This window comes from Perca fluviatilis, chromosome 10 (genome assembly GCF_010015445.1).
Source record: "Perca fluviatilis chromosome 10, GENO_Pfluv_1.0, whole genome shotgun sequence".
Taxonomy (NCBI): domain Eukaryota; kingdom Metazoa; phylum Chordata; class Actinopteri; order Perciformes; family Percidae; genus Perca; species Perca fluviatilis.
This window is the reverse complement of record NC_053121.1, coordinates 15,689,131-15,756,052: the sequence shown is the minus strand read 5'-3', so window position 1 is coordinate 15,756,052 and position 66,922 is coordinate 15,689,131. Positions and strand designations below refer to the sequence as shown.

At 40.3% G+C, this 66,922-nt stretch overlaps 5 protein-coding genes across 13 annotated transcripts; 2 read left to right on the top strand and 3 right to left on the bottom strand.

The window, feature by feature from the left end:
- Positions 1–1,087: 1,087 nt before the first annotated feature.
- Positions 1,088–4,593, bottom strand: LOC120567474 (platelet-derived growth factor receptor-like protein). The gene is made up of 7 exons (XM_039814452.1): positions 4,341–4,593; positions 3,961–4,118; positions 3,712–3,854; positions 3,435–3,586; positions 3,029–3,322; positions 1,922–2,061; positions 1,088–1,637 (listed from the first exon to the last, which is right to left on the bottom strand). Exons 1-7 carry the CDS (start codon positions 4,420–4,422, stop codon positions 1,431–1,433), a joined length of 1,176 nt encoding a protein of 391 aa, XP_039670386.1. The 5' UTR covers positions 4,423–4,593; the 3' UTR covers positions 1,088–1,430.
- An 851-nt stretch (positions 4,594–5,444) lies between these two features.
- On the bottom strand, positions 5,445–24,774 carry LOC120566295 (cationic amino acid transporter 2-like). Of its 2 annotated transcripts, XM_039812644.1 has the most exons (13): positions 24,617–24,771; positions 24,148–24,254; positions 22,286–22,659; positions 21,642–21,797; positions 21,392–21,557; positions 15,615–15,751; positions 14,117–14,339; positions 7,719–7,855; positions 7,521–7,623; positions 7,293–7,426; positions 6,542–6,708; positions 6,323–6,431; positions 5,445–6,229 (listed from the first exon to the last, which is right to left on the bottom strand). In XM_039812644.1, the coding sequence occupies exons 2-13, from the start codon at positions 24,174–24,176 to the stop codon at positions 6,099–6,101; spliced, it is 1,866 nt and encodes a 621-aa protein (XP_039668578.1). In that variant the 5' UTR covers positions 24,177–24,254; positions 24,617–24,771; the 3' UTR covers positions 5,445–6,098. The 2 variants fall into 2 exon arrangements, with proteins under 2 accessions (XP_039668578.1, XP_039668579.1); XM_039812645.1 differs by lacking the exon at positions 24,148–24,254 and having other exon boundaries at positions 6,099–6,229; positions 24,617–24,774.
- A 1,959-nt stretch (positions 24,775–26,733) lies between these two features.
- Positions 26,734–38,812, top strand: anxa6 (annexin A6). Of its 2 annotated transcripts, none has more exons than XM_039812643.1 (25): positions 26,734–26,863; positions 27,859–27,913; positions 30,446–30,530; positions 30,675–30,769; positions 30,904–31,017; positions 31,122–31,212; positions 31,303–31,382; positions 31,501–31,557; positions 32,357–32,450; positions 32,916–33,011; positions 33,099–33,157; positions 33,350–33,472; positions 33,573–33,631; positions 33,905–33,983; positions 34,590–34,671; positions 34,758–34,852; positions 35,060–35,173; positions 35,761–35,851; positions 35,934–36,013; positions 36,238–36,291; positions 36,384–36,477; positions 36,600–36,695; positions 36,789–36,847; positions 37,063–37,185; positions 38,355–38,812. In XM_039812643.1, exons 2-25 carry the CDS (start codon positions 27,911–27,913, stop codon positions 38,412–38,414), a joined length of 1,983 nt encoding a protein of 660 aa, XP_039668577.1. In that variant the 5' UTR covers positions 26,734–26,863; positions 27,859–27,910; the 3' UTR covers positions 38,415–38,812. The 2 variants fall into 2 exon arrangements, with proteins under 2 accessions (XP_039668577.1, XP_039668576.1); XM_039812642.1 differs by having other exon boundaries at positions 37,063–37,200.
- Positions 38,813–40,092: 1,280 nt separating this feature from the next.
- Positions 40,093–57,716, top strand: tnip1 (TNFAIP3 interacting protein 1). Of its 6 annotated transcripts, none has more exons than XM_039812637.1 (18): positions 40,093–40,220; positions 44,667–44,849; positions 45,683–45,826; positions 45,982–46,067; positions 46,282–46,341; positions 47,082–47,291; positions 48,728–48,822; positions 49,365–49,533; positions 49,780–49,872; positions 50,003–50,068; positions 51,560–51,691; positions 53,762–53,890; positions 53,973–54,107; positions 54,222–54,347; positions 54,493–54,576; positions 55,063–55,281; positions 55,533–55,617; positions 56,002–57,716. In XM_039812637.1, exons 2-18 carry the CDS (start codon positions 44,702–44,704, stop codon positions 56,100–56,102), a joined length of 2,082 nt encoding a protein of 693 aa, XP_039668571.1. In that variant the 5' UTR covers positions 40,093–40,220; positions 44,667–44,701; the 3' UTR covers positions 56,103–57,716. The 6 variants fall into 6 exon arrangements, with proteins under 6 accessions (XP_039668571.1, XP_039668570.1, XP_039668573.1 ...); XM_039812636.1 differs by lacking the exon at positions 40,093–40,220 and adding an exon at positions 43,392–43,537; XM_039812640.1 differs by lacking the exon at positions 40,093–40,220 and adding an exon at positions 43,397–43,537 and having other exon boundaries at positions 55,153–55,281.
- Positions 57,717–57,887: 171 nt separating this feature from the next.
- gpx3 (glutathione peroxidase 3) lies at positions 57,888–62,548 on the bottom strand. Of its 2 annotated transcripts, none has more exons than XM_039812646.1 (5): positions 62,394–62,548; positions 60,396–60,543; positions 60,163–60,280; positions 59,381–59,480; positions 57,888–58,423 (listed from the first exon to the last, which is right to left on the bottom strand). In XM_039812646.1, exons 1-5 carry the CDS (start codon positions 62,466–62,468, stop codon positions 58,205–58,207), a joined length of 660 nt encoding a protein of 219 aa, XP_039668580.1. In that variant the 5' UTR covers positions 62,469–62,548; the 3' UTR covers positions 57,888–58,204. The 2 variants fall into 2 exon arrangements, with proteins under 2 accessions (XP_039668580.1, XP_039668581.1); XM_039812647.1 differs by having other exon boundaries at positions 60,396–60,540; positions 62,394–62,527.
- Positions 62,549–66,922: the final 4,374 nt, after the last annotated feature.

Genomic DNA, 66,922 nt, shown 5'->3' with positions numbered 1-66,922 from the left:
CAAATGATTTTTCGGATCAAAATTTGCAAGGAGCCGGATTTGGCACCCGGGCCTTGAGTTTGACACATGTGACGTACAATAAATTACGGAAAGGGCCACGTGAAAATGTTATTTGAGTTCTAAATGTAATCTCAGATTTCTGAGATTATTTCTTAAAACAATTATAAAAAAAATTAATAAAATCTCAGAATTCTAACTTTAATCTCAAAACTCAAGTAGGCTACATTTTTCACATGTGGCCCTAATCCTCTTCCGTAAATATCAACTAGGTCAGGTCCTGCATTATTAGTTAATGTTGTCAGCCTGTCTTCGAGAGGGGCCCTGTGTCAAAATGTTTTAAGACTAGTTCTTATTCTGCTCATATGGTGCAAATTCCTAATTAATGTTTTACCACAAACTAATTGAGATAATAATGAAGCTGCCATGTGTAGACTAGCCTACTACCCTACTAACCCTAACAGACTAATACAGCCATTTACCAGGAAAGCTTGTGTAACTAACTAACTAATTAACTAACTAACTAACTAACTAACTAAGTATTATTTTCAATATTGATTTATTTTTTTTATTTATTTATTTTTACAATCAATTCTTTAGTCACAAAATAGTGAAACATTTTCAAAGTTCAACATGTCATCAAATGTCTTGTTTTGTCTGACCAACAGTGAGAAACCCAAAGATATTCAAATTACAAAAACTAATGAAATGACAAAAATTGAAAGAGGAAATGTTTTACATTTCTGCTTAAAAATTACAAAGGATTATTTAATATTTTAAATAATTAGTATTGTTTCAGGCCATTTTTGTTGTTGATTTAGGCCACTAGCTGACTTACATTTTTGTCAAGATCAAAAATATTCACTCATAATTTTTGCTCTGTCTTTGTATAACATCATTTTTCTTTTATTGTAATTGTCAAAATTCTGAAATTTTGATTAATAATGATCGTTATTATGGAAAATAATTGAAAAAATAAAGAATGATCAATATAATCATTACTTAATATATCACAATATTGAGACATTAAATGTCAAGCTATTTATTTATTGATACAATACCTCACTCAAAGAAAAATAAACAATTTTCCTTATAATAATAATATCATCACAACAGTTTATTTTATTTTCTATGCCCTCATGTTAGGCGGGGGCATGCACAATAAGAAATACGTAGAAAAAGACAGGCAACAATAAAGCTTTGAATACACAAATCTAATGCACAACAATTCACATACATTCATCTAAACAATATCACCTCTGTTATCATTGTGATGCTGCAGTGCGTTTCCACTACTCATAGCTACAGAAGAAGATCTTTTGTTATTTTTATATATTCATATGTGACTGATAAAACACTGTTTAATACTGTGACCGAGCAGAGTGTTGCACCTGATCTCCACCACTCCAGTGATATCATCCAGTTTTGATGATTCATGGTTTCTTAGGTTTGGCTTTAGGGACCACTGTAACAGTGGTGGACACAGATGTGGCTCCTAGCAGGTTGTGGGCGGTGCAGGTGTATGTTCCCTGGTCTATGTCCCTCACCTCTTCCACCAGGAGGACAGACTGAGACTGCTGTCGAGCCGCGCCTCCGCCGACTGGAGTGACGCTCTCCTGTGTGTTCAGAGGCCTCCCGATCTGCAACCAGTACAGGCGCTCAGTGCAGTTTACATTAAACACAGCATGGGATAAAGGGACCCCTTTATAATAAGTTAATATCTTAATAAATCATTTATAGATGGTTATAGGCCTGGATGCTCTGCAGTCCATAGGTTAGTTGCCTCTTAACTAATAACAGACTAGCTAAAAAGACATGGTAAAATGAACACAGATCCTTCACTTACTTTGTCTCACAACCAACCTCAAATGTGTAGGTTAGTAGTACTTTAGTAAGTATGCCATATTGTCCTTGAGTGTCTGACCTGCTGTCCTGGGTATTCCCAGTTGAACTCTACGAGCACGTCCTGTTCCCCCGCCACAGAGCAGCTGACACGCAGATCCCCCCCCACAGTCACCGAGCCTGACGAGGCCTGGATCACTGGAGCAGGAGGAGCCATGGGGTCTGATGGCAAATTTTTCAGAATTTCAGTGACTATTTAAGTGATAAGTAAGCAAAGAAATAATTGAACAGTGACTTGCATTAGTCAGCATAATGAAACTTTATCTGGGACCAGCAAATTTTTGCGTGGAGTTTGCATGTTATGCCTGTTTAGTCTGGTTTTGTCCTGCAGTCTTAAAAATGCACATAGATATGGAGGTCTACAATGCCCTCCTCGAGCAGTAACAAGAGTGCTAATACATATATTCACTTCTAGTGCTCCAATTAACAAGAATGTCTGAGGAACATTTGCTGCTGAAAGTTTGCTGTTGAAATGTTTAAAAAGTTAAAATACTGAAATAGCAAAGCTGAAGATGTTGAATTATCCGTTCAACTTCTTCAGCTTTGCTATCTAATCTAAGTGCTGAATGAAATTGAAGTATCAATTGAAGTGTAAGCGCTGAGTGGAGTTGAATGCTGAAATGAAGATGCAGAAAAGAGTTGAAATGTCAGTGGAAGTGTAAAAAAAATCAGTTGAAGTGAAAGTCTTGAGATAAATGATTGCCAGTTCAAATGTATCAACTGATGTCGGCGTGAAGTGAAGGGAAAACACTGAAAGCAGGTGAAGTAAATTGAGAATGGGCAGTGGAGGTTGTGGGAGTCAGAGGACCTGGAGAAAATACTTTTTTTTGTTGTTCAAAATGTGAAGATCGGAGACCTGAAAGAGTTCGTCAGTCGATGTGGAAGGTTTGAAAGGATTTGAGATGTCAGTTGGTTGTTTTGACCAGTCAACAGTCAAAACCCCAAAGTACGTAAAGTATAAAAAAAAAAAAAGAACATTTGTCAGGCCTGTGCTGATTTGTCTACTTGTACATAGCATTTCTCTGGCCTCCTGTCTTATGCATGCTGGGAGACGCTTTGTCCCCGATCAGTAATAGGCGACTGATTAATTTGCGATTAAAGGAAAGGATGACTTAGTGGCAGCACTCACAGTTAACATAGATGAGCATGTACTTGGTGGAGCTCTGCCTCAGGTTGCCCAGGCTGGCGACACAGTACAAAGCTCCAGCATGATAAGGCCGGGGTCGATGAATGGTGAAGCCCCTCTTGACGTTAAAAGAGATCTCAGTCCCGTCCACCGCCACCTCCGCTGGTGGAAACTCGCGGTGCAGAGTCACTTTAGCCTCAGGCGACGTCACCTGGCAGGGGAGGAGCGTCGGCCAGTTGGTTCTCAGCTGAATCACCTCGTAGTAATCAGACGACGGAACAAATAGCTCCTGTGGGTCTGATTGGTACAGTGAGAAGATATGGCAAGACTGACGATAAGATAACGTGAGTATGAAAAAAGGCTTCTGAGAAGTGCACGTGTAAGCATCAATAAAGTTGATTCACTGCACCGGGAAAAAGAACGAAGACTTTTACAGCTTTGTCATACTCCTTCCTGCAGTCTGTGTCTTCACAGTACATAGGGTAACAGCTGTATTCCCCTGTGTCCGCACCAGTAGTGTTGACTAATGTCAGAAGGCCATAGCGCTCATGTTGCACAGTCCTGCACAGCCAAAACAGGAAACAGCCAAAGAACACACTGACTCTTCAACAGATTGTATGATTCTATATTTAGAAGAATACATTGTACATCAAGCATAAGATGTATCGACAGCTTATAGAGCTTACCTGAGCCTTCCGTCATCATCCTCCTCCAGGTACGTGGGGAAGCTCCACTGCACAGGTTTGCCCCTGCACCTCAGCTCCAGAGTGTCTCCTGTCTGCACACTTATAGTTTCTCCCACCTTCTTAAACTTCCCTTTGTTAAACACCTGTATGTGTCAGATATAACATCACACAGTTATTCACTGATGCAGTCATTGTTCTGTGCTTAATGAATGTTCCTTGAGCAAGCTTCTTGTGTCCTAGATGAAATACCTGTGTGAGGAAGGTCCGTGCAGATGTAGCTTTGATTTTGGGTTTGGCTGTTACAGCTCTGGGCCCTTTATTTGTTGATTTCCCAACTTTGGGTTTGCTTGGCTTGGGCTTCCTCCCTGGAGTAGTCCTCTGTTCTTGGGCGTCTTTTTGACAATGAGCTACACAGCATAAAGAGCACATGATGTATTAATAGTTCAGAAGATGCAGGCAAATATTTGGCGATATGAATTGACTAATAAGTAGTTAATAACCAAGAAAAAGTTGGCCATGGTATCATGGTAAGCAGCATCCTGCTTTAAGCCAACAGAAATGTCCCCTCTTTAGTGATTCTAGGAACACATATTCACAGAACTGCTCAGCAAGTGAATAAAGTCACTTACCTAACTCGAAGATTACGGCACAAAAAAGGAGAGCGCTAAGCACAAGCCTCCCCTTTGATCCAGACAAGTTCGCCAAAGGCATGATTGATCAGTGGAATAAAATTAAAGGCTGTGCATTGTTAGTTCATGCAGTTGAACACAGAGAACGTACTGCAGAAACCAGAGAGAAGAGGAGGAGGGCAGAGCCTGCAAAGTGAGCGGTCAGCTGTTTACCAGAATCACACAAATTCCTCCTCCTGAGAGTGGCATTAGTACCCCAAATTCCTTCTGACTGGCTCAATGGAGGCTTTCAAGCCTGTCCGGACCAATCAGGGTCCAGAGACAGAAGCCCCTCCCTGTGGAATCACACAGCCTGTTTGCTTAGCTGCTGGAGTGGAAGTGTCTAGCCCTCCGAAACACACCATGCAGCCCAGACGAAGACTGTTTGGCAAGGGTATTAAAAAGCATTTGGCACCCAATAAACCTTTTGTACTACATTCACTGATTGTCTTTGCAGTGGTAAAACAAATCACAGGCTTGGCCAGCTTTAGACCCATATAAAATGTACAAAATCACACATACATGTTTTTTGATCAACTTATTTTATAAGTTGAGATTCATCATTTTTACATCTATTTAGCTTTTGCTTTTAATGTGTTGGTATGTTTGGTGTAATGCATAATTATTTATATTTTATCATGAAAATCCCTCAACTTAAATCAATAACCTGCAGCACAGATTGTAATGCCCTCTGAGAAGAACATAAAATAAAAATTGAAATATTGATAATATTTTTATACTCAATAATTCTCATCTGTGAAAGTTTCTAAACAGGAAAATAAATTCAGGTTTTGTACATTTGATTAAATCCATAGCATGCTGAGTGAGAAGCAGTGAGAACAACGTAAACCCTTCCTTTTCAGTGACTAGCTAAGCCACCATCTTGACCACGACACACAGGTAAGCTTCTGTGAAAGGTCCTTTTGTTCTCAGTGAAGTGTGGTTAGTGAGCCGGCTCTGGTGCTCTATTAAAGATTACGAGTGGAACTGGACTTTTTATTAACATACCCTGCAGAAAATGAACTCCACATTGTAGTCGTCTTAAAAACTGGATTCTTTCTTTTTAATTTAGGAATACATTTTCAATATATAATTATAAAACACATACAGTTTCCGTATATACACTTTGAACAATTAATAAAGTGAAACTTTAAACAGGCTAAGAGCAAAGAAATGTGACATTTCACAAGATTTTCTGTATCTACATTGTACTTTTGTACAGTCTTACTCCATATTTTGATAGGTAAAAAACAATTCTCTTGTTATTCATAATCATAATTACAATTGCATAAAATTTAAATACATTTCTACATTTCACAATTGATATGAAAAGTGTAAAGTTGTTATTTAAATGTAATAAAATAGAAATGAACAAGGCTCTAGGCCTTTTTTCTTTATAAACACAGGTGTCCAGGACACAGCTCTGACATTGATAGAGGCAACATATACAGGTCATAAAATATGTCAGGCATCAGTTTGAGGTTGGCATTGAGAATATTTGGAATATTTTAGATATACTACAAACTACATCATAATGTGGAATAAAGTTAACAAGTCGGCCCACTTGTCTGCATTTCAACACTAAGCACCTGTTCCACTCTCAGATGTTTGACGCCGCAGGAACAGATAAGCAACGGTCGGTGCATGTAAAACAGTAGTTACACACTTGCAGTTCCTCAGTGTAACATCTCGATCTATTTCTCTCCGCTCCAGCAGAGCTCAGAACTTTTCTTCTTTAACGATGTCCTTGTCTACTTTGTCGCTGACGGTTTTAATCTGTATCTGGTTGGCCATGAGACGCTTCCTCTGAACACTGTAACGGACACCGTAGCCAAAATAGATCAGTAACCCTGGAGAGAGAAGAGGGGGGGGGGGGTTATTACATTTCAGCAACTAACTCGATAAAAGCCCTGCAAACCTTTCAAGCAGAAATATGTTCTTACCCACTAGCATCCAAATAGCATATCGCACCCATGTTTCCCCACCTAACTGGACCATTAGGTAGACGTTGATGAACGTACTAAGTAACGGCAGAGCAGGGAGTAAGGGCACCTGTGAATAGACAATAGAAGATGTGAAAGGATTTTCTTGTTGATGTTTATGAGAACATACACACAAAATGTGGCTCTACTTTCTCAGAAACACCAATAAAACATTCTCACCATGAAAGATGCCTTGGTGCTGTTTTGTGGGTGCCTCCAGATGAGGAACGTGATGAGCAGCACAATGAAGGCGAGGATGCAGACAACCGCCAGACTCCATGCTTCCATACGGGACAGAGCATCCATGGCTTGACTCAGGGTGACACACAGTGCGACTATAAATGCAACTGCAGGAAAAGAAAAGATGTATGAAAGAAATTAGTGGTCAACAAATGGTACTAGAGTGCTTAAATGTCCCATGACATGCTGCTTTTTGGATGCTTTTATATAGGCCTCAGTGGTCCCCAAATACTGTATCTGAAGTCTCTTTCCCGAAATTCAGCCTTGGTGCAGAATTACAGCTACTAGAGCCAGTCCCACAAGTAGCTTTCCTTATGACGTGCCATTTCTGTGTCTGTAGCTATTGAGGAGGAGACGGGGGGGGTGGAAAGCCATGATGTCTCTCTCTCATGGGTGGGCCAAATTCTCTGGGCGGGCAAAGCAGAGAAAGGGGAGGTAATCTTGCTCCTTATGACCTCATAAGGAGCAAGATTCCAGATCGGCCCATCTGAGCTTTCATTTTCTCAAAGGCAGAGCAGGATACCCGGGGCTCGGTTTACACCTATCGCCATTTCTAGCCACTGGGGGACCATAGGCAGGCTGGGGGAACTCATATTAATGTTAAAAAAACTCATAAAGTGAAATTTTCATGCCATGGGACCTTTAAGAAATAAAAAGCCACAAGTGCTTCAGTTATGTTTGCCTTGCGTACCAGTGATTATAGTCATTGTTGTGACTGTTCTTGAGGTGGATGAATTGGGAGATGACGGAGGATTCAGGAAGCCAAACTTGGTGTTTGTTTCTCTGCTCTGTAGGTCTGTGTCTTTAGATGGACCTTCTTGGTACCTTGATTGAGAAAAAAAAATGTGTCACATACATTGAGTTTTGCACAGCATTCTAGGTAAAGCACAGTGGGAGAAGAAACATGAAATCAATATACCTCAGTATTAAGATGCATATGGCCACGAGTGTGTAAGCAAACAGAGTGCCGATGGACATCATTTCCACCAAGGCTTCCAGGTCAAACAGTAGAGCCATGATGGCTAAAGATGACAACCACGGGAATACGGAGTTACTTTAAGTCCATAAACCTCAACACATGTACATAGAAGCTGATGAACAGCTGGAACATCTGTACCTGACACAGTTCCAGACGATATTGTAGCTATAGCAGGACTGCCCTTTGAGGTGACTTTGGTCAGGGGTTGGAAAAGCAGGCCGTCTCTTGCCATGGCGAAGAGCACACGAGGCATTGGGAACATTGAACCCAGCAGGCTGGAGAAACAAAACGCAAACAGGGTCAGTCAAGGTCCAGTATACGTTCTCTTTAATGTAGAATAACAGATTTTTTCCCCTTCAACATTTCTATGCAGATTTGTTAATCCTACCCCAAAATGTCTTTGTTGGCATTCTGTCTCAATGACATGACGACGTTTAGGAAAGTGTTTGCTAATGTAAGGTTATATAAGGCCCTACCCTTTCCTGATTAATGAATGGTTCCTATTAAAGAAAAGTCAACTTGTTTGACCCAATACAGTGACCTTAATGCCAAACTGATATTTGTGATTGGAAAGACAAAAAAGTCCAGGGTGCTCAGGAAGTTCAGTCAGATGTTTGAAGGTGCTCTTTGGGGTCAGGAATTCAATAAAGTGTAGAAAAAAAGGAAAATCCGTAGCGTGGGTTGCTTCTCCCTATGTCTTTTAAATGTTCTATTATGAAATAGCCAGTAAAATAAAGACTTTTTAAAGTGCCCATATTATGAAAAAAATCACTTTTTCTGGGATTTGGGGTGTTCTTTTGTGTCTCTGGTGCTTCCACACACATACAAACTTTGAAAAAAATCCATCCATGCTGTTTTGAGTGAGATACGGTTTCTGAATGTGTCCTGCCTTCAGTCTCCTAGTGAGCTGTTCAAAATTGGCTCGGACTGTGACGTCACAGTCCGAAATGAGCTGGCTAACCACAACCGTTAGCTCGTGCTAACGCTAGCATGCTACGTCGTTCTCAATAGCAAAGCACTGCTACAACACACACAAGTTCACCATAATCTACAAAAGAACTACTTACATGTGTGCCCTCATTTAGAAGTCTCCCAGCTAATCCTGCCTTGTAACTGACCAAAGTTGGAGAAACAGGCTATCTTTTACTGTCTCTTAGCTAGCTGACATGCTCTACAGCTGAGCTACTGAGCATGTGCGAGTGCAATCAAAGATAGTACAGAAGAAGAAGATGAAAAGAGGTCTCACTCTGTAGCTAAAACAGAAACCAGGTGAAAAGAGGATCTGCAGCAGTGAGAGAGAGCTGTGCAGTACAACAAAAATATGGTGTTTTTTGAAAATTAAACCATGTAAACCTCTTCTGGTACAATCTTAAAATACAGTTATGAACCTGAAAATGAGCATAATATGGGCGCTTTAAATTATTTTTAAGAAGATTGCCTTGTATTTTACTTTTTTTCTACACTTAATTGATATTTGTGATTATTCACTCTTTTTTATCATATATCTCTTGTCTTGTTTCACCCTGTGTGACGACCCCTCCATTCCACTAGGTGTGTCTGTTTGGCTGGCTGCTCTCTGTCTTGTAGGAGCCACACCTGGGCCCAGTGTGGTCGGACATAAAAGCTTACCACCTTTCCATAGAGTGTTCTCTCTTCCCTCGCAGCAGCTGTATTTTTGGGTTTAATTGTTACAGACATTTCCACACACCATGTGAGTTATGATTGATTACTTTTGATTCTTTGTTGCAGCATGGGAACTGGGTTGCGACACCTTGTCAGACAAGGAAACAAAAGTTGTGGCCGCTACGCTGGTGCTGCACGCTCCAATTGTTAGAAACAAATGCTACAGCCGTTGCCAACAGAATCTTTTGTTGGTGTCAGTCTAATCTGAGAAAACAGTAAAAACTCCGCCCATGACAGAGTTGGTTTTAAATCTACTGGGTGACAGCATATGTATAGTTTATCAGTTTAGAGTTAACAAACATTTTTCATTGAACTCACAAACTTTCTTTTATATTCTGTCAGACCCATTTTATAAGAATCATAGCTGACCATATTAGTCTTGGGCTACGCTAAGTTAGCAATCAATTGACCTGGTGCACACCATGTAGCAGCCTTGAATGCTTTTCAGATTATGTGTGAAGTTGATTTTCTGGGTAAATAGTGCTGCAGAGCACACTTTTGATACTTTGAGTACATTGTAGTAGAGTATTACAGTAAGATTTTTTTTTTTAAATGGAGTCAGTTGATGTTCCACTGAAATGCATGGAATTAACAGCATTGGCTTTGTATTAGTTTCATTAAAGGAGTGATAGAATGCAAAACTGATACTTTGTCATGGTTGAATAATGACAGTTTAGTGGGTAACTAGGACATACATAGAACCTCTAAATCCCATTGACACCTCTTTTCTCTGCAAGTCTCACAATTTGAAATTGCCTCTGAAAACGGGCAAATCTCAACAAGCCGCCTAGTTGACGTCAACTCGGCGGCTCCTCCTCATTTGGCTCTAGTCTCTCTCTTTGTCACGCCCCAACATTTACATAGGCTACACAACTGACCTGAGATAAATTAGTCTTCTGAATCTAGGTCGTGCAGATCTCAGAAATTGTATACATTGTTCATCTGCTATTTTACCATTCAATTCACTTCTGAGACTTTTTTATGTGAGAAATCAACAATGTAGAGGTCAAATATGGGCCATTTTACAAAAATGTATGTCTAATTGCAAATTTTGTCCAACTGTCTGTCGGAGTTCAGCGGCCGGTGCTGCCTGTGTTGCTGCCTCGCCGCCTGGCCTGCCTTCCTTCACAGACCCCGGCCTGCTGTGAGCTCGATTGAGCTCCGTCAAGGCTGGCAGCCCACGGCACTTCATACCTGCGCAAAGTCACCGTTTTTTGGGTGAATGACTACCAAACGCCGCTGCCCTGACAGAGCTCCAGGGCCTGCAGTTCCCCTCTTCCTAATGCCTGGTGTGTGTGTGAGTGAGAGTGCGGTCAGCGGGCTTGTTACCCCAGCATTCTCTTACCACAGATTCCACTTAATCTTAAAATGTGTGTAATTATAATGTGTTGAGTTATTTAAACAAACGATCGGTGAAATAAACGCCGCTTGTCCGCGAGTCTCATTGATAGAGCCTGCGGCTGGATGTAGCTCTATCAATGAGGGCTAGCTAGCCTCCTCTTAGAATTCCTCTGAAATTCACAAATATTCATTAACTTGAAATTGGACACCGTTGTTACCTTTATAAGACATTTAGTTAGATGTTGTATAAGTGGCGTGACAAAATTCCAACTGTAAATTAACTCGAATTATGCCGAAAATGAAGCTAACTAGCCATGATTTGTAGCTACACATAGCTAGGATTGAAGGGACAGTCGCAGCTAACGAAACATCTAGTCTTCATAAATATTCATTAACTTGAAATCGGACACTGTTGTTAGCTTTATAAGACATTTAGTTAGATGTTGTATAAGTGGCGTGACGAAATACAAACTGTAAATATACTCGAATTACGCCGAAAATGAAGCTACTATCCGTGATTTGTAGCTACACAGTTAGGATTGAAGGGACAGTCGCAGCTAACGAAACACCTAGTCTTCACAAACATTAACTTGAAATCGGACACTGTTGTTAGCTTTATAAGACATTTAGGTAGATGTTGTATAAGTGGCGTGACGTGTGTAACATGTGGTAAGAGATTGCTGGTGTAATAAGCTCGCTGACCGCGCTCTCACTCTCACTCTCACACAACGGGCCATTTAGCTAGCAGGAAGAGAGGAGATGCAGGCCCTGGAGCTCTGTCAGGGCAGCGGCGTAATTTGTCCATGCTGTGGGCTGCCAGCCGTGACGGAGCTCCAAGTAGTGTAATGGCAAAATTGCACTTAAGCATAATTCCTTATATTTTTATGTTTTATTTCTACTTTAATTCATCCACGAATGCTGAAAGAGTCTATCACATTTTCCACATGTAGATTTTGATTCTAACTTTGTGAGACATCCAGTCTGGAACATTATGTGAGCACTGTTTGCCTGAACCGATGAAGGTACAAGGTCACCCTAGAAACTATCTCTGGTTTTCCCATGCCAGTTAAGATGTAACTGGGGGGTGAAAGTCGTACAGGGAGGAGGAGGTGAGATGTCTCCGAGATGTCTCTTGTGTTTTTTCTGATTGTCTTCATGTGTATCAGATTGCCTGTAAAAACTGTAGCGTCCATAATCCATAATCCAAGTGCGTGTGTGCTGTCACTCTGAAGATGCATAAAAGTCTGGTGTTCTGTTCACTCATTTGAGAGACTGACTCCACACTGGGCTGCGGCCTTTTGTGAAATCATGTTTCTGCAATCATGCTCCTATTTTGCAAAATATATCTTTTTTAATAAAATACAAAAACCCAACTTGGTTTTAGTCTCAGACTGTCTTATTTGTTTCAATTTACTAAACTCTGAAATTTCCCCCCCTGCTGCAAAGGAAACTTCCACCACAGTACCTCATAGCAGGCCGGGGTCTGTGAAGGAAGGCGAGGCAGCACCGGCGGCTGAACTCCGACACACAGTCTTACCAAATTTGCAATTAGCCATCAATTTTCGTAAAACGGCCCATATTTGAGCTTTATATTGTTGATTTCTCGCTTAAAAAAGTCTCAGAAGTGAATTTAATAACGAAATAGCCCGACAAACAATGTATAACTTTGCAGTGTCTGAAATATGAGGCCTGCTGTCGAGTATCCAATGTGTTTCTATGTAGTTTGCTCAAACCAATCAGCGCGTAGCTCATTCTGAATATTCATGAGCATACCATATTTGGAAGAAAAGCTCTTGTTCCAAATAGAGCCATATTCACAGGGTAGTTAAGAGCCTAATAAAATATCATTTGGGCAATTTTCAGCCCAACCAATGTTACATACCCTATTAGGAGACCTTAAGGAACAGTGTAAAATACCCTATATAATCATTCTATCACCCCTTTAAGCAAAATCAGTGGCAGGTTTTTGCTTTTTTTGCTGATTGGAAAGTCATTAGTTTTGCAGGTATTGAAGGCATACTATGTAACTTTTCCCTCTTCGGTCCCCCTACAGGTTGTCTTATTGGAACTACAGCCGCGTGAGCTGTAGTTCCAATGAGACCTGTAGGGGGCCCGAAGAGGGAAAAGTTACATAGTATGTCTTTAAAGGCAGGGTTGGTAACTATTTTCAATATACACTTTTTTATATCTTGTTTGAAATGGTCTTTACACCCCGACAGCAATAAATAACTTATGGGCTTTGAAAAAGGAGCAAAAAAGACATCTGTAGATGCTCTAAGAAGGCCCACTAATCACTGCCTTGCGGTAAGTGCGCCTACCAATCACTGCATCGCGGTCTCGCTTGGAAAGAACCAATGACGTGCCTCCTTGCCATGTTGTGCATACTCGACCCCTTTCTCCGCTCTGCTCTGAAGCAGCGACGCGGCGGTGTTCGGGCACGTCTGTGTGTGTGTGTGTGTGTGTGTGTGTGTGTGTGTGTGTGTGTGTGTGTGAGGGTCGGAGCCCCGAGGGCAGGAGGAGGGATTAGACGGAGCCCCGAGGAGACGCTACTTTCAAATCTTGCTAGCTTTTCAACATTACCAACCCTGGCGTTAAGTCTTAAACCAAAGTATTGGATAAATTGAAATTTTGATCCGATGAGAATTCATCCTGAATGGAAAATAACGTTTATCACATTTTATGGCAATCTATTCTATCTAGTTACGTAGACCTTTCGCTCAAAACCACAAATGTCCGAAAGAATCAGGCGATTAACGAAGTCATTACGATACGTCGTCTGCTCACCACGAATGTCTCTACTAAAGTTAATGGCAATCCATCCCATAGTTGTTGAGATATTTCAGTCTGGACCAAGGTGTTGAAACGACCAAATGACCCTGCTGCTATGCAAAGACTTTGAAAGAGTCATACATGCATTTATTACATCTCGATAAGACTACTATAACTCTTTATGTGTTGGATTGGATCAGTCATCCCTTCGTTGGTTTCAGTTAGTCCAGAACGCAGCAGCTCGACTTTTAACCGGGACCAAAAAGCGTGACAACATTACACCTGTTTGGCCACGCTCCAATGGCTTCCTGTCTGTTTCAGAATTGATTTTAAAATTGTATTGCTTGTTTTTAAGATTTTAAATGGGTTGTTGCCTTCTTATGTCGGAGCTTTTACATGTCCACACACATTTCAAAGCACTGAGGTCTTCCGATCAGATGCTCCTCGATATGCCGAGATCCAAGTTAAAAAACAAAGGTGACCGAGCATGTAAGAACAGCTCAGACCATTGAAACATTCAAGTCCTTGCTGACACACTACTATTAATTGGCTTTCAATTCAAGTTGAGCTTTGACACCTTGTCCTTTTCTTTTTTCCCTACTATTGGTTATTTTGTATGTGTATTGTTTGTGTATATTCAACTGCCGCTAGCATGGCTAAAAGTTAAATATCTTTAGCCCACAGGTTTTCTCCAATGACAGTCACATCCCATGACCACAACTGTACTACCAGTGGTTTCTTACCTGGTGGACAGGGCACACAGTGATCCCACAGCCACAACATATTTGGCAGGACCCCAGCCGATGTAATCAAAGGCCACTGGCAGGGGGCTTTTTTTATTGAGCAAGTAGTAGGGCATCATCAGGGTGAGAGCAGCAGAGACCGCAAAGTAGGCCAGGAAACAGATAAGTAGTGAAGCCACAATGCCCAGAGGGATGGCCTTCTGGGGGTTCTTCACCTCCTCACCTATGATGAAAAAAAAAAAAAGTCAGTGACACTTTTAATGATATTCCTCTTTCAGCTGTTTGGGGTTACATGAACTAAGAGAGGAATATCCCACAAATGTGACAAAACCTGTAATAATTTGATAACCAGCTTTGAGACTGTCATGTACATAGCAGTTTGACAAACACAATTCAAAGGTCCACTTATTGGAAAATGTCCAGTACCCGGTTACATAAAACCACTTTGAATACGGCTGCCCTTATATTTTCATCTATGGATCCCTTAGAAAGAAATGAGTTGCGTAAAATCACCATAAGGATTTCCTTAGGATGTTGTAAGGGAAAAAATAGCCTTTTGATCTTAAGTGTTTGCCCCAATGCTTAAGGTCCTTAGTAACTATTTTCCTGAGAATTTTTTTAAGGGACCCATACCAGTTTCTTAAAAGTGAAAGAAAATTGTGAAACATAAGACAATTGCTGAATTTATGGTTACTGAAGAGGTGGAAGAGATCAACACGCATTTTGCATTTTACAGGAAAAACCCACTGGAGACTGAACGATGCGCCACTTATTCTAGAGAATAGATTTTACCATCAGTCTATCTTCAAAATTTCTACAAAATTTGAACCAGACCTTAAGTTAAATTTACTTTGGATTATGTGCTTGTGCCTACCATAATTTTGGAGTAGAACAACATTCTCATTTTCAGTTCAGTTATAGCTAGCCAACACCTACATTAACGCTGTCAAGTAACATAAAAGGATGATGATGTAAGTGAAGCTAAACCATGGTAACTGAAGCGCACATGTGCTGTATTAGGACAGTAAAGCCTTTAAGCTGAGTTTGGTAAATATTTAGCATAAGGGACAAACTCAGGTTTGGAATTTAAGGCAATTGATGCAACTGGCACTTTTAGCCACATCTCATTAAAAAAGCTGATTGGGTAACATTTTACTGTGTTACTGTCAAATAATGATTGATTGATTGATTGATTGATAACCGTCATCCGATGGAATTTGTATCATAGATGGTTCAGTTGTTATCAGGTCACATGATAACAGCTGAACCATCTCCGAGATAAGTGAGCAAACTCCATCAGATGATGGCCCCAAGATATGGATCAAAGCTCTAGAAAAGGAATCGTAAAATCTTTACAGTTGTATAATATTTCAGCAACAATACAGCAGACCTGTTGAAATCTGTTGCTACACTGCAACGTTTGGCACACATTTCTGCTTTGTCACTGTACATACAGTATTACAATGAGACAGTTGTATTTAATCTTTGACCCTATTACCTGTTGTAGCGATGCAGTCAAATCCAACAAAAGCGTAGAAACATGTTGCAGCTCCGGCCACCGTTCCGCTTAAGCCATAAGGAAAAAATCCACCCACTCCATACACACTTGTCACATTGGCAGTAGAGCTCAAGTTTCTGCAGTGGGGAGAGAGCATTATTTTGTGTTTATTTACAGTGAGATAACCAGAGGCCCGTTCCAGAAAGCAGATGCCCGTTCCAGAAAGCAGGTTTAGTGAAAAGTTGCTTAACCCTGAGATGAGGGAAACTCAGAGTTTTCCGTTCCAGAAAGAGAGGTAACTTAACCTCAGAGTCAGTTACTATGGTAACTGAGCCTGTGAACCTAACCTGGTCGGGAGCAAGTTTTCTTCAAGAAACCTCGAGTTTCTCTCAGTCTCTCAGAGGGAGGAGACTGAGGGAGGAGACTGAGAGAAACAGGGGAAAAAAAATCGAGTTTCTCTCATTCTCCTCCCTCTGAGAGGAATTCATTTCCTCATTCATTCATTCAGTCTGTATCAGGCGCATTTTAATGCAGTTTGTTATCTGCATGAATAAAAAGACGTAGCCTATTGGTTTATGTTAGGCAGACTATAAAACGTGTCATGTCCTTTTGTTGACGATCCCATTGATGAAAAGCTGTATTAATTCACAGAGAGTTTACGTGGATATTGAGTCCCGACTATAGATGTATTTTCATTTCCACATAACCGATTTGAGAGGTATTTTTTTTATCACAGTCCTTTAGATATGTAGATACCTTATCTGTCCTCATATCACTAACATCAGCCATCGTGGACAGGCTTTAACCAAGCAGATTCTTTGTGTCCATTACGGTTTTTGCAAACGGCAGTTTTCTTTATAACAGTAGCGGATTATACTGTAGCCTAATAGTAAAGCCACTGTAGAGCCGTCAGAAAAGTGTGACTCGCTCTGAAACTTTTTTAAACGTCTATGTAGTGTTCCCTGGACACAAACCAGTGAGAGCCATAAAAAAGAAATAAATGATTATACATTAGCTATAGTTCTGTTAATGATCATGGTGCTGCAGCCTCAGAATGGGATTGGTATAGTTTACTGTTTCGCCCACAGGATTGCACCTGAATGAAATTATAATACAATTCCAGTTTTCAACAGTAATATTATAAGTTTACTGTGATTAAATATGAAATTAATACACTGTTAATGCGTACGCATTGACTCAAGCAGCAATTTTCTCCCACACAAATTCTCTTTTGCAGCATCAGCCCATTGACATAGCCGCTGTCTTGCTTTTTTAACGAAATGCATGTTCAAACTCGCTGTTTGTGCGCATGAGTATTTCCGCCGACCCGTTTGTTTGTGGTTGTTACCATGGTGAATCGTAGAATCATGGCTCCATTCATACTGCCTTTTTTGCACGCGCGTAACCCTGAGTGAACCTACTCCGAGTTGATTGAACCAACTCATATCAGCTGTTCTGGAACCGAAAACTCTGAGTTTCCCATCTCAGGGTAAATCAACTCAGACATCAGGGTTAGACTCAGAGTTTGTTAAACCTCCTACCTGGAACGGACCCCTGGTTTAGTGAAAACTCTGAGTTGGTTAACCCTGAGATGAGGGAAACTCAGAGTTTTCCGTTCCAGAAAGAGAGGTAACTTAACCTCAGAGTCAGTTACTATGGTAACTGAACCTGTGAACCTAACCTGGTCGGGAGCAGGTTTTCTTCAAGAAACCTCGAGTTTCTCTCAGTCTCCTCCTCTCAGAGGGAGGACCGCAGAAAACAGGGAAAAAACTTGAGTTTCTCTCATTCTCCTCCCTCTGAGAGGAATTAATTTCCTCATTCATTCATTCAGTCTGTATCAGGCGCATTTTAATGCAGTTTGTTATCTGCATGAATAAAAAGACGTAGCCTATTGGTTTATGTTAGGCAGACTATAAAACGTGTCATGTCCTTTTGTTGACGATCCCATTGATGAAAAAGCTGTATTAATTCACAGAGAGTTTATGTGGATATTGAGTCCCGACTGTAGATGTATTTTCATTTCCACATAACCGATTTGAGAGGTATTTTTTTTATCACAGTCCTTTAGATATGTAGGGGAGCGCGGGGCACAAAGTAACGCGGGGTTAAATGTAACACGGGTTTTTTAGGTGGTTGCACAGGGTAGAACTGGATGTCAAAGAACTTGTGGATGTGCTTCAGGGTGTCAGTACCCGATCCGTTCCACCTGCACAATCCGTTCTGCGCGTAATAGATAACGATGCCATGACGTGACGCGCAGATGATAATGCTCGCGTTCATGCCACCTCGAAATAACAGGCACCGCCCACTGGTTACCGTTGTTTTCTGCAGCTAGATTCAGTCTAAAATAACGTTAAGTTAAACTTAATGGGAAAAGCAAGCTACAGCTAAATTAAGACATTACAGTAATAACAATAAAGACAAGTATTGAGTGATTGTATTTTAAATGAGAACAAGTAAAGTAGAACTTACGTAACAGCTGTTATATATGTTAACGTTTATTTTCAAGTTTTATTTTGAGGGTCTTTTAAAGTTTACATGCTGTCTCAGCTAGCGGTTAGCCGAATTAGCTGTTAGCTAAACTAACGTTAGCTTAACTGTGGAGGCTAACGGCAGACCGCTGCAATCAGCTAGCGGTTAGCCAAATTAACCGTTAGCTAAACTAACGTTAGCTTCTTCGGTGGAGGCTAACGGCGAACGCTATAATCACCTAGCGGTCCGCCGAATTAACCGTTAGCTAAACTAACGTTAGCTTCCGGGGAGGCTAACGGCAGACCCGCTATAATCACCTAGCGGTCGCCCGTATTAGCTATTAGCTAACTAGCGTTAGCTGGAGGCTAAGCGTGTGAACATCTTGCGCATGCGCCAAACGGATCGTGCAGGTGGAAGCGGTGCTGTTATTCCAAGGTGGTGGTGGAATGAACGCAGCATTATCATCTCCGCCTGTCAATTACCGATCCGTTCCACCTGCACGAATTCTGCGCGTATGTGCAAGATGACACGTATGCCATGACGTAGGCCAGATGATAATGCTGCGTTCATTCCACCACCACCTTGGAATAACGGCACCGCTTCCACCTGCACGATCCGTTCTGCGCTCGCGCCAAGATGTTCACACGCTAGCCTCCAGCTAACGTTAGTTAGCTAATAGCTAATTCGGCAGACCGCTAGGTGATTATAGCGGTAGCTAACGGTTAATTCGCGGACCGCTAGGTGATTATAGCGGTCTGCCGTTAGCCTCCCCGGAAGCTAACGTTAGTTTAGCTAACGGTTAATTCGGGGACCGCTTAGGTGATTATAGCGGTCTGCTGTTAGCCTCCACCCGGGAAGCTAACGTTAGTTTAGCTAACGGCTAATTTGGCTAACCGCTAGCTGATTGCAGCGGTCTGCCGTTAGCTTCCACAGTTAAGCTAACGTTAGTTTAGCTAACAGCTAATTCGGCTAACCGCTAGCTGAGACAGCATGTAAACTTTAAAAGACCCTCAAAATAAAACTTGAAAATAAACGTTAACAAAAACCGCCGCTTGCTATTCGTCAGTTCTATACTTGTGCTCATTTAAAATACAATCACTTAATACTTGTCTTTATTGTTATTACTGTAATGTCTTAATTTAGCTGTAGCCTGCTTTTCCCATTAAGTTTGACCTAACGTTATTTTAGACTGCAGAAACAACGTAACCAGTGGGGCGGTGCCTGTTATTTCGAGGTGGCATGAACGCAGCATTATCATCTGCGCCTACGTCATGGCATACGTGTCATCTTGCACATGCGCAGAACGGATTGTGCAGGTGGAACGGATCGGGTACTGACACAGGGCATGTAGGGGCATCGCCATTAGACGTGTTCCAGACAATTTGGAATTCTGTTTTCTTCCGTTGTCTCCGAGAGAGAGAAGAAATTGTGTTTTGGCGTCATAAAAGTATTTTTTTTGGTGAGAAGTATTTCTCGATTTCTAAAGAGTGTGTGAAAGTCTGTGTATCTAATCTTATATTGCCTTGATCACCGTCCTCTTGGCTAAAACATCGTGCCATTATAAAAGATGTGACCATCGCTTAGCGAGTGCTAGCCAGTCCTGAGGTAAACGCATCACAGCGGGGCTAGTTGTAACGCGGTGTTACAACTAAGCCGCACCTATAATTATATGCAATTTCTAATTCACAAAGTCTTCAATTTGCATTAATGTTTCAAAACCAATATTTTGAAAGTATTTAAGTACTGCGTGAACAACTAAGTATTGCATTTCTTTTGTCCACAGAATGAGAATTTTTTTTATTATTATTTTTTACATTTTGTTTTTTTTATTTTTATTATTTTTTAATAGATCCATAAATTAAACTATTATATTATGCAGAGTTTAGTAAAAACGTGTTTTATACAGTTTTATTAGGTGTATAGCACAATGCTATGGAATTATTTGTGTTAAATCCAACTTTTTAACAAGTGTTACAACTAACCCTCTATCTTTTACAACTAACCCCGCATATGGGGCAGGTTGTAACATTTCACCTATCGCCACTCTCGGGGGAATTGTTCAAGAACGGTAGGTCCTACAAACAAACTTTCAGTGCACCTTTGTAGCAGAGATATGTATGTTGCTTGTATAAAAATATGGGCAGTAAAACTCGAATGGTTTGAGAAATATTAAGCCAAAACCAAAAAGTGTTACTTTGTGCCCCGCGCTCCCCTAGATACCTTATCTGTCCTCATATCACTAACATCAGCCATCGTGGACAGGCTTTAACCAAGCAGATTCTTTGTGTCCATTACGGCAGTTTTCTTTATAACAGTAGCGGATTATACTGTAGCCTAATAGTAAAGCCACTGTAGAGCCTTCAGAAAAGTGTGACTCGCTCTGAAACGTTTTTTAAACGTCTATGTAAGGTTCCCTGGACACAAACCAGTGAGAGTCATAAAAAAGAAATAAATGATTATACATTAGCTATAGTTCTGTTAATGATCATGGTGCTGCAGCCTCAGAATGGGATTAGTATAGTTTACTGTTTCGCCCACAGGATTGCACCTGAATGAAATTATAATACAATTCCAGTTTTCACAAGTAATATTATAAGTTTACTGTGATTAAATATGAAATTAATACACTGTTAATGCGTACGCATTGACTCAAGCAGCAATTTTCTCCCACACAAATTCTCTTTTGCAGCATCAGCCCATTGACATAGCCGCTGTCTTGCTTTTTTAACGAAATGCATGTTCAAACTCGCTGTTTGTGCGCACGAGTATTTCCGCCGACCCGTTTGTTTGTGGTTGTTACCATGGTGAATCGTAGAATCATGGCTCCATTCATACTGCCTTTTTTGCACGCGCGTAACCCTGAGTGAACCTACTCCGAGTTGATTGAACCAACTCATATCAGCTGTTCTGGAACCGAAAACTCTGAGTTTCCCATCTCAGGGTAAATCAACTCAGACATCAGGGTTAGACTCAGAGTTTGTTAAACCTCCTACCTGGAACGGACCCTGGTTTAGTGAAAACTCTGAGTTGGTTAACCCTGAGATGAGGGAAACTCAGAGTTTTCCGTTCCAGAAAGAGAGGTAACTTAACCTCAGAGTCAGTTACTATGGTAACTGAACCTGTGAACCTAACCTGGTCGGGAGCAGGTTTTCTTCAAGAAAGTTTCCCATCTCAGGGTAAATCAACTCAGACATCAGGGTTAGACTCAGAGTTTGTTAAACCTCCTACCTGGAACGGACCCCTGGAGAACAATGCTACTGCACACACCCAAACACAGACAGGCTTATATTGCTCTTTAACCTTACTGGAGTTCTGCTGTGGCATTTATCAGAGCCTCTTCACTGATTCTCCAGTTGGAAATGTCCCCCTTGATAAATCCAGAGATGGCCACAAACAGCAGCACCACGATATTGACTGCTGTGAAGATCTTGTTGATTGTTGTTGACTCTTTCACTCCAAATGCCAGCACACCTTAATGGGAAACATGGTGAATGTTATTTTTGTTTGTATGCATTACTGCCGCCAGCAAAACGACACCAATTTCATCATTTTTACCTGACAGTATCATGACGAGAGCAGCAGCAAAGACATCTGGGTAAGGTGCCAGGCCAGGGAGGCCCATGGCTGCGTGTTCCTCTAAGTATTTGGATATGTGGCCCCCTATAAGGTCATCAAATGTCCCACTCCATGCCAGGGCAACACTAGATGTCCCTGAGCAGATAGTGGGAGAAAGATGCAATAAATTAATTTAGCCTCAATTTAACTGTAGTCATAAACCGAAAATACCAATTGTAATAGTTCCTCTCTGCGTCTTTTACACTTCATGACTCAGTTATTTCAAGCCATAATGCTGGTTTATGGCCATAAAAATATTAAGAAAAGCCTGTGGAACATGTGAAAGGTCACAGAGTGTTTAAGAGTCTCATGTTGATGGTTGATCATTTATGGGTTCTTAGTGAGCCAAACATGTTTCATAAGAGGGAAATATCTGTTTAGGAGAGGAAAAATCACAAATTTGAGCCAGAAATTAATAGAAAGACAGAGATTCAATTCAAAAATCTGTTATTTTCTATACATTGTTGGCAACCTTTTCAAAACAACTATTATAAGAGGAGAAAAAACCTACATCACTGAATAATATACATGATCATATATTGTAATTGATAATGTATGAAACAAATCCTGTGTATCACACTTGCCTATGATGTAGGAGAGTAATAGATTCCAGCCAGTGATAAAAGCCAGCAGCTCTCCAACAGTCACATAGCTGTAGAGGTATGCTGAGCCTGTTTTGGGAACCCGCGAGCCAAACTCTGCATAGCACAGCCCTGCGAATATGGATGCCATGGCGGCGATGAAGAAGGAGATGATGATGCTGGGTCCAGCAGTGTCTCTGGCCACCTCTCCGGAGAGGACGTAGACCCCGGCCCCCAGGGTGCTGCCCACACCAAGGGCCACCAGGTCCAGAGTGGTCAGACATCGGTTAAACGTGGACTGCTCCCCATCTGGCTCCAGGGGCTTCCTCCGAGACAGGCTCACCAGAAAGGACTTCACCACACCGCACGGCATGCTTCTATGGGTTTGAATCAGGATGGAAAGATGTGGGAATGATAAAGGAACAGGCAGGTGGGAGTGCAGTTTGATGTTGTGGAGAAAGAGGGAGGAGAGAGGAAAGGGGGAGAAAGGTCAGTAAATAATTGTCAGGTCAGCCTCACAGTAGAACATTTCCTCTTCAAAGAAACATTATCATGTCTATTGTTAATGTAACATTGTCAAAAGGAACTATTTATTAAGGCATCAAAGAAGACCAGTAACTATAGAGACTTCAGCATATTCCATTTTTTTATTAAAGCTTAATTGGGATTACATGATAAAATGTAACTCAAATGCTCAATTAATATTTTACTGAATTCATATTAATGTGTAAACCCTGTGTTTAGGCGAGTCAATTACGTTAATAGGATCTGTCATTCCTCTAAATCATATTATTCTTTTATATAAGCCCTTCTTTATCACCCCCCTGATATGATAGTGCTGATGTCTGGAGTTTTCATTGCCGCCCACACTACAAAAGCACCGCCCCTTTTACTCAACCTTCAATTACTTACACAATTACTTCCTTGAACATTTCTTGCATATGTTCTTCCCCTGGCAATAAAAAAATTCTAATTTGCAAAGAGTGTTCTCACCTCACCAGAGCAGTATCATAGATACTCAGAGATAATCCCTCTCCATGTTTACATTACCTGTGTTGACATGCTTGTTTTGTATGAAAAAAAAGTCTTCTTTTTTATTAATTTTCTTTACTTATTATATATGATTACACCTGCTGGACACTTTGTAAAAAGCTGCTTTTATTACTGTTTTTAAGCATCTAAACCAGAAGTAATTTGGTTATTCAACCTATGTTTACAATATCTGACGCAAAATAAATGAAGATAAGGAAAAGAACAAACCTCTAAGAAAATGAAACAGGGACAGTGTTATGGTTGTCTGTTGTGTTTCTTGTTCTTTTTTTAAAGTATGAATCTTTTTGCGTGTTCTTTTTTGCTTCTCGTGCTTGTAATGTAAGAGAGAGCATTGTGGCTTTGTTAATCTTTTCATGATTATGCTTTCAAGATAATCAAAAGGCATTAAGGTACACATTCGTCTATGACTTTGGATTTTGTCCTTCGCAAACAAGAACCAATAAAAAAAAAAAAAAAACGTCTGAATGCGGCCACACTGAGTAAAACTTGGTCAAAATTTCCAGTTTCTGGCACTCATCAATAAAACATGGTTATTTAATATAGATGTATGCAGTGTTATTGCTTTTCAGACGGTAGGCCACGTCATTGCCCACAAAACTACACTGTATGTTCTCAAAGTGTGTTTATATGCACGTGTTGCTTAGAAACAGCCTGTGACCGTATCACTGAATTTACTGCTTATACGAGCCGTGTCCCCATCTCTACCTGGAGGTGTGAGCCGGCCAGACTAACGGCCCTGAGAGTTAATGAAACAGAGGAGGACAAAGCAGCTTTCATGGCTTATGCATGCAGCAGGCAGGCTACACACTTACTCTTTGAAAGGTAGCTTTCGCCTTCTCATCGCCCATCAGGGGATTTCAGATCACCTAATCCCTCCTGGCATCCACTTCAGCAGGCAGGAAGTGAGTAGGAAAGAAGCCTGTGTGGACGGTCAAAGTACCTTATGACCAAACTTAAAACTCAGGCTTCCTATCTGCAGATCTCACAGGTTGAGATACGGTTTCCAGAAGGACAATGTGATAATGCTTAACTAAATAACATCTACTACGCACGTGATGTGCAGCTTTATGATCAGAAGGTTGATGTGGACCTCAGTGAAGCTCAGTTAATGATCATCAATGTGTTATTTATGGCTGTCTACTGTGCATTTAAAAGATACAGTGTTACAGACAAATATTGCAAATATTGCAGTCCAGCATTCAAATTCACAGAAGTTAAAGCAGAAGTCAGGGATTTAAATCTGACTGGTCACTTTATTCAGTAGATACACAAGTTGTTTACCTTGTCTTCAGTCCCACGAGGAGTGACTGGTGACTGTGTGGTGAAAACAGCGCAGTGAAGCAAAAATATCCGTGCTGTTGACTTGGATGAAGGAAACATGATTTTTTACTGCGATATATACAAGACTGGCCTGCGTGACCCTCCCACTCAATGGAATTACTTACAAAGTAGCCTTTCTCACTCGCGTCCAGTTTGGATCATAATGTGCTCATTATTGCATGGAAGGCACAGGGTGAGAATTGTGAACAGCAAATCCCATTCAGAATGTCAAAAATGCTTTTGTGCTCACTTCATTTGTTGTTTTGTTTTCACTAGTTTTATTACATTTTTTTTATTATTCATGAATTTGGGGTGATGGATAAATAGATATTGTTATTGACATAATTAACAACTGTTAGTTTGGGTAAACATATCTAAAAGGAGAAGAAAAGACAAAATAGATTGTGAAATCACGGGTGTGAAATGAATCATAAAATATTTATTTTATTTAAAAAGTTTAAATACATAATACACACATTTCCTGTACATTATAACAACCTTATGAACCTTATTTAGTGTCCCGATGTTATTGAGTCCAATTGTTGTCTGTACTAGATTGCATTTGGGCTGGCAAGTTGTTCCAGCTCTGTCTGAGTTACGGTCAGGTTCTCATGTAATGCATTTTCAAAGCAGAAGAGGTCAGTATACAACAATAACTGGTGCCTTCCACCTCCGTCTGTGTTTACCTTATATGGGCCCCTCTCCCTCTGAACACCGGCAGAGACAAATTTAAAGAAGCTCCAGGATAATATGATATGAAAAAATAAAGGAAAGCAAGTCAGAAACAACCATATTTCCTGATAGGCTGTGTACAACAGGACCTGTTCAAGTAAAGGCATGAATGAAAAAGTGTCATCATGTTTATAGTAAGCTGAGGTCAGGTGGTGTCAGGAAATAAAATAGTAACAACAAAGCCAATGACACTGAGATTGACTTCCAGTCAGGATGAAACATACTGAGCCATGCTTCTGCTATGTGTGCCACTGGACTGTCTGTAAGCCTGTGGGCTTCCTGGGAGTCACCTCTCCTCTCTCAGCATCTCTTTTGCCAAACTCCATACAATTCTTACCAATAATTAAAGCAGTAGATACAGAAATCTCTGCATAAAACATAACATAAGCTACACACACATATAAGACATACACTGTCTGGGTATCTTACATATCTTTTTAACGACAGATCATTTGTATGGCAGCAGGTCCTAAAACTATTTGGTCCTTAAAAATCATTATGTTTATACTGAGATTGGGAAATTGGCTCATATTATAAATAATCTAAAAAATAAACACTACACTATTCTGCAGATTGTTCAACTTGTGTGTGTGCTATTATTGTTTTGTAGGCTACTGTAATACGGCCCCACAGCTTGCTCAAAATGGCATTTTCTGTTTAAATACATGTTAAATCTGGTGGCTAGAAATACAAATCATTTCTGATGCCATATTGGCTACATAAAACAAGTGTGTATCAACGTCTGTGCCCCATAACCACTGAGAGTTAAACTGTACTATTTGTTTCACGTTATCATTTTCTGTAGTCCACAATGCTGACATGGCCTCTCTCACCTGATTCCCCCCTCCTCCCGGTGTCTCTCTACCCCTCTTACTGGAACAGACGCCTGACAGGACAGAAATAGAGCAGGCAAGCTCTCCGCTCCCCCCCTGTTAAAATCACATTTGAACTCTGCAGTCATGAGACAAAGTTCAGAAATTCCGACAAACGAGTTTAAAGTGAAAACTGTCTTGTTCCAAGCACAACAGGAAGGTTTGCGTGTTACCGACGCTTGACGTATTTAAATAGCTTTTAAGTGTTTTTAAAAAAAAAGAGGTACACGTTTTGCAGCAAAATAAATAGGAGAATGCGGAAAAAAGATGTGCGTAAAATTGCACAGCCTCCGTGCGTTCAGTTATAGGTCTGGATGTAACCCCTTCATAGGCTACTATTTACTGGAAGACATTGCCCCGCTACTGTATATTCACACACACACACACACACACACACACACACACACACACACACACACACACACACACACACACACACACACACACACACACACACACACACACACGCCTCTAATATAAGAAGCTGCGCGAGAAAGCGACGCAGTCGTTGCGTCATAGAGGACACGTAACGGGACTGCCTGACCGGAGGCACAGAGCAGAGACAGCAGGACCAGGACCACTGGATACTTCATGCACACAGAAGGTAAGCCATTATCATTGTTATTTGGAAACCTTAAGCCAAACTATCGAAAGATTTGCTGTCGTTATTTAATATGTCAGAATTGCAGAAGACAGCAAGATTTCCCTGAAAAAATGTAATTTAGTGAATTAGTGGATATAAAAGCGATATCATATACTAGAACGTCTTTGTACTGTTGCAGAGAAAGTCTTAAGTCAGAGAGACCCATATTAATACAAAGCCTCCAACGTTTATTTAATAGTGGGGTACAGAGAAGGGTGTGGTTCTGTATAGAGGCCCACTCTGATACTCCCCAGACCTTGATTCTGACATTAAGTTAAACTGTGCATGCTATTTTGGGAGAGGTTCACTTCTGTCTTAAACAAACAGCAGCATTTAAATCCCTTTTTTTCTCAGTAGAAAAGCTAAACGGGTATTTGTCCTTTCTTTAGTTTGACCTTAGCTGTAGAAATGTAATTGTAATTTAGCACTGTGATTCTAAATATAGTCAAGTCAAGAAAAGTTAGCAGAAGTAGTTTTTCTATAGCAGCTGCCTCCATATGCTATACTGAATGGCTGCATTATTTGTTGGAGTATGGCAGCACGGAAAATGTGACTAAATAATTTCCCTGCCAATTGGCTTAATGCAAATTCCATCCGCCAATGTGTCATTTAGGTGAATGTGAGGTCTTATAGAAACATGATAGAAACTCGTCTCCCTGTTCTGTTCCTTGTGCTGTTTGGCTGTGCTCTTGCTCAGAATGACTGCATGTGGGGATCACTTGTAACCAGGCAGAACACTGAACAGACCACCTCATTAGATGTACTCAGGAAAAGGAGGAATCTTCATCATGCATAACATGTCTTTGCAACATAATTCCCTGCACATTGGAGGGTAATGACCAAGGACAGTTTTTTTTGCAATGCTGCTATCCAGCCCTACATCAGCATTTCTCTCTCTCTCTCTCTCTCTCTCTCTCTCTCTCTCTCTCTCTCTCTCTCTCTCTCTCTCTCTCTAGCCTGAAACAATTGATTACAGCACAGCGTTGACACAGAAGACCAAATATAGAGATGGTAAGTGGACCGGACCTTTCTCATCTTGCATTATGTATGTATAATGTGGATTGTATCATACTGCTGAGCAGATCTTGTGTCAGTGGAACGTGCATGGTTTTGTCTACCATTGAAGAGGTGTGGGCAGAGTGAGGTCATTTTTCTGCCATCATGCAAGTCCTCCCCATCAGAAAGGCAGCAGTGTAGGGTCGGGTGTCAGAGCTACCTGTGGCGCCTGCACATCTGAGTGGCCAGTATCTTTTCAAAGGCTTTGTCGTCCACCTTTATTGACCGAGCTGTAAGTCAGTGTCCTGTCATTCTGACCTTACTTGAGGAGAAACACACATTTCCTCTTAATTGTACTCTGCAAAGTTGGGGCCTTGGCAACCCAGCACCCAGTGAGGAAGGAAGGGGAAGAAATTTAGCACTTAACATTTAATCCACATTAGGACTATTCCCACATAAGATCCATCATAAGAAATGCAATTAGTTTAGTTAAAGGCCTGTTGCTAGGGGCTGATATTTGTGGCCCTGTTGCTATGTGGGTGAAGCTCTCCAGCTGTCGTGAAGAGTGATGGTCGCCGTAGTGAAGCAGAGGATCAGAGCATGTGCAGTGGCCCCTCACCAGTGTGGATAGCATATTTTGGCTGACTGCCTCAATGCAGCAGTAATCTCTACGGCAGCAGCTGCAGTTTGAGCTTTCAAAATGCAGGCCCAGCTTTCTTATTTCCCACAGTGAATGAACATCACAACTTCACATGGCCAAAATGATAGAGCAATGATCATTTTCAAGTGTGCGCTGTAGCTTTCATTTTAAAAACAATGTCCTGTCACTTTAGCAGATGAGCAATGGGAACAGATATTAGACCGTGTACACTCCTCTTCGATATGCGCAAGACACAGCCTTATACAGTGCAAGATTCTACACAGAGCTCACCTTACAAACGCAAGATTAGCTAGAATATACCCCGATAGAACTGATAAGTGCAACAGGTGTAATCAATCGCCTGCCGACTACATGCACATGTTTCTGCTCTGTCCCAACTTATCAGCTTTCTGGTCTGCAGTATTTGGTACAATTAGCACAGTCCTAGACAAACCTGTACACCTCAACCCCCTCTCCGCCCTCTTCGGAATCTCTCCCTCACTAATCACGTCCAAAACCGCAAAGCAGGTGATTGCATTTACCACACTTCTCGCTAGGAGGCTCATCCTTCTTAAATGGACTCACTCCTCCCCTCCCACACATAACAAATGGATTGTTGAGGTACTGCAATGTGTAAGGCTTGAAAAGATCAGGTATTCTTTAAGAGGCTCCCTTAAGACATTCCGCAAACTCTGGCATCCCCTTTTAGCCCATGTCAACACATTAGATATCAATGAAGAAACTGATAGAAACTGACCAGTCTTAACTGAGCCCTGAGCCAATCCCCTCCCTCCCCTCTTGTATAATTATTTTTTATGTTTTTTTTTTAAATTTATTTTATTTATTTATTTTTGGGGATTTGTCTATTCTGTCTCTTTTGTCCTGGTTTGTGTGTGTGTGTGTGTGTGTGTGTGAGTGCTGGGTTCTCATTTTCTTTTTTGTGGGTGGGCTATATAGGGATCTGAAGACAGGTGTGTGGAAGGTCTAGTAAATGGGTGTGAAGCTCCCTTTTATTATCACTTATCTGTACAACACTTTGTTTATGCAAATGTCGCTAACTTGGAAAAAACAATAAAAAAAAACAATGTCCCAGATCTTTATATTTTCCTTGCATGCCCAGTGGAGTTTGTATGCATACTCTGACATTTTGAGCTGCTGTATGACAGACGCCTTCAAAGAAAGCTACTTTGCGTGCAACCTGACTCCCTGTTGCTGCTACAAGGCCACTGTCCCACCCCCACACGCATGCACCAGCCACACACAACACACACACACACACACACACACACACACACACACACACACACACACACACACACACACACACACACATGCTGACAAATGACATAATCACAATGATAATATGCTGATGTTTAGCGGAAATAATCTTCACAATCTTAGTTTAGTGGGTTAGCATGCTAACATTTGCTAATTAGCACTAAACAGAAAGTACGACTGAGGCTGATGGGAATGGCATTTATTTTGCAGGTTTTTGGTCATAAACCAAAGTATTGGACACATTAAGGTTTTGACCTGATGATAGCACTAGATGAAAAGTTAATGTATCGTAGCCAAATGGCTAGTGAATGTTCAAATTTTACCAGCCACTCAGTAGACTGCCATTGCTATTTTGGCTGGTGAGTGGAGCCAATCTACCAGCCACTTGCATATTTTACCAGCATTTGGCTGGTAGGCCTACATGGTGCTAATTTTAACTCAATAGCCACAACCCAGCTGGCCGCTGTCAACTCCAATATGACACACCCACAGTTAAGACTCATTCCCAAACATCATTACATATCCTGTATTCCTGTTACAGATACACAGTAGTATTTACACTTTGTTTTTGAATCATCACAAATAAAAATATCTCACTTCTGAAGTCAAGTTGAACTTTTTTTCCCCAGGTGTTCAGAGGCACAATAACAGATGCTCCGGACTTTGATCCCACCACTGACGCTGAGGCCCTTTACAATGCTATGAAAGGCATCGGTGAGTGCCTCACTCCTCTGTGCTTTTTGGTTGCGGAGGGGAAAAGGTCATCTTTCATTTTCTCCACTTGTAGGAATGATCTCCCAAAGAATTTCACACAGCAATGATGCAGTCAAAAAGAAAATGTTTCCTTGTGTTCCTCAGGTAGTGATAAAGAGACCATATTGGAACTGGTCACCTCAAGAAGCAATGCTCAGAGGCAGGAAGTCGTTGCAGCATACAAATGCAGCTTTGGACAGGTCATCTCATCTCAGATTTTTGTTTGCCAAAATAGAAGAAAAAAAAATTCTGAGATAAAAAAAAAAAAGTACATACTGTACATATACATTTAGACAGTAGTTAAAACTCCATTATGTTTTTGTTGTTTCGACAGGATCTGATTGAGGATCTGAAGTATGAGCTGACGGGCAAATTTGAGCGTCTCATTGTCAGTCTGATGAAAACCTCCGCCTACCATGATGCCAAAGAAATCCATGATGCACTCAAAGTAAGACATTTACCTCATAGTTAGATTCTTTATAATACTTCAGTCACATCTAATAAAGCAGAAGCTACTTCATATTTTAACTTAACTTAATGCTCTTTTTTAAGGGAGTAGGAACAAACGAGAGGTGCCTCATTGAAATCCTGGCATCTAGAAACAACAGACAGATTCTTGAGATGGTTGCAGCATACAAGGACGGTAAGGCCTGTTAAAATGATGTCATTTTAAAATCAACATATCATTTGCTTAGCATCTCTCAACATTTGACACTGATGTCTGTGTCTCCAGCCTATGGCAGAGACATGGAGGAGGATGTAATCGCAGACACATCAGGTCACTTTAAGAAGATGCTGATTGTTTTACTTCAGGTCAGTTCATTGAGGAGATGATGTAATTACCAGGGGAGTATGCAGTCAACCATACACTTACTGTCTAAGCCAAAGTAGCTGTAATCGCTGACAGATTGTTTTGGTGTGATGGTTCCAGGGGACCAGAGATGAGTCAGGAGTGGTGGACGCAGACCTGGTGGAGCAGGATGCGCAAGTGAGAATTTAAACACTTTATGATTACTAGAGAAATGCAGCATGCTTGGGCTTATTTACTTTATTCAAAAAGTAATTGAATTTTTTTACCTTTGCGTGTTTAATTGTCTTAAAAATCTTGTTGACAGTTGAATGGCCTCATTATAACACATTGTCACTTTGTACCAAAAGATTGTGCCTATTATTTAACACATTGTTGAAACATATATATCAACAAGACTACGAGTCTACAGCCTACTGGATGCCAATTGTAGCATTTGACTAAGACCCTGCAGCCATGCTACTGTAACGTATCTGTAAGGCTGTTCTTTGACATTGGTGCTGGGTGCTTTGAGCTGAATGCTAACAGCAGAATGCTAACATGCTGACAATGACAATGCTAGCAGTTGTTATGTTGACCCATCTTAGTTTAGCATGTTAATATGCTAACATTTTAATTAGCATGAAACCCAAAAGTACAGTTGGGGAATTGCATTGATTTTGCAAAGAGACAGTTTGACCTGATGATGAGGCTAAATGAAAAGTCAGGGGATTGTGAAAGTCAGTAGATTTCATCTTCTTGGGACCATGACTGTCTGCATCCATCCAACAGTGGGTGAGATATTTTAGTTTAGACCCAGGTTGTGGGCCGGTCAACCAACCAACTGACCAACATTCCAATGCCTAAAGCCTATGTTGTAGCATAGCCAAATTAACCAAATTAGTACCCATTTATGATGTTAATTTTCAATGTACGATTAGGTAACTATTTTGTTTTTTTCTTTTACATTATCATCATTTGCTTTCTTACCTCTGCGTAGGATCTGTATGCAGCCGGAGAAGAGCAGTGGGGGACTGACGAGGCCAAATTCATCATGATCCTGGGAAGCCGCAGTGTGACCCACCTCCACATGGGTAAGCACAGCTCTCAGGATAACTAACACCACAGTGAGGCATCCACACATTCCCACAGTGACCACAAATCTCTCAGGAGTTAATGGCACTTTAAACGTTGTTCTCCTCTACCACTGTCTAATGCCAAGACAACTGTCTGAGGCCTGCTGTTCAGAACTGGAATTAAAACATGTGCATCACAGAGATGAGGTCATGAAAGATTAAGAAGAAATATGGCACAAGTGGAAGCCAATTGTAGCATCTGTTCATAGCAAAGAGGCTGTCTAGGCACAGTGGTGCTTTAAGCTAACATCAGCATGCTAATATGCTCACAATGATCATGCTAATATGCCGATGTTTAGAAGATAATATTAACCAGCCTCACCATCTTAGTGGAACCTTGGTATCATTATTCTCAGAACATTAAGATAACTCAATCAGCATGAGATAAATAACATTATAAAATGTTGTCTTCTGTTTGTTTAGTTTTCGATGCATACGAGAAGATTGCAGAGATGTCCATAGAGGACAGCATAAAAAATGAGTTGTCTGGGGACTTTGAGAGGCTGATGCTGGCTGTTGGTAAGAAACACTGAAAGTTACACTTTTTGACATGCGGGTGTCAAGTTGTCAATTTAAAACATTGCTCTCTGTTGTTTTTTCTCACAGTCCAGTGCATAAGAAATGTCCCCATGTTCTTTGCCAAGCGCCTTTACAAGTCAATGAAGGTAAACAAAAAGTAAAGTAGCCATTCAGTCTAGTTCCAAACTATTTGTAGACAAATATGCCTTGGTAACACAGTCACACACATTTTTCTTCTCAGTGGCAGATATTTTGATGTGATATTAACATTGATCAGGACTACTTACAGTTGCCTTAGTGTCCTGACCCTGAACACTTGTCCTCTCCTTCATTTCCAGGGTCTCGGTACAGCTGACAACACCCTGATCAGGATCATGATTTCTCGCTCTGAAATAGACATGTTGGACATTCGAGAGTGTTTCCGTTTAGCATATGAGAAATCACTTTATAACATGATTAAGGTTGGTTAAACATTAAAAAAAAATTTTTTTAAATTGAATGAAAGAGCATCAGAAGATCGTACACCTATATCCTGATTCTGTGTATGTTTAAACCTCTCAGGATGACACATCGGGGGATTACAAGAGGACTCTCCTTAATCTGTGTGGAGGAGATGATGAGTAAGTTACAGTATGGCTGCAAGCAACAGCAGCAACAACCAGATGGGGGTGATAGAGCATCACTTTTCATTAATTATTGTTTTCTGAGGGGAGTATAACTACGTTTATTGACATATGGTAGAAGATTGGAACAGTGAAGAGACAGATTGTCTGAAACTAAAGCAGCAGTGTATTTAATAATAGATCCCTGTCCCCAGAAATGCACCCACTCTGTACCACTTGAAGTTTTGGCTTTGCTGACTGTGTTGTCTTGTGTCAAACTGATCATTGCAGTTTAGCTGGAGAGTTCTTTCCTGAAGCTGCTCAGATAGCCTACAAGATGTGGGAAACAAGTGCCATGACCAAAGTCCAGGTTTGGGCCCCATCTGCTCCCACTTTAGATGTGTCATTGCATGTTCAGCTTGGTAGTGGCATGCATCCTAATTACCTGCTGGCCCAGCAATGACCTACTTCTTGCAGTGCAGTGTTGAGAGTTGTGCAGTTCTGCACGGACTTTCTGCCATGTCGACACAGCGAAGGCTTTGTGTAACTGTGGATAAGATCAGAATGCTGTTTGCTCAAATACAAATCAATTTTGTTATAATGTGCTCTCCAAACTACAGTTTGCATCGCTTTGTCCTTGGAGTGAATGTCAAGTAGATCTCAGCATTTTGCAACAAAAGCTCGTCTCACTAACTCTATAAAACGTGGATGTTTTTCAGCCTACCCACCTTTTCATTGTTGGTGGTGTCATGGCTTCTAACCTCGAGAGGGCTCACTCCCCCTCAACAATCTCTGTTCTCTTTTGCATATGTTGGAGAGTTTTGCAAGTGCTTTAAACTTACACAGCTGGGGTATTTATCACATTTAATTGAATATGAATGTATCAAGTGAAGCTGTCTCACTTTGCCACTCCACATTATGTGTGTATGTAATGATTGAATCTCACACTTCTAATCGTGTCATCCCACTACCTTAGCTGAGGCCAACAGTCCGCCCTGCACCCAGTTTTGACCCTGCTGCTGATGCACAAGCTCTGAGGAAAGCTATGAAGGGATTCGGTATGCAACCCTGAAAGGCACATTTACACTGCTACAACTTTTACAAAACAAGTTTTACAATTGTTACTGCTTATTACTTCCTACAGGAACAGACGAAGATGCGATCATTGACATTGTTGCACAGAGAAGTAATGCTCAGAGGCAAGAGATCAGACAGGCCTTCAAATCCCTACTGGGAAGGGTGAGAGAAATGAACTGTTGAAAATCAAAATTTCAACAAAAATAATTGACGTAATCAAGCTGGAACATATGTCCTACCTCTTCATATTACATGGACCATTGGATGTTTTAAACTCAACATCTCAAACTCAACCCAATCTCACTGGTTATTTGCTTTAAGCTGTTTCCTGCACATGTAACTTAGTGTGTTTTGATGTTTTGTCCTCAGGATCTGATGAAGGACCTGAAGTCTGAGCTATCAAAGAACTTAGAGAGGCTGATCATTGGGCTCATGTTGACACCTGCAGAGTTTGATGCCAAAATGATGAGGAAGGCAATGGAGGTACAGTTGATCCAAGTAACCTAATGATTTGTTTTTGTTTTGTTGATTTACAGTACAGTAAAAAGAGAAGCTTGTGGGTGGAATTTACACCTTCATAAATACACTGTTAATTATTTTCCAAGTCTATGATGGTTGATGTCAGGCCCAGAGAGGTATAGTTGATGCTTGGATGGCATGACATTTACACAGAATGTATTTGGAAGTCAAATAACTTTGCATTTTAGGCATTTATAACTTATCAAACACTGACTGAATTGCCTCGTGTAGAAACTGGCTCATCCTTTACTCTGAACATAAAGGAAAATATGAATCAATACGAGGACTAAATATATATCAACAGTTTCAGGAAGATCTGTCATTAAAGTACAAATGGAGATTATAAAATGGAACAAAAATAGCTAAACATGGATTTTGTCAGTAGATACGAAGAGACACAGTTCACACGCACTCTCTTCCTTAGCAGTGTGGTGTGGTTCTTGTTTATGTGGTTAGGGTTAGGATAAGTTTTTTTTATTTTTTTATTTTTTTTTGCATTTGTGAAACTCCCCTGCCTTTTTTGTTCTTAATACTCTTAATATTTTGAACAGGGGGCTGGGACAGATGAACATTCTCTGATTGAGATCCTGGTCACCAGGAGCAATGAGGAAATACTTGCCATGAATGCTGCTTATCAGAATGGTGAGTTTGATACCAAAAAAAAGACATTCACATCACTTTCTTGTACTGGAAACTTTTTACATGCAAACCTCTTACATCACAGCCTATAAGAAGTCTTTGGAGGAAGCCATTCATTCAGACACATCAGGCTTCTTCTGCCGCATCCTTGTTTCTCTCGTGCAGGTAATGTTCATCATCATGAGAACTCAGACTGTGTTTTGTTTCCACGCCCACTCACTGGTTGCAGCCTGTCTGCTGACTGTAGCAAGCGAACAATTTAAGTTTTAAGTTTTCTTTCACACGGTCTTCTGTTACATATTAAAGGAAAACCAAATGTTCTCAGTGAATCACTGATATTTAATACAGTAGATCAAAGTTGAGCATTTAACCGTCTTTACTCTGTTCAGGGTGCAAGGGAGGAGGGCCCTGCAGATGAGGAAAGAGCTAGTGCAGATGCTCAGGTGATTTAGTGTGTGAATCTATAACATTTTACTGTGCTAAAATATGAAATTAAAGAATGGGTTTAAATTTTTTTTCTTCCTGAACTCACTAGGAACTTGCCGATGCATGCAATGCCGAATCTGATGAAATGGAGCTGAAGTTCATGAGTATTCTGTGCACCAGAAGCTTCCCCCATCTTAGGAAAGGTAAAGGTCAAGACAGATAGATCACAGTGGTCAATTACAAATCTAAATGTGTGTGTTTCTCCAAACAAAAAATATAATCGATCCAGCTCATGATAACTGATCATACTCCTTGCTATTCACAGTATTCCAGGAGTTTGTGAGATGCTCCAACAAGGACATTGAACAGGTTATCAGGAAGGAGATGTCAGGAGATGTCAAAAATGCCTTTTGTGCCATAGGTAATCTTTTACTTTATTTTACTTTTGTGTCACTACTGACAACAATTCTGTGACTCCTCCTCACCCCTTTTTTGCTCTCTCTTTAATTTACAGTTCGTAGTGTAAAGAACCAGCCCTCTTACTTTGCAGACCGTCTGTACAAAGCCATGAAGGTATTTATTCACATATAAGGGCCTTGGATGCCAGATAGTGATAAGGTCATATGTTTTAATGAATTTAATATATTTAGGTTTTGGGTCTTTCTCTTCATACTTTCTTGGTAATAATGCTGCTGAGTGCTCCCAGACAGTAGCACTTACTGTTACTAAACCCGAATAAACAGTACATAGAACATAGATACATAAGTATTTATTGATCTCCGCTGCAGGGCCTTGGTACGGACGACAGAGCGCTGATCCGCATCATGGTTTCCCGTAGCGAGGTCGACCTTTTCAACATTCGCAAAGAATTCAAGGATACACATGATGTCTCCCTCCATGAATTCATCCAGGTAGAAACTATGATTGTAAGTTGGAGTATTTGTCAACTAACACTCCTGTTTGGTGTGTTGTGTTCTCATCCCATCTTTGTGTGAGTGTTTGTGTTGCACATCCTTCTTCTGCTGCTGTGGTGGTGGTGGGAGGGGGAGGGGGGAGGGGGAGGGGGTACGGTAATCTATAGCTTCCTGTGGTGGACTATGGGTCTGTGGCTATTCCACAGCTGTTTAGGAATTTCCCTTGTATGCTGAACTTCCTCTATATCCGCTGTGTGATTGGCTGACAGCCACAGAGACAGGAAGTACCCAGATGCAGTTCTATAATAACTTACAGATGAAATCTGCATGACACCAATAAGCAAGTAGGGTGCCCTGGATTGGCTTTGTCAGAAATATTATCAGATTATGCAACAGCAAGGGTTGCTATATATTGTTTATTCTAAAGTGTGTATTTAGTGAACAAAAATTACAATCTTTTGTAAATGATTTTTTGAGATGTGCAGAACAGAGAGGGTTATGTCACTGACATCCCAGTGCAAGCAGGTGCATTTGAAAAAGAAATATTGAATGGAATAGTATTTTATGCTTATTCACTTTCTTGCTGAGGCTGAGATGAGGAGCTCCATACAAATCGATCCAGTAAAGCCATCTACCAGCAGCTCTAAAGCTACCAGCTCCAACTTTAGAACTGCTGGTAGGTGGATTTTATTCATATAGAGCCAGGCTAGCAGTTTATCCTTGTTTCCAGTCTTTGTGCTAAGCTAAGCTAACTGGCTGCTGACTGTAGCTTCACATTTGCCATACAGATGTAAGAGTGGTATCAAACTTTTCATTTAACTCTTTGCAAGAAATCCAATGACCGTAGTTCCCAAAATGAGGAGTTGGTCCTTTAAAAAGATGTAGTCTTAATAATTGTGAGTATGAGTCTAAAGATATAAATCTGTATATATGAGTGTCAACCGATATAGGGGTAAGGGTAATTCCACTTTTAACTTCCTTGTTGATTTGAGTTGATTTCATGACTCACATTCATTCAACATTAGTGAAACATAAACAGTGTTTTGCTTTTTTTGTGAGACCCTGCTTTCCATTTTCAGCTCTGTGATGACCAAATGTCAGCAAACAAAAACAGGATTCCCCATTAATTCAAGCTCCTTTTGTGTGTGTTCTCCATCATTGTTCAGGGTGATACCTCAGGAGACTACCGTAAAACCCTGCTGGTGCTCTGTGGAGGGGAAGATTAAACTTGTCAAGTCTCTGCAGCTCCGTTCACAGACAAACAATCATGAGAAACCACGAGACTCAGCCTGATCACACAGTGAAACTGCAGTGGTTTATGTCAGTAACTGCTGCCACTCCTCAGCCAAACCAAGTGACCTATGACCTCCCAGCCTTCCAAGCCAGTTCTCTGCTCTCATGTCTGATTGTCCTGTCCATCAGGATGATGTCTTTCTTTTCTTTTTTTTTACACAGTCATATGTAACATGAAGATGTTCAAGTCCGTGTAGTAAGGTGCTTCACATGAACATCATATTGGAAATTAGCCAGTTGAATAGTGCCTTCAGATTGCAGGCCGTCCAATGATTACTGTGATTTTAAGGTATCATGTAGAATAAAATGATTAAAAATACAAAGAAATGTGTTTTATCGCTCTTCTTCTTGGAAAACATTTGAATACATTTTATTTTATAAATTAGATACATAAATGTAAATCATGATAACTCAAACTCACTGCCCTTTTTTACAGTATGTGTTCAGGGTGGGGTGCCCTGGTCTGTGTTTGGCAGGGCAGTTCGATGATTAGCTGTGTTGATACTGGCAACAGCAATGGGCTGAGCAGAATGAGAACTAGAATATTTAACATCAGGAAACTCCCACTCTAATTCAATGCCTCTTCTGCTAAACAATCTCATAAAATACCCATATGTTATTGTTGTTCATAAAGGTTAACTATGTGAAATAAAAGGTGGCATTTACAGAATGTAAAAAAACTGATATTTTGATAGCAGCTAAAGTTGTTAGGCCTAATTCTGAACAAATCAGGCTCTTGTTAGCCTGTTCAAACACACTGTAGATGTATAGCATGACTTCATTGGCTACCTGACTACCATGACTGAACAGTTATCTATACCCCTACACATTTAAATGAGCAAAAAGAAAAATAGTCATTTACACTCAACACTTCATTTCATATGTCTCAGTTGGACTTGTTTACTTGAAAGTGCAGTAAACTAAAAGTACAAGACAGCTGTTTCTGTTCTTGTCAATGTCTCAGTTCATTGCGTATGTGTGAGCGCAGCAGCTGTCAGGCCATCTTTGAGTTAAAAGAGGAAAGAAGAAAAAAGACGTATGTGGTGAGGAAATCCCCTGCAGTATGCCAAAAAAAACGAAGCAACAAATAGAGTCTGCAGCAGTAATTCACACTCGGGTTTTAATGGCACACCCAAGCTGAAATTGCTCCATTTGATTATAATTAAGAGAGATTAAAAGATCACGTCAATTGCACATTGTTAAATGCAGCCAATGACAAAATATACAATCTTGAATTTCCCTTTTGAGAGCTGGGGGAAGTTTGTGCTGTGGTGTTGTTCAGAGCAGCTTGCACAGCAGGTAGATTGAAATTTACATATTTCAAAGCTGTTACGTCCTCTAAGAGAGTTTTGTTTTTGTTGCTTTGGCCTTGGACTTTTTTTATCTACAGTCTCCAAGATTATAGTGGCATCATGATGTGATATGTTTGTGGCCTTGTCTATTCATTCAGTTTTGTTGACATGCATTAATGAATGAATGTATGCAGCATGACGTACGTGCAGCAAGCACCTGTACAAAGATTAATTAAATGCATTCAATTTTTGTGTGTGCGTGTGTGTTACTGAATAAAGGCGGGCCACACAGTTGGACAAACACCAGGTTGTGTTCAGGCTTTTAGCTACAGCATCAGGGCATTTTACTGGGTTATGGGAATTCCCCAAGTCTCACTGAAATTGCTTCCCCCCCATTCACCAGTTTCCTTAAAAAGTGCCTCTCTCCGACACAAGCTGAATGTGTGGGTGAGTTGTTGTTTATTTGTTTTAACGTTTTAGGTGCAGTAATGGAGCATAATAGATATATAATCATTTTTTGTCACATTGTTTATTCAGGGCAGGTTGAATAACTTTATCTTGTCACTGACTAACAAGTGGTGTTGTTCTGTGTTAGAACATTACATTGGAGTCAAACGTAACATAATGAAAAGATTGATTTCTGCCCTAAAACAAAATGCCATAAGCTATATTTGTATGGTATTTTCTGTCTTAGGTCTGTCTGTATTGCTTGCCTAGGCAAATACTCTGTGGTAAATGTGATTTTGAAAATTAATTACAACATAAATATGGACATGTTGCTAAATCCATGTTAAGAACAAAATAACAATTTTTACATAAGCCTGAGAGAAATGTATTTGGCAATCTGTCACACTGTTTTTTTGTTAAAGTCTAGAGTTACTGTAAATTAAAAAGTGATATACATTGAGGCATATCTGGTGCCAGTGCACATGTCCACATTTTTGTCATAGTGATAGAGACTCTTCAGCAAAGATGTCCCTGGTTCAAGGCCTCGAGAGGACAGCGTTAGTCACTAGTCGGCTAACAAAAGGACATTTTGTATTAAGCAGCACAGAGCTAATGACTATCAGCTGCTGATTTCTGCTGTAAGGAGATGGGAGACTGGACTGTCCTTGTGTCTCAGCAGGGTGGGGTGCATACTCTGTACTTGTGACACTGTGGACTGACGGTTACCCCTTCTCACATGTCATCTGCGCACTATTTTGTCTTTGTGCAATAAAGAAAATGCTTTAAAATATTTTGGAAAAAGTAGGTGGGAAGAGGAAACAAAGTTTGTTACCCAGGAGGACTAAATGATCTGTGACATTGATTTCCTATATCCTCTGGCTTTTGTTTTTGTGCTGGTAGGCCTGTTTATTATTTCAGCAGCCTGAGATTGGAACATTGTGCACCTATAAACAAGGATAAGGTGTTTGGTTTGGTGGCACGCCGTGTGAACTGAATGTTAGCTTTTTCCTGTTGCGAGCTGATAACTCTTTTGGGAACACATTATCACATGTTAGCAGTGTTGCCACTGTTCTACATACTATATAGTCTAAAATGTTATTGTCGGTCGTTTTAGTTAAAGATTATTTTTGGGGGCTTTTCCCTTTATTTTTGAAAGTGGATAGACTAGAAAGGGGATGACACACAGCAAAGGGTAGCAGTTCGGATTCGAACCCCACACCGCTGTAGGACTCAGCCAACATAGGGCGAACACTCTTACTGGGTGAGCTAGAGGTCGCCCCATATGTGGTTTTAATTGCAAGTAGGGGAATCTTCAATTGAATCTAAAGCAGTTTAAGCTGCATTGTTATTTATGAAAAGGAATTCATAAATGTTATTAAAGCACACATATTACAGTGTACACACATTACAGGCTGTCGACCCACCTTCTTGTATTCTCACTAATTCACTTATACTCTTTCTTTACAATTTTACTGAGTACAGTAGTAGTATATTAAATCCTATTTTAAATGATTAAATGTGGAAGGTAATATAAGCTATTTAATTTAATTATATAAGCTATTTCTCTATCACAGGAGTTTTAACATTAGTTGTAAATCAGTATTAGTACTTTTTTGCCCTACAGAAAGTAATAATGGTGGGCAAATGAAGAGAAAAACAAGGGTGTGATTCAGATTAGTTTATATGTATTCATCATAAATTATGTCATGTTTAGTGTAACATAATTTGCAAACTGGGTGTTTCCTGTCAACACAGCATTCTTCCCGATAAGACCTTCAAGGCTGCTGCTTTGAAATCATTATGGAGGGTGTTTGTCCTAATTGTCTTTGTGGACACGTAGCAGTATGTTTTTACTTGTGATTCATATAAGACTTTTTGGTAATTAATCAATTTGACCCATTAGAGAGCTTTAAAAACATGCACTACTGAGGTTTTTTTTTTGTCTAATTGTGTGCATTCATTAGATGAATTGCATCAGAAATAGTTTGTGCTTCCAGTTAACTGAGAATAATGATCTTCGTAAATATGACAGCAGATTACCTGTTTGTTTATTCCCACAAGATGTCACTATTGCTCTAAATCATTCATGTTTGGTCAGTCGGGAGCCTGAAACTAAGTTCTGACAACTGTGGCACAGGGCTCCTCAACAAACCTGTCCTAACCTGAGACTAACCTGTGACTGACAAAAAATATTACATTTGACTTCAAGACAAGGAAAACATGACATTTAAACTTAATTGTGGTTTATTTGAAAGTAACAAAAATCCCATGCAATATTAACGTATCACAGTCAAAGCTGAAATGATTAGTTAATTAATCAATTAGTCGAATGACAGAAAACTAATAAGTAAGTATTTTGATAATGGATTAAATGTTTAGCATCATTTTTTAATCCTTAAATATGAATATTTAGTGTATTGCTGTGTATAGTGTAGTATTGTTTTGATAGTAATCGGAGTGCCTTTAGGTTTCAGACAGATTTTTTGGACAAAGCAATCAGTTTGAAAACGTCAACTTAAGCTTCATGGCCATTTTTTACTATTTTTGTTTTATATGTTATATATGTTATAGACTGAACAATTAATTGATCAAGAAAAATAATCGTCAAATTAATCAAAAATGAAAATAATAATGTGTTGCCCAAATCACAATATGAAAATTACTGTTTAAATCGCACAGTATCTTTCATACCAACTATATATTTCTTGTTAACCTATAGTGTGGACGTAAAAAGCTAAGTGTAACTTGAAGTAGGCCTCCTAGTTCAGAGGAAATGTGTGATGCAATCACAGAAACCCCCACCAGCCCCTTCTCTAAATTTATCAATGAAGAAAAAAGTTATTCTGTGAAAATGGTCGGGTTTGTCCCTGCACTATGGGGGTGTAGGGGTGAGTTTCAAGAGGTAAAAAGAAGAATAAGAAGTTGTTTTATTAAAATCATTACGACTCAAGAGAAACGTCAGGCTTGTTTGGATGATCAGTTTTACTCACGCTCGTGCCATTGTGTCATATGAACCATTCTTGCTATGTATGAATAGTCATTTACATATTTAAAAGTCCACCCTGTGTTATTCTAGTAAAATCTCTACCGTGAAATATGATTATGTGAAGCATTTTGCTCCATTGTTTACATTACGGTGAATGGTTCCTGTTGGTGCCCCGCTGACAGAGAACTGTGCCCTGATTGGTCCGCCGGGATGTCAATCAATCGCTGTTTACATCAAACGAGGTGGAAATTCCCGGGTTACAGCATAGACCAGTAGACCACTTCCGCAATAGATGTCTGGGCAGAGAGACGAGGCCACTGCGAGCTGAAAGGTATCCAGACAAAAGACACCTCTTTGTTCTTTTGTTTGTCATTAAACTCCGCTTTCCGACTGACTTACTGCATCGATAAAAGTATCTGTAGTGGGTAAAAAAAGAGCTAGCGGCTTCCTGTCCCGCACTGTCATCTAGTGTTAGCTAGCCGAGAGCTAACGAAGATGTTGCTATCAATTTGCATGACAACAGCGAAAACTAATATTAGCCTTCTTCAGCCAATCAAGGTAGCTATCATTTGCTAGATTGTGCTGTATTTCACTCTCGTCTATTGTGTATATGTTTGTTAGCGGAGTTTACGTAACATTTAGTATCCTTTTCTCTGTTTTTGTCCTTTTTACTCTCGGATGTGAAGGTTGTAGTTGTCATATTTAGCTATTACAAACACTAGCACATTCTTGCCATATGTTTCCCTCTGGCAGGGTTGGATCTAACGCCACGGGTGTATTGTTGCTGCTTTTGTCCTCTCTGCTGTCGGTTGGTCTTTTATTTCTTCACCAGGCTTCCCCGATAGTTTATTCGTCCTGCTATAACGTTAAATTATAAACTGACAGAAGGGCAGCAAAGGTGTTTTTTATTTTTTTTCTAGCTGGGTCACTCACAGTAACGTTACGTTACATACAGTAGCATGTCTGAGTGGGTGGTATTTATTTAATCTGCGATCAAAAGTAAAGGGAACATAATTTGTTATATTTCTGAGTGGTTGTAATATTGCTACACCATAAATTGTGGTTTAAGGGGATGTTTAGGTTATTTTCTGTCGTACTGTAACGTTACAGCTAATGTTTCTGTTCAACTGTTTGCTTCCTCAGCATAAACAGTTGGGTGTCGACATTTGCTGTTTGCTCTCATGCTGTACCTACTATACTTTAAAATTGCCTTTTTATAAGCAGTACACATTTAACTTAGGATTCAAATGTGATTTGTTTTCAATGCTAAAGTTGCTTATCTTAATACAAATTGTGGAGGACCACTAGTCCTCAGTCCTCTGTTTAAAGGTGTTACTATCAGCACTTTTTTTGTCAGCTACCCCTGCGTTTAAAAAAAAAAAGAAATTAATAAAAATAATCTGTTCTGCGGAGTAGTTTCTGGTGCTTTGTTTTTAACAGTTTTTCTCTTCTCTCCACAGTTCAGAGGACCATGTCTAGGAAGTGAGCGACGGCAATGGAAGGGAAAGGCCCGTATCGCATCTATGATCCAGGTGGGAGTGAGGTCAGGGCCAGGGAGGAGGCCGGAGGGGGAAGCAGCTATCGACAGCTACTGGAGGAGAACAGCATACTGCGGGAGCGAATGAAGGGACTTAAGAGTTTAGGTAGGTTTCTAAAGACACTATGGTTACTTCAAAGCTATGGAGGGCTGCTCGGGGCGCTGTCCATGGGCAGCCCCCTAGCTCTGACATCTCTTCATTTAATGCATGTGTATAGAGTGAAAGAATTGAATTTCCTCTCAGGGATCAATAATTTAGTATAATATAAAGGTGTGTGTGTGTGTGTGTGTGTGTGTGTGTGTGTGTGTGTGTGTGTGTGTGTGTGTGTGTGTGTGTGTGTGTGTGTGTGTGTGTGTGTGTGTGTGTGTGTGTGTGTGTGTGTGTGTGTGTGTGTGTGTGTGTGTGTGTGTGTGTGTGTGTGTGTATACATACATACATACATACATACATACATACATACATACATACATACATACATACATACAATTTTTGATTGTAACTTGATAAGTATATAACAGAAACGGTGTCCAGCTTGCATTTTTTAGCGGCACTAAATTAATCGTGATTTGATTTTAACTTGATGCACCCACAAAGACGCCTTCCATAACAGGTTACGACTGAATTTCCAGTCAAAATATGCAAATGCAGGAGGGAAACTGTCGTGCCGCAAATTATGTGGAATGTAGTTCAACCTGATGATCTTCATTGGTAGTTTGTTGAAAAGCTTGCATGTGAGGCCTGATTGCTCCTTTTGTGACTCACCAAAGGAGTGCTACTGCACGTAATTTCTCTCTATACTTCCATCATACCACATTTGATGTCTGCCCATGCTGATAGATCTAGTCTTAGCTAGTGTTTTTTGAAGTAATTGAGTTAAATCAAGTGGAATTCAAATGAAGGGCTACTGGACAGAGACAAGATCTCTCTGAAACTTGCAGGTGATTTGCTGGAAGAGTCTCAGTCAGAGGCATCAAGGCTTCGGCAGCGAGTGGAGGAACTTGTGAGAGACAACGAGGCCCTTAAGTCCTCCAGCTTTGCCACCAGTCTGTGTATGGGAGGGCACATTCATGCTGAAACACAAAGTAGGTCTCACATACTCAATGGTAATTGTGAATTAAACTTGTAGACATATTTTCATATTTGTGGATTATTACTCTGGACTGTTGGAATTAAACGGCATGCTGTTGTACTTTACTGAAACTTGCATTAACCTTGGTTTTGGTATGGCTTATTTCAGGTAGACCCTGTTTACACCCCACTGCAGAGCAGAAGGAGGAGCAAACAAGCTGTTTAGGGAAGACCCTTCAGCCTGAGAAGCCCAATGTAAGTCATTTGTATTGCGAGTGAGAGCTTTTGGTACAGGCTGGAACAACTTTATGATGATTGCAGAATTGTAAATAACATTAGATGGAGACATTACAAGAGACGATGACACCTGGCAGCTCTCAACTGGAGGATGTTTACTTTATTCTTACAAGTTCATTGATGCCACTACAGTCACTGTGTGTACTATGATGCTACTTTTGGGTCTTAACAGGAGGCGTCAGTAGAGTTTGAGGTCGTGAATGTAGATGGGAAGACTTCAGAAGCCTTGACTGTACGTACCAGACTTTTTGTGACTCAAATGATGAATAATATTCCACTAGCACAGTAACTCAATTTTTTTTTTTTTTGTAGTTCCAAAGAATCTTAAATTTGACCAAACTTTTTTGTACGTTATCTGTTATGTTGAGATATCGCAATGCTCTCGATGCTGACTCCCAACAGGAATTATTTTTGCGTTTATTTATTTAGGATAAATTCAGCCTTGCCTTTTGATAGCCATTTCCTTAATATTAGGAACGTATCCTTGGGGTGGTGACTCACAAACCAACTCAATACTGGTAGCTCCAGCCTGAGTCAGCCAGGGGAAAGTCCAGGATTATTACTGACTAGAATTACACTGCTGATTCATTCACACACTACATCCTAGAGGATGTGTTAATAGGACACTATCCAGTATATTTCAAGCACACGTTGCCAAAACTAATTTTATTGGCTAGCGTGTCATATTGTAAAATTCCTATAGCTTTACTTCGCCACAGTATCGCACCTGAACAGAATATCTTTGGTCAAAGTGTTACCACAGGCAACCATATTCTGTGAGAACCAAATTTAGATCCAACAGGATAAACTGGTTTGACTTTAGGTAAATCAGCTGCTGCACTTCAGAAATAGTAGCACGATGACTCTTACAGCGTTGTGATCTTTCAGTCTTGTGCTGGTTGAAATACTTCTTAACGGAGTTGGCTTGAGAGGGAGGACTGACTGACTGTTTACCTGTGTGGTTATCTCCAGGCCGGGTCGGTGGCAGCCGTAATCCCTGTCCTGCCTCAGGAGAACATCGAGCTAGCCAGCCAGCTGAAGAGACTAGAGAGCTCCTTCAGCATATTCGCAGAGGAGTCCAACCCGAACCAGCTGTTGGCTCACCTCGGTCGCATGGCTGTGGAGTTTCACCATCTTTCCTCCAAGGTCCAAAAGAACGAGCAGAGGACTTCCCTCCTACAGGTACACGGCGCCCCACGACGACTGTATGACATATGCATGCCAAAGCAACCATCCCGTTCCTGAGATTTAAGCTAGTTCTCCAACATGGCTTTATAGGCAGTTAAGAGTTGTTGTTTGATTAGCGTTCTAGAGTGGGGAAATGTGTATACAGAATGGTTTATCATGTTTAATTGAATTTCATAAAATGTGATGTATTAACTGTAAACCATTTACATGAAATACTACACATTGACTTCAATGACATTACGGATTCATAGATATGATTATTTTAAGGGCTCAATTTTATAGTAAAATGTTCTTAATCTCTGCAAACTGTAACAGATGTGAGCTGTGTTTCAGGAAAGGAGTCTTTTGGTGGTAGATTTTATTTGTAGATAGAGGACAAAATTATTTGTTTTTAATATAATGACATATATAAAGTTCTATTCTTTTCTGACAAATGTTATTTTCCCACTGCAAATGTAGTTTTGGTGTCTTAAACAGTCCGTGTGGGCTTTGCATTTGCATAATCGACTACAACAACTACTACTGGGACACAACACAAGCTTTCTTTATTTGAACAAATTGTCGTTTGAACTGTAATAACTTAATTGCTATAGCACATTTATAAACAATTTTACAAAGTGCTTTACAACATAAGCAGAGTAACAGTATGACATGAACATTTCAACAAATCTTGTTGCATAGATGTTTGCATAAAGAAGAGATTGTGGATTCGTAGCCAGTACCAGTGGAAGTGCATCACCACTTGGAGCTTCTGAAACGCATTCTGGCCTAATTTTAATATACAAAAGTAAAGCCGTATTTGCAGGGATTTGGTCTGTATAGAAAAGTCGTGGTATTCACTGAAATAAAGGACCATATTAGGGCTGGGCAATATATCGAATTATCTATCGTGATATGAGACTGGGTATTTTCTTAGATTTTGGATATCGTGATATGACACAAGTGTTATCTGTCCCTGGTTTTAATGGCTGGATTACAGTAAAGTGATGTAAATTTTTGAATTTACCAGACTGTTCTAGCTTTTCTAGTATTTGCCTTTACCCACTTAGTTATTACATACACATTGATCAAAAATCTCTTGTGTAGATATTCTTTTTTTTTTAAGCACAAATTGTCAACCCTACAATATCGATATTGAGTTATTTGGTCAAAAATATTTATTAGATTTTTTTTTTTTTATTATTTTTTCATATCGCCCAGCTCTAGACCATAAGTCTCAAAAGAGTGTCTGTCTGTCTGTCTGTCTGTCTGTCTGTCTTGTGCCTTAGAGGTGGGAGGTATTTCCTCATGAATCTGCTCATACACATGTACAGTATCCAACATAATTTCACTCAAGTAACCTTTGTGTTGTAGCATTGTGTTAAAGGTAATTGCTTCTGTGTGGGCATACAGATGTAAAAGAAAAATCTATTTCTTTTTTGGTTTTATAGACTCTATGTGAGCAGCTCAGACAGGAGAACAATGAGCTTCGGAAGAAAATGGAAGAGGATCATCATATCAGGAATCGAGATTTGGAACAGCTGAGGTAATGTGTTTCCTTCTCTTTTACATTTTGACTGGGCTTTGTTGCTTCTGCTGGAGCAGAAACTGTATTGTTAGTAAGGTCAAAGAGAAAACCTTGTGATATATTGCATTGCATTCAAAAAGGTCATGAGAAACTAAATTGTCCCACAGTTAAAAATTAGACAAGAGCAATGAGGCGTTTGTATTATCTGAAATATCTCTCTCTCTCTCTCTCTCTCTCTCTCTCTCTCTCTCTCTCTCTCTCTCTCTCTCTCTCTCTCTCTCTCTCTCTCTCTCTCTCTCTCTCTCTCTCTCAACCTGCCATTAATGTTTTGGATGACAGAAACCCTACACAACTTTGACTTTGTCCTGGATGTTGACCGGTGACAATGGTTTCATTTTTGATGGGGAATTATTCCACTGCTTTCTGTTGGCGTCATTGTGCCCAGCGGGTATCGTAGGTTCTTCCCAAATGACATCCTGAAGCTGTGTGAAAACTTCAACAAACTCTGGGAAGGGACCTTGCTCACAAACACTATCATTTTCATTTTCATGGCGATTCAGACAGGAGAATCAGAAACTTAAGGAGCTGGTCACGGGAGCAGCAGCAGCAGTAGCAGCAGCGTCGTCTGCAGCGCCATCTGACACCGAAGCTCCGGAGGCCAAAGAGGAGCCTGTGAAGGAGGAATCAGCCGCTGTAAGACCCAAGATGGAGGCCACCACACCGCAGAAGGTAGTTTTAAATTTTATTTTTTTATTTTATTTTTATGTACAACACTTTGCCTCCATATTAATACATCTGTGACATTTACATAACAAATACATTTTTTATTTTAACCTTGTTCTCATTTTAGCAATGCAGGGTTTTTCTCAATGAACTTGAGTGATTTTAAAAGTCCTCCGCTCATTAACTCGTACCATGTGGGATTAGAGTAATGGAGGAATGTTGTGGATTAGGAAATATGTTGTGTGCCCCCAGAGTGGAAAAGCTGCAGAGAAAACCCCAACTAAACCTTGTGATGTAGAGGTGTATGAAAAGAAAATCAAGCTTTTGGAGAAGCAGAGAAAGGATGTGAGTCTATTTTTTTTTTTTTCTTTTTGCTCTTACTGCTCATCCTCTTTTGCCATAGGGGAAAGTCTGTGTGTATTTAGTTTCCTATATGTTCAGTGTCATTTGTTTCACTTTCTGTCGCTGCTTACAGGTACTGGAGGTGAACAAGCAGTGGGACATTCAGTGGAACTCCATGAAGTCACAGTTTGAACAGAAGGTACAGTAATGACTTTACAGCTGTTGTGAAGGATGTGGGAAGACATCACTGTGTCCTTGACTGGTATAGAGCTGCTGAAGGAGAACTAATACTTAATTCTCTCCAAATTCTTCTAAAAAACATTTGATGTTTTTTTTTTATTTCAAAATGTCACCTCAAACATTTATTTTTATGAAATCCCATCATTTGAATTTTTAGGACCTCTTCGACATGCCACGGTTCTTATTAGATTCCAAGCAAATATATTCCAAGCACTTATAAATTGTACAGAAATCAATCTACATGTACAGTACAAAAAGTACATGGGAGTATATATTCTGCGTTTTCCATGAAACTGTCCTCGCACAATATGAATAATGTATGTCCTTAGAATGGACAGTTATTTATCTGTTGCCATAGGTTGAAAATAGGGTTGCAAAAGTATAAGTTGCGGTATACTGTACGGTATTACACAAATATTAGGATTATTATTATCAGTTAAAATGATCCTTAAAGGAATGAAAACAGAAATTATAATTATTATAATTAAAACTTGAAACTATTTTTGAAAGGAACTATGTGTAAAAAGTCTGCCATTTGAAAATATTTTTTTTCAATACCTGTAGATAAGCAAATGTACATGGTATGATAACCGTCAATTTTCTTACCACTGTATACTGTGAACCCGGTGTACCGCTGCAACCCTAGTTAAAAAAAAAAACTATTTAACACATTTTACATTATGCCAGTGGAATAATAATTATTTTTCCTTTACCATTAATGTGTTTTTTTTTAAATTTTTAAATTTTTAAATTTTTATTTTTTAAGAAGTGAAATGGCAGATGGCAGGGATTTTGTAATCGGGGAATATCTTTAAAGAACAGGGGACTCGGATGTTGGTGTGCATCAGTTGGTAGTGAAGCAGCTGCGTGTGTGTTTTCTATATGCTTGTCCAGTGGAAAGGTGCAATCTTGCAATAGCTCGCTATCTGAGCATACTTACCACAAGGCCTGTCACACCTCAGTAAGAATTCCCCTCACCTCTCTGGTACCCGCTGACTTCCTCCTGTGGTGCAGTCAGAGGGCAGCAGAGACACACATGTACACACTCTCGCACTCGTACTCACACACCTCTGCGTGTGCACACCCGCAATCATGAACAGACCTACATTCACACTTTGTTGAGACGGGGACACCATGCAGCCTTGGGTTTAGACCACAGAACCCTAGATATATCCATTTGCGTCACTAGGTTTGTTCATATTTTACACAAAAACAGAACTGCGTGTGTTTGCAAATGTGTCCTTGTTGCTGTGGTTTAGTTTATAATTTCACAACACTCATATCTAAGGCCGTATCCTAACACATGCAACAGCTGACGTTTATCTTAACCAGAGAGTTGTTATCAGTGAATTATTTTTTGGTTTGTGTTTATGAGAATTGTCTTTTAGAACTGTGATTGGTGGACTCAGTGAATGCTGTCCTAAACTAAATGGTTTACATTGTCCCTCAGATCACAGACCTCAGACAACGGCTGGCTGAGTCCCAGAAAACTGTGCTTGAGCTGGAGGCAGAGCGAGAGCAGAGGCAGCGCGACTACGACAAGAAGCTGCTGCTGGCCAAGTCCAAGATTGAAAATGTACAGGTGAGAGTGCAAGGACACAAAGCTCAGGTGAAATTGGTCTAACATTAAACATAGTATTTTCAGGTTCATTTTGTGTTTGTACTAGAACATGTTTACATGCTTTAATGTTCAAAAACTAGTGCTGTCAGTTAAACGCGTTATTAACGGCGTTAACGCAAACCCATTTTAATGGTGTACTTTTTTTCTTTTTTTTTATTGCGAGATTAACATTCTTTTTGGCCTTGCAAACTTTTTTTTTTCTCACATGCTGTTGCAACAACTAGTAACGTTAGAAAAACTACAACACCACACTGGATCTAGCTAGACCGGAAACAAAACCGGCTTGTTTGGGCTTGCTAGCCGGCCAAAGAGTAGTAGGCTAACTTTACGTTTTGAGTGGATGGCGAGCGCGAGACGCCGAAATGGATGCCAGTACGATTCTGAATGGAAAGTTTACTTTAAAAAAGTTGCCAAATGGTTCCATTGACAAGGCCAAAGTGATCTGTGTTTTGTCGTTGTGAACTGAGCTATCATCGCAGCACGTCCAGTCTGAAATACCACTTGATGGCCAAGCACACAGCTGATGTGAATTCTCCGCCCCCTCGTCAAAGCCAAAAGCACTAAGCAAGCCGATCCACTTTTCCATGTTGATAAGAGCATTAAAATGAGACAAAAGGAAATTAGAATAGATCAAAATGTGCGATTAATTGCGAGTTAACTATGACATTAATGCGATTTAAATATTTTAATCGTTTGACACCACCATCAAAAACACTTTATTTTTCTCATACTGCCCATGGCTAGTGCTCCTGTATTCACCCTCTATCCGAGGTGCTCTGTTGGAGCGTCTGTCTCTTTAAGCCCCCTTCCTGAAAAAGCCCAGTCTGCTCTGATTGGTCAGTGGATTTACGTATCTCTGAGTCTCCTGGAATCTCCACTGTCTTTGCACTCGTTGCAGGTGGAGACTGACTGCAGCAGAGTATATAGCAGGAGGAGAAATCACCAATGAAGGCTTCTAAACTAAATGCTAAACAATCGGACACTTGACATTTGACCTGAAATTGGGGAGAAAAGACCATCATTGGCCACCAAGATTACAGCTATCCGCCGTCAGCATGCAGCTACCTAATAGTTAGCAGTAGGCTAATGTTAGTTTGTAATGGAATGGAGCAGCACTTTCTACCATTTAAACAAAAAATAAATAAATAAAAATAAGGCTTCTGAACCAAATTTCCCTGGCGTTGGCACGCAGCTACTATAGTAAGCAGTGGGCATTAATAGAATATAACCGCACTATCTACAGTCAAAAGAGAGTCTTCTGAACCAAATACTACATAATGGGAAATGTTTCCAAAGTAATGTGACCCGGAATTGGGGAGAATTTAACATTGGCAGCACAGATTACATCTTTTACTGCCGTTAACATTGTTGCATGTAGCTACATGCTAACACCGCACTAGCTTTAAAACAAAACAAAAAAAACTACTGGCTACCAGGAGCAGATGACCAATCATAGAAGGCCAACTAGGTATTGGCCACGTTTAACATGAAAATCCGACATAACGTTATAGATATGACCGAAAATACGAAAGCATAATAGGTCGCCTTTAAAACCCAGGGCACAGAATCTTGTGGGGGGGGAGACAGCTTCAGGATTAGGGGTGGAGGAAAAAAATGTATACAGCATAGTATCGCGATATTTTCCGTGGTAATACTGTATTGATACACAGACGCCAAGTATCGATCTATTATGATACATGTGTTGGTCAGTTTGTCTGCTTGACTATCCCATTTTGCAGCAACAAAATTGAAGTGAGATTAACAAACAGAGAAATGTATGTTTTTAGATAAAACGGATGTTGACAAAATTTCCCTTTGGGGACATATTTTGAAATTGAGAAAAATTTGAAGTTGGGGGGGGGGAGGCAATAAATGGCGAAATATTGCAATATGTTTAAAATTGCAATAATATCGTATAGTGCCCTAAGTATTGTGATGATATCTTATCGTGAGACCTCTGGTGATTCCCACCCCTATTCAGGATACTTTTTATGAAAGGCATTTTCAATGTTTTGGGTGTGTATATGTCAGGGGGAGAAGGAGTGCCTCAACTCTGAGACCACTGAGCTGAAGCAGAAGATTCGCTACCTGCAAGATCAGCTGCTGCCCCTCAGCAAACAGAGGGAGTACCAGGAGAAGGAGATCCAACGCCTCAACAGAGTGAGTGTACTTCATCGCTCTCTCAATCTGCAGCTCCTCCATACATTGCCTTCTGTGTAATACTGGTTGTGTCTTACTTCAGGCTTTAGAGGAAGCCTTAAACCTGCACACCCCTTCATCCTCCCAGCAACCACCTGGTCAGGGTAACTTTGCCGATGCAGCCAATAACCTGAAGAAACAGGAACTGCTCACTCAAATTGCTGTACTAAAGGAACAGGTCAGACAAGCAACAAAACATAATCACACATATGCATACATGCATTCTTTTGCAATTATACAAATATTCCCTCAACTGCTTTTTTTTTTAATTATTTCTTTTTTTTTACTTCAGGTAAAGATCTTTGAAGAGGACTTCAGAAAAGAGAGGAGTGACAGGGAGCGAATGAATGAGGAAAAAGAGGACTTGAGGCGGCAAGTTGAGAGACTCCAGGGTCAGATTACTAATTTGACCAATCAGGTAAACTGTGTTTACAGCATACTCTCCTGTGTATATGTGGCATGATTATGCCTTTATTTATTTTTTTCTTGCATTGAGTTACAAATATAACCGAAGTGCTCTCTAATGTGGGATTTGTTTTTGTTATTGTGTGTTTGTTATTCAGCTTCATCAGGCGCAGAACGAGTGTCAGAGAGAACGTACGGAAAGATGTAAACTGGAGAGACTGCAGATGCAGCATCACAAACAGGTACTGGCTGCAGCTCGGGTCTGAGCCTGGTAGTGTTGCAGACAAATCTTAAATGAAATGGTGCTGTCAGCCTGCGTAGGTGATACGGCCATTTTGGCCATTCAAGTAATTAATTAGGGCCACGGCATTTACTGAAAGTTGCTCTACAAGCCGTCGGGATGCATCTTGCAGTAGGATAAGTTATTGTGAATCTTGCAGACTAGCGCCCCCCCCCTCCCTAGTGATAGAATGCAGTCACATAGATGTTGACTGCAATGAGTTCATACTGAACAAATAATACTCCAGCACAAGAGCCTCACTCCGGCTAGGTTGTTTGTCAGTGCATTTGGGATCAGCAGGTGGAACAGTCCCACACCTCAGTGGGAGGCAGCTGCAGTAGGGTTGAAGGTCAGCAGTGGCCCATGCCACGACAGGGCCACTGCACTCGCTGAGAGTAGCAGCCGTGCACTGATTGGGGATCACGTGTGTACTTGTGATCCCTCGTAGGGGCAGCAGCAGGAAAGACGTACCTCAGACCCCACGTCAGGCTCAGTGAACGGCCCGCTGAGCCCTCCCTACTGTGGTCCCTTTGTGCAGGTGGGACCGCAGGGCCTTGAGGGCTGGCCCATACACTTCCCTCCCCGGATGCCCAATGCAGCAGGCGCCGCAGCCGCAGCCGCCGCAGCAGCACCGCCCCCTGTACGAGACTTCCAGCCTGTCACCCCGGTAAGGGTCCTCTAAGGCCCCTCTGTCTCTGTCTCTGGAGTGACTCTGGTTCACTGAGGAAACTCTGGTTCTCTCTTACCTCTACTCCCCTTATCAAGCAAGTTGTAATTAGGTCTACCTGTAGCTCCACCTAGCCACGCTTACATTCACTAACCATTGTTAGGTTAAGGCAAAGACTTTGAAGGCTGCTGTTTGTGATGAATGGGTGTATTTAGTGATTTCAACTAAGGTGGTGCTTTCCCTTTGGTCAGGGTTTTCCTTGGCAATCGTCATTCCCGCAGCCGAGAGGGGCCAGAGCAGTAGGAGAGAGTTCAAGACCACCACCAGAGAATGCAGGTATGGTACAGCCAGCAAAGTACATTTTGTTATAAGTAACATTTTTGTAAGGTTTCATTGCTTAAAAAATAATGGTGGTGTTACTCTGTATTCTTCCTTATTGTAAAATGCCATCAAAAGACCAGAACCAACAGTGTGTTTGTAGTGGTAGTCTATCTCTCAATACTTTGAGTTCCCTGTCTGTGGCTACAAATTTTAAATTTTATAGATTGGAAAAATATAGAATATTGCCATCATTATCCTTTCTCGCAAATCCTCATCGACTCATGAGATTACACCACAAAATGGTTACATGTTTACTGTATTCATTTCACATGGAAAGTGTGCGTAGCAGCAAAGTTTGTGACTGTGAAGATAATGCAGTCTTGTTCCTTGTGTCTGCAGATCAGTCCGCCGCAGGGGCGGCAGCAGCAGCAGCTGCTGCAGCAGCAGCAGCAGGATTTGGAAAAAGGGACAGACAGAACATTGACCCTGGAAAGCACTAAGGCATCACTGTACCCACCAAATGGAGTCTGAGTAGTAGCATGAAATCAGTTTGTTTTTGAGTTGACAAGGTGTGATTTGATCTATAATTTTCCTACTGAACTGTAGATATCCTATTGTAATGTTGTTTATACTTGCGTTTTATAAGGCTATTTGTGAAACACTTCGCTATTCTGAATATATGTACATGAAATATTATTTAGATTTTTTTTTTTTTTTTATCAGGAACTGAAGTCATTTGTTAAATGGGTTGGAATAATTAACATTGTTCACTTTTATTTTTTTTTGTTTCCAGGAAATATACCTATGTGCTTGTATCTCTGCAAGTGTGTAACAACTTGACACATACTTTGTTACTTGTAAGGTTACAGGAAGCCATTCCCCAATATGACTAAGACAACATATACTCATTCCAACAATGAATGAATATATAGTACATTGACTCATAGAATTTACAATGTGAATGTTGATTGATTTATGAAGATTGCTTCCGTACCATCGATGTTATAGAAATGTCCCATACATGTAACTGTTAAAAAGTGGTTGTTGGAAAAACAAATTTTGGGAAATGAATTTTGATGGTTTCATACCAAAAACATGATTGTGATTATTGATAATTTATTTATAACCTGCTGTTTTGATAGTTGCATTGACTAAGTGTAAATCATTGTCTTTAGTAATGCTGTTCTTTCTATGTTGTTAGTGTAATCCCAATATATTGGAGCTATTGACATTGTATGTTTGTATCAGACACAATACACAATGCACAGTACATACACAACCTTTTTTCCCCCCCATGATGATGGACCTAATCTCATTAAACACAACACTTCTACTTGACCACAATTGATTTGATGATTTGACCACTCATTCATAACTCATCTTACTGCATCCTGTACTAATGCCCACAGTTTAGCCCCAACATAGAGTATCCAGAAGTTACAGCACCAAAACCTTTAGGCAGCAGCGATGAAGGTCTTCCTCTTCATACATTCCTTGCTTATGGAGTTGTAATCAGTGCAACTACTACACCTAGTACTGCTCAAGCAACAGAAAGGGGATGATTGTAATCGGTATTTGCAGGCCCTAGATCTAGTGTTGCAGCAGTACAGCCGCTCCTCAGAGGAAAACCTCTGCTGGGATATCTGGCTTTGCGCTATGTGCCACTTCCAACAACCAGCAATCCAGGCCGGGCCATGCAGTCCCATGTACTGCTGTAACATTAAGTCAAGACCCCTGATAACAGACATAGGATCCACACCTCAAGATGTGTGTTGCCATTTTAAAAAGGAAGATCCGATCTCAAATCAAGCCATTGTTTTAACTGAATACCCATTAAATTTCCTTTAGTATAGTGTATGTCAGGTAGTCAGACGAAGGGCTTCAAAATGTGTGCAGATGAATTAGAAAAGGCTCCAGTTTATCAAACAGGTTACAGGGAACAAATTCCTGATGGGTGAGAGCTGAAACTAGGAGAATTGCACTTTGAAAGGTATGCTGTAATTACTGGCAGTTGTATTTTCTTGGTTTGTAGCCCTTTTTCTTTTTTGCTGTAGGCAAAAGCACATGTGAGACTTTTTGTATTTGACTGGCTTAATAAATCTATTCTAAATGTCTATAAGCATCTTACCCTGCTTATTCATGTTCAGTTTTTTTCCCCATTTTTACTGCACAATAGAAATAGAAGTCGCGCCACAAATTTTTGCTACATCATGTTCACCTTTCCATGACGTGACACCCAGATTATGTCAGTTTCTCGTAAAAACAAAATGAAAAAAAAGGTCAGGTCAGTGTGTTCTCTGATTTATTAGAAGTAAATAACATTTAGGCTGTAATGACTAACAGGTCCTGGGATGAGAAGATGACATGATGCTGTGGGATTTCACGGTAGCCCGAATGCACTCAAGAGCTGGCCTGAACCCCACACTCCGAAGAGGCACCACAGAGTTCCTGTTTTCAAGCCTCCTCTTCATTCAACATGCCATCTTCGTGTATCAGAATCTGTTAACATTTACTCTTACATTCTACACTAGCTCTACTTATCCTGTGTATATCATTACAGGTACGGCATTAGATGGACAATACCATATGTTGAATCAGAGGTCTAATTAAACATCTGCTGTGTGTATAGTTGGAGCAGGTATTTGCGAATGTCAGCTTGGACCACAGAAATGTTGACACTTGGATGCCACCTCATTGCTGGCTTTCCGTCTGGTCCCACCAGAAACTTTTCAAAGTTCCACTTGATGTCGCTGAGCTTCACAGGGTCCCAGAACATTCTGCTGGGGTTACCCAAGACGTCTCCAACTGGAGGGCAGGAGTTCTGCATGGCATAAGGCACAAGATTATAATGAAAGAGCTGCAAAGTCTGTGCACTGTCAAGTGACCAACCACCTCACAGAGCTGTATGGGCCCAGAAATGACTTGGATTTGCAAATTACATCTATTTTGTTAAGTAAATTAATAATATTCATGATGCTATAATAACTCCTTGGTCTTCATCCATTACAGGACACCCAGTGGGAATGTTTCCCAGTGGATCATACATCAAAATCAAAGACCTATTCATATCAGTTCATAGCTAGTAGTAATGAGAGATTTGTCTGAAGAGTTTGTGCACAGTTGGAGTACCGTACAGCATTAGCAGTGGTGGAAGAAGTATTCAGAGCTTTAACTTCAGTAAAAGTAGTAATACCACAGTGTAAAAATACTGTTACAAGTCCTGCAGTCAAAATGATAAACAAGAAAAAGTACAAAAGTATTAACACTAAAATATATTTAAAGTACCAGAAGTAAAAGTACACATTATGCAGAATGGATCATTTCAAAATATTATATATCATATTACTGGATTATAATTAGTGAAGCATTTATGTGTATATATTACTAATGTTGAAGCTGGTAAAGGCAGGGCTCATTTAAACTACTTTATATACTGACGGGTAGCTAAATAATATTACATCATAATTTATTAGTTTATATTTTGAATATGTAAAGTAACGAGTAACTAATGTTAAATAAATAAACTAGTAAAAATAGTAAAAAGTACAACATTGGCCTAAAAGTATGAAATAGCAAAATAAGGGAAATACTCAAGTAAAGTACAAGTACCTCATAATTGTACTAAAGTACGGTGATAGAGTAAATGTACTTAGTTACATTCCACCTCTGAGCATTCATAATACACAAATATATGCAGATATAAACTATAAAACAGGCTACCTCCATTACAGTATACATTCAAGTTTTTATTCGCACACACACAGAGACCATAACGTACCTTAAGGAAAGTGAAAACCTCTTGCTCGTCTTTTCCATTTACATCACCCTTCTCGAACAGCAGGAAGTTTGGAACAAATCCATTGCCCGGTCTAACATGCCTGGAATCCAGAAAGAGGGCAGCTTATCAGTGGATGGGCCTCTGAGCACTTTGTGGCTTGGCAGCTGCCCTAGATTCACTACAAGCTGATAAAACTCCACACAAGTCTATTGCAATGGCTTTGCTATGGATAGAAGATGACTGATGGAACCTGAGACATGCATTCTAAGCGTGTTAGAGAGGCCTCTAACAGAAACTGATCTTATTGCCAAAGAATGTTTTACCTGATTAAATGAAGCTTTGCTGATTGACAAAGGATTTACAAATTCCTCTCTACATCCAGCTTTGAAGGTTTTATGTTACAGAACATTACTATAATATATATATATATATATATATATATATATATATATATATATATATATATATATATATATATATATATATATATATATATATATATATATATATATATATAAAAATCCTCTGTCAATATATGTGAGAAGCTTGTGATTCAAATTTAGGAGATTCTCATGTTTTCACATTTTTACTTCTACAAGCTGAAAAAACATTCCAGTATCAAAAGGACTTTTAAGTTTCCAAAAAGCTGACCTTTTCTTTTACCTAACTGAAATGATATATGGCTTTAATCTACTTGTTTTGTTATGTTTATAGTGTTTTCATTTCAGTGAGTTGTGGTTGATCGGATATTCATTTGCATTTAAAAGAGAAACATTTCTCACTTTAAACCTGGCAGAATTTCATGGTTTGTCCCTGGTTCCTGTTTCCCAAATTGGTTGCAAGGGAAGCCAAGAATGGTGAGTCCAAGAGGTTTCATCTCCTCGTGTAGTGCATTCAGGTCTGATAATAAAAAGTTAAACGTATTCAGGTAGAGAAGCTTTTTATTTTTTTATTTTTTTATTTATTTTTCAATACTGCAAAACAAAATAATGATGCCGATCGTGCCGTTTCTTACCCACATACTGGAAGGTGTATCCTCAGTACGTGGCCACGTTGATGAAGAGGACACTCTTGCCCGTGTAGTCACTGAAGTTCACAGTGCGACTCTGGTTTAGAGTCTTTGCCTGGTATTTGTAAATGGTGCCATGTGTGGATTCACACTGCTGGAAGTACATACACAGGTCAACGCAGGTTATGTATTTGTTTTAACTGGCCAACAGCTAACACAATCATCCATCAGTATTTCTTTAGTGTAGACTTTTTGCTTATAAAAGATGCTTTCTGTATGTATGCATTTCTTGCATATGGACTGTGTAGAGTATCTTACCAACTCCTACATTAGGCCAATGAGATGGGACCAGGGAAGAACTTGGCACTAACTGCCAATAATCAATGTCTGCAAGCTGTCTGCATTTTGGTGCGGTGACCCATTTATTTTCCTGACGGCCCGCTCACCGTAGCACAAGCAATACAGTCCATTTCGTTTTATTCCTGATTTAGTTACATTCATTTTCTTTTGCACACAAATCAAACAATGACACGCAAACCTGACACGACGAAAAGCTGTCTGCTTTAGCCACAGACCTGTGTATCCCTAGCTGTTAATTACCTATATGCATTCCCAAAGGCAATGCTCCACCAAGTGCTCAAACATAAAACTGCAGATTAATTAGAATAACCGATGTGGTATAAACTAAACAAAGTTGTGTAATGGCTCCAACAGACTGGATGATATGTCCATTATTTGTTTTAGTTTATTATTCTCTACAACACCCATTTTCTAGCCAATAGTAGGCCTTGACCGCTCTCACTTCATACAAATGTTTGATTATGGGTGGTGCGCTGTTGTAACATTTCAATCACCTACTCTTTTTAATGATTTTTTTTTCACCTGAGTCAATTTCATTGAACTTTTAAAACAACAAAAAAAAATGAATATTATATGTAGTTAGATGCAGCCCTACATGTGTCCCAAATATATTTATATAGCTTATATTGAAAACAAAATTATATTTGTAACGCACTGAGAAGATCAACCAAACAATTCCACTGTTTACAGCTCTGTGTGACCTGTTGCAATGCAAACATCAGGGGCTTATTTACCAAATTGATCCCAATGCCACCAAATAAGACACATCAGTAACTAACAGCTGCTACACTTTGACCTTCTTCCTCCTACTACCTCAGTTGTTATGTGGGCTAGGCTACTGACATCTGTCCAGCTGCAAAACACAAGCCCAGTATCAACAGAGCCACAGAACATTGTTATCAAAGAACCAGAGGCACATTAACACTCACAGATCTCAGTTTATTTATACCCATTGGGAAATAATGCCCTCTATATCTTGCAATAAACCATAAGAAACATAATGTTATACAGTATAAGAGGTGGAAAGAGAAGCTGGGACTGTCTGTAACATGGGTGTCCTCGTTATGTTTGCTTTATATGTAATTTGTACAAGCATGTAAACCACTGAGGCCAACATTTGCCATTATTTAACATTACTTGTAGTTGATACACTTAAAAACAAGCTGCAGAAAACAGTTGTAATCACTCAGTGTGGATTAACTAACTTTTTGTTGTGGCTGATTGCCCCATGTATTGCTGAGAGAATGCCTGGCAAGCCCAGATATAGTCACAATAATGTCAAAACCACATGGAATGACAGGTGCTGTTAAATACCAAGCGAAAATAGGGTAGAAGTTGGATTGTGATTTAGTGTTTTATACATTCCCTACCATCTTGTTTTAACATTTAGGTCCTAAATCAAATGATGACACAACTTGCATACAGGTTACAGCTAGCCTACTCACTTTGTAGGTCACGTCATACATTTAAACAAAGACTTTTTCCTGCTTAAGTTTAACACAGCGCAGGTGTGAACGGTGCATTATTATTAAATAGGTGATGTCATCTGGAGTCAATTGTTGTTACGTCTGTATAGCCTATATCTATCTGGATTGATAAAATGAAATTGCTGTGCGTGTCTGTGGATATCAACAGGTAGTCTACCTGGGTTAATGTTGCTTCGGCGGTGCAGGGTCGCAGCAGACCGAGCAACAGCAGCGGTAAGAAGCGTCGCATCATGCCCTCCTTCCCCGAGACTCGACTGCTCGCTGTCCGCTTCTCCCTCAGGGTAAATAACTCCTCTGGAAGGGGGCGACGGTGACGCACAGCTGGCTAAGATGACGCCCCCTGCTGACGTAACGGTGTACCGTGCAGTGATAGGCCCAATAAATGCATAGTTATCAGGTAGGCAAGGTAGAAGGTTAGGGTTAGTAGTAGGCCTAGTAGATAGATAACTCTTCTGGTTTCATAGCATTCACATGAGGAGGAGCCACTGTTTGAGAGCTCTCATGGGAACAATCGACATTTCTATTATTTAGTAGCCTAATGATTATTTAACTGAATGAAGTTCACCCTTCCCATAATTAATTGAATCTGCCAAAAACAAAGCAGACTTAATCGACTAGGTATCGGTGTGTGAGCTGACCAAAAAAAAAGATTTTGTTGATACAAAGAAATTAAAATGATATAAGATACAAATGAATAAAAGAGTCTATTGGAGTGGCAAGTTGAACTGAATCTCAATCAATAGATTATAAGCATCACCTTTGTTGAAAGAGGAGAGCTACTGTTGGTTTGATTTTTATTCAGGGCTAATTTCTTCTCTGTAGGGTTTAGCTGTTGCCATGGTGAGCTACTTAGCCATATGCCCTGTGAGTGGCTGACAGGCCTTTTACACAGGGTTCAGTTTAGATAAGGCCACATGCATTTCATTTGCAGCAGGGCAACATAAAGCCATAATACATTTGTGAATTTGTCCAGTCTCTTTGAGGGATTTAAAAATATATATTTCACATAGTCCTATGTCAGGATCCCAGAGTGACAGACCCTGGAGCTGCAATTGGAGAAAAAAAAGGCTATAGGACACTATTACAGCAGTGATTATTTATAATGAAATATAGACCTACAGGTAGGTTACATTGTAGGCTATGACTCAGAACTGTAAGACCTAGCTAGGTCTATGTCCAAATGTGACTAGCCTATCTTTTACAGTTATAATTTTATTTAATTGGACTGGCAAAATGATTAAATAAAAAAATATAGGTTGACGTTTTCATGCAAAATGTTGGGGATGTCCATGTATGATGTAACCCTAAAAAGGGTACCAAAACCTGACTCCAATTACTCTTCACTGCATTCTTAAATTGGTTTTACACCGATCCTACAGAAGAATCAATAAGACAATAGTAGGTACTACCGTATTTCGAACAAGTACATTTTAATTAGTAAAGCATGAGAGTTACAGGATCACAAAGCAGAGACTAAGTTTCCCTAGCAACAGACAAATAGTCGGAGCCGGTCCACGTATCTCTTCCGCCGAGTGAGCCCACCGTTCTATCCTTTCCCTAAACTCTTACACCGCCCCCCCTCCCCCCTTGCTCTGGGGCGTCGTCTTCTTGTCCTGGGACTGTTTTCACAACACACGCCAGGGTGTCAGTACCCGATCCGTTCCACCGGCACGATCCGTTCTGCGCATGTGCAAGATGACACGTATGCCATGACGTAGGGGCAGATGATAATGCTGCGTTCATGCCACCACCACTTCGAAATAACGGCACCGCTTTCACCTGCACGATCCGTTCTGCGCATGCTCAAGATGTTAGTTTAGCTAACGGTTAATTTGGCTAACCGCTAGCTGATTGTAGCGGTCTGCCGTTAGCCTCCAACGGGAAGCTAACGTTAGTTTAGCTAACGGTTAATTTGGCTAACCGCTAGCTGATTGTAGCGGTCTGCCGTTAGCCTCCACAGTTAAGCTAACGTTAGCTAGTTTAGCTAACAGCTAATTCGGCTAACCGCTAGCTGAGACAGCATTTAAACTTTAAAAGACCCTCAAAATAAAACTTGAAAATAAACGTTAACATATATAACAGCAGTTACGTCAGTTCTACTTTACTTGTGCTCATTTAAAATACAATCACTCAATACTTGTCTTTATTGTTATTACTGTAAAGTCTTATGGTGCGTTCTTTTTGTCTTGTAATCGCGACTAGTAGCTCGAGCGTGACGTCACATCCGTGTCGAAAAACGAATAACCGCGGGTTGTTGCATTCTTTTTGTCACACAATACTACGAGTCGGAGAAAAGATGGATTTTTGTAACATTTTTAGTAACATTTAGGATTCTATTCACCCAGTTATTGACATATTACACACATATATTTCACAGTTTGATACATGAAAATTACGTTTTGATTAACGTTAACGTTAGGCTACTGCTCTGCTTTCTGCTCAAGACTCGGCTTAAAGCCATTGTTGTCATATAGCAACCGAGCGTCTCTAGCCAATTTCAGCTGCACAAGCTACAAAATAACTAATTAGGCGGTATTTAACTCCTAATAAGACTGTAGAGACATGCCTATAGGTAGCAGTATACAGCGCTATGTGTACGACTTCTTCATTTGGTTACAACAAAGACAAAAGTGCTTAAAATTGTAGATAACTACAATGTTTACTACGTGTAATGCACGACGTAGCCATCTTTGAAAGTGAGCTCGGGGTCCTCTGAGTTCAGACGACTTGACGAGTCGTAAATACGACCTCGGGGGCGTTCTTTTTGCAACTTCCGGGTCGTAACTCCGGAAAACAACTCGTAAAACGACTTCGGTGGACAAAAAGAACGCACCATTAATTTAGCTGTGGTGCCTGTTATTCCGAGATGGAATGAACGCTGTATTATCATCTGCCCCTACGTCATGGCATACGTGTCATCTTGCACATGCGCAGAACGGTTCGTGCCGGTGGAACGGATCGGGTACTGACCTTATATATATGTCAATGGTACTGACACAGGGGTCGAGGCCACTGTGCTGTGTTGCTTCTTCCCAGCTAGCTAGCAATTACGAGCGGCCTGCGGCCCTGTCGGCTGAGTGGCGGCATAGGCCAAGTCATTTTGCCACACATACAACTTTGTTAAAGGTCCAATATGTAATATTTGTACTGTAATAAATCAAAAAATGACACCAATGCCTCATCAGATATTAAGGAAACATGTTAAACTGAAATACTATCTTTTCTGACAACAATGCTAATGTCAGTATTTTTTCTTTTTGAAATTTACATTCCGTGACGGAATTTATGTTTATGTTTTGGTCTGTGGTTGTTACCAACTGCCCATTTTGACAGCCAGGCCGGGTTGCCAGATATACCTGGAAAAACGTAAACCCAGCGCGCTACAGCTGTAACGGTAGTACATCCATGAAAGCAGCACACAAACGAACAGGATCAACGGAGATAGATTCTACCCGACCTAAAAAAAAGAAAACAGCATGTTTCTAACAGTTGCGTGACCAGAGACGTAACAACCCCCTGGTAAATATTGGAGATGTATTTGAAATATAGAGACAGCTTAGCTAGCTAGATCCCAAAAGGACGCAGAATTTCCTCCTCAACAGGTAAGCATTAGCTTCAGGCTAATTTATCACAGCCACTAGGGACGGGCATTTTATGTCATTTCAACATTTGTGTACTCGCATTGAATTATATAGCTAGAGTACCCGAGTTGGTTACTCGCAAAAACAATTGAGACACAGCCAGTAAAGTGATCCCGACTGGTCCTGGCGCCGCGCACGCGCTAACCCTTTTAACTGCTAACGTTACCGGGGGACCAGGCAAGCGGGCCATGGCTGTTTACAACGGGTAGTTCAGCAGCTGGAGCCGACAACGGTGAGTTATTTTAAGCCACGAGAGAGGGGCTGTAAATCGGAAAGAGAGGACTATGCTATTCTAAGCCAATGAAGTGTGTTCAGTCAGCATGGTGGTGGTATTTTTAGCGTTTCGTATTGTAATTCTAAGCCGAGGAAGTGTGCCTGCCTGGCGTGTGGAGAGGACGGTGAGGTTGTTGTGTTTTTAGCGGTTCATACTGTAATTTTAAGCCGAAAAAGTGTGTGTTTGTCAGTTGGTTACAGAGCTCCGCCGCGGGTATATATCTATGGCTCCGCGCGGAGCACGGGGCTTTTATGACTGTCGATATAGCCAGCATAACGTTAAGTAATTCCGTGTGCTGTGGAGTAATGTCTGGCTATGTGAGAAAAGCGTCTAGCAACATTGTTGTGAATGCTGCGGTCTCAGCCTGGCAACCCCGTGAACTTCGAGTCTGGGCAGGAGGGGGCGGGGGAAACGACTGTCCAGTATTTTGAATTGGTAGTGCAGTAACTATTTTAACCGCTAGCTGCCAGTATTACATACAATATTACATATTGCACCTTTAACTTTTGGCTCGTCTACCAATGGTGGGTAACAGAAACAAAATGCTGGCCAAAATATTTTTCTTTCTTCTGCTCACACAAGCCGTATAGGCTACATCATGTTCCTGATTCTACTTGTTGTTGTACTTTTCTTGAGGCCGAATGTGACCTTAACTATATTTACCGCTTAAGCTAAACCAGTTTCATTTGTTGGGAATGCAGATGTCTCGCCCGGAGAACTTTTAACCAACACCTCTATGACTGCACGCAACTCTGTTGCACAAAACACTAT

Bases quoted from the DNA above. Each gene is read 5' to 3' on its own strand.
- LOC120567474 (XM_039814452.1), bottom strand. From the start codon at position 4,422: ATGCCTTTGGCGAACTTGTCTGGATCAAAGGGGAGGCTTGTGCTTAGC. The intron at 2,062-3,028 runs GTGAGTGCTGCC...ATTTGCCATCAG, and splicing joins CATGCTCATCTATGTTAACT to ACCCCATGGCTCCTCCTGCT. The intron at 1,638-1,921 runs GTCAGACACTCA...TACTGGTTGCAG, and splicing joins GGGAATACCCAGGACAGCAG to ATCGGGAGGCCTCTGAACAC.
- LOC120566295 (XM_039812644.1), bottom strand. From the start codon at position 24,176: ATGAGAAGGCGAAAGCTACCTTTCAAAGA. The intron at 7,624-7,718 runs GTACAGATGTTC...TGTCATCTTTAG, and splicing joins ATCGTCTGGAACTGTGTCAG to CCATCATGGCTCTACTGTTT. The intron at 6,709-7,292 runs GTACGCAAGGCA...CTTTTCCTGCAG, and splicing joins AACAATGACTATAATCACTG to TTGCATTTATAGTCGCACTG.
- anxa6 (XM_039812642.1), top strand. The intron at 36,478-36,599 runs GTAAAGGTCAAG...TGCTATTCACAG, and splicing joins CTTCCCCCATCTTAGGAAAG to TATTCCAGGAGTTTGTGAGA. The intron at 37,201-38,354 runs GTAAGTTGGAGT...ATCATTGTTCAG, and splicing joins TCCAGGTAGAAACTATGATT to GGTGATACCTCAGGAGACTA.
- tnip1 (XM_039812637.1), top strand. From the start codon at position 44,702: ATGGAAGGGAAAGGCCCGTATCGCATCTATGATCCAGGTGGGAGTGAG. The intron at 51,692-53,761 runs GTGAGAGTGCAA...TGTATATGTCAG, and splicing joins CCAAGATTGAAAATGTACAG to GGGGAGAAGGAGTGCCTCAA. The intron at 54,577-55,062 runs GTACTGGCTGCA...GATCCCTCGTAG, and splicing joins AGATGCAGCATCACAAACAG to GGGCAGCAGCAGGAAAGACG.